At 42.6% G+C, this 72,089-nt stretch overlaps 1 pseudogene; it reads right to left on the bottom strand.

Annotated features, from left to right (window-relative positions):
* Positions 1–21,801: 21,801 nt before the first annotated feature.
* LOC126237823 (5S ribosomal RNA) lies at positions 21,802–21,919 on the bottom strand (annotated as a pseudogene).
* Positions 21,920–72,089: the final 50,170 nt, after the last annotated feature.

A 72,089-nucleotide genomic window follows, 5' to 3' on the forward strand; every position in this document is an offset into this window, starting at 1 on the left:
GACCAGAATGTCTGTCACTTCAGTTTACAGAATCACAAATGAGAAGTTAGAGATGAGACGAACTGCTGCCAGATGTATTCCGCATGACCTTAGTGAACAGCAGAGAGCACGCCGCAAAAGAATTGCAGGAGAATTGCCTGAACATTATCGAACAGAAGAACAGTTTCCGAAAACAGTTTTTGCACTTGTTGAAACCTGAACGCGAGATTTTGAGCCAGAACCGATCTCAGTCGTCACAATGGGGAAGTTCCAGTGACGTGACCCGAGCAATCAGACAGCTCAACAATGAAGATACTCTATCCGAAATACAGAAGCTGCCAAATCGTTGAGAGGCTGTCATAAGCGAGAAGGGAGATTATGTCGAAGGCTTGTAAAGATTTTTGTAAACTAAATTATTTCTTTCAATTCTATATTACAGTACCGACAAGTTTATAAATGGTCCTCGTGTTAAACCAACCGGTGAATAAATGCAAAACTATTGTCTGTAACTTCTATATCTCCTCTGTTATTACTGAGCTCACTGGATAAAAAACATTAGTCTCCTTTAGAGGAATCATTACAAGAATAATTCAGTGTCGTGCAATTCCGTCCCTGGACTTGATAACCGCCTGGATTCGGTTAGAAAGTGAGACCACGAGGTCGTGCAGGTACGCTGCTTCCAGGTTAAGCCAATAGAAAAGGATCTGATAGTGCAGTTCAACCAAGTTGCATGTCCCAAAAATTTTCCATGGGGTTCAAGTCATGTAAGTTTGGAAGCCAATTGAGAAGTAATAGCGACGGCGAGCGTTCAGAAAATCAGTTACATATTCTTTCTGTCCGATGAACTCTGCTGTTGTTTTAAAAAATAGGGGTACTAATAGCATACTCATCATTAAATAAACATGCTGGTTCATATTAGTGGTCACATCAGCGAGTGGGCCCAATTCATGACAAGAAAAACGCTCCCAACAGTTCACTGAACCACCTCTCGCTTGAGCCTAAGCTTGCACACATTCAGGATGAAACGCTTTATTTGGCCTTAGCTGCACTCGACTACGTGCGTCATTTGGACGTAGGGTAAAATGTGATTCATGAGACCGTGCCACGTTCCGCCAGTCACCTACTGTCCACTTTCGATGATTTTTAGCCCACTGAAGATGCGCCGCTTTAAATACCGGTGCGAGCAATGGCCTCTTGCCAGGTGGTAGACTCCAAATGCTCACTGCATGCATTTCCTGTTGCAGTGTTCTCTCGCTAACAGGTGGGGATGGACCTTAATTCACCGCCTGCAGCAGTTCCTGTGAGGTTTGGAAGCGATTTTAATTTACTAGCAGTGATACGCTTGTCCGGTCTCTCTCAGACCACGATCTTTTTCCGACCACAATTTTGACGTCATGTTTCAGCAGAACTTGTAGCAGCCCACCAAGAAACACTAACAAGTATATGAATTTCACTTATCATATGGCCATAGGCAGGGCTAAACACAATTAACCCCTTCTTGTCACTCTGTCACGTCCTTTCATTTACCCATTTTTATGTACAATGTTCGATTCAAACATAAATTTCTCAGTGATGACTACTTCTTCATGCTCACGTAGAGGCAGAGCGCGCAGTTAAGCAAGTGACTCGATCACTGCGCCATCTGTAAAGGCTTAGTAAAGGCTTTACGATTCATCTGTACGTGCGCAATTGAGTGACTTTTTATCTGGTGAGCTTATCTATAAATGGCTCTACACTTATTTACTTTTTCGTGTCGGAGATTTACAGTGCAAAATTGTGCTATGTCCTCTGCATCCATGTGTAAAGACTCAGTCCCAGTTAGATGGGTTCCTTGTTGTAAAGGGGGCCACTTGCGTCACCAGCCAGTGGCCCGGAGCTCGTCGTAATTAGGGACACTTCGGTATGTGGCAAACATAACTTTAGCAGCTGCATCACCTCAACACACCCGGTCTGCCGCGTATAAATACTGGCCGTCCGGCCACCCTGGTCATCGGATGAATCATTAAGCCATAAAGTCGTCAACCACCGCCGTGCCGGCCTCTGCCTCGAGGTCGCCGCCGCTCTGCCATCGTCCTGGAAGTGCCGCCAGGTGATGGGCGGGGTGAACTGAGCCAGCCAGCCGCCAGTCTAGGGTTCGATCCCTGGACGTCCGTGGCTGTCACGTCCCACGGCCTGGAGCCTCACACATACAGCCCTCTCGCACGCAGCAGGCCTCGTCAGCAGCTGATGTAGCGCGGCGTAGCAGGATTGCCTACGGCGCAAGGTCGTCCTACGTATGGGCTGTGCTGGGCCTGACAGTGCCCGGTGTCCAGTTGCAATGCGTCGCTTCTGCCGTTCTGTGGGTTGAGGTTCATTTTCCAGGCACTGCCAGGTGAGGTCTCGAGCTCGTAGTAAATTAATACAGGGACACTGCTACCAGCCGGAGTGGCTTTGCGGTTCTAGGCGCTACAGTCTGGAGTCGAGCGACCGCTACGGTCGCAGGTTCGAATCCTGCCTCGGGCATGGATGTGTGTGATGTCCTTAGGTTAGTTAGGTTTAAGTAGTTCTAAGTTCTAGGCGACTGATGACCTCAGACGTTAAGTCGCATAGTGCTCAGAGCCAGCCAGGGACACTGCTACCTACGAACAGCATTTGACTCATGCTGAACTGTATCCTCCACCAGAGGATACCCGCAACCCCAACGCTTGCTTTCCTAACATTACTAATCAAAGGTACGCTTAGTGGGACACTTAGGACAGGTCTGGAGATGGTCCATGTCCTGATACTCGCCACAGTCAAATCTGTCGTCATATACTTCTATAAAACCCTACTTGATCAGGTTTGTCTTCACTAATGCTACGCCCTTTCTGATGCGATTGACACTCCTCCAAACCTTCTCGCAGCTGGGCATTTGCTGTAGCGGAAGGTAGTCTTTTGCAGGTTCGTTAAGTTCTTTGTTCAATAATCTCTTACGGAATTTAAGTTTGCCAAGTCTTCAGTAAGCGCCAAAGTAGAAGTGGCGTTCGTCGATGCTTAACATTCTCAGCATGTTCATTACCGGCTCTTCCGGAGCTGATTTCCGCAAATTCTGCCACTTTAAATCTAGTGGCATGGGTTTGATGCAACCGGTAATTAGTTAGAATGTTTTATTTAAGCTTAAATTGACCTCCAGTGTACAACAATGGGTAAGTGCTCACATACAGAGTCGTACCGAACTAATCCTGCGCCTTTAGCAACAGTGTCAAAGCTGTGTCCTCGCCCCCTCCCTTCCTTGGCCCCTTTAAAACTGCAATTTTTGCAGATCTTGTGACTGCTGAAACTGCGTTCACAACCTGCTGCAGTAAATGCCCTTGTGTTAAATAACCTCAAAGCTATTCTTTGAATAAGCATCTCTTAGCCCTTACTTTCAAAAAAAAAAAAAAAACCTTCAGAATTCGGGATTGATTCCTTTCAATGTTCTTCATCCCCTCTGTTACTCGCAACTTGAAACTAGCTCACCTGTATCGTTATATCTGATATATTGGGTACGAAAATCAGGTGCACATTTCTCGAGCTACGATAGCGAATGTTCACATTTCCCTTGAAGTGAACTGGTTGGTTGGTTGATTTGGGGGAAGACACCAGACAGCGAGGTCATCTGTCCCGTCGAATTAAGGAAGGATGGGGAAGGAAGTCGGCTGGGCTCTTTCGAAGAAACCATCCAGGCGTTTAGGGAAATCACGGAAAACCTAAATCAGGATGACCGGACGCGAGTTTGAACCGGCGTTTTCCCGAACACGAGTCACGTTTGCTAACTACTGTGCAACATCGTTCGGTGCAGCAAATTAAAGTCAGATGAAATGATATGAGTATTCGAGTTCTGTTTCGTATTTGCCTCGTTATTCTGACAAATACGTTCACGCACTCTAGCCCATAGAGTTTTTCCTCTTCACGTACAGTTACGTTTGCTTATGAAGGTTTACGTTGCAGCCACGCTGCTGGCATATCGCCGTGCGGTTCGGCAGTGATATATGAGCACGCCTGGCAGGCACAGCGAAACAGATTGTCCATTGAGATCTGATATAAGGACCAAACATTTAGCACAGTGATTAGCAATGAAACTTTAGACTTTCGAGGTCTTGGCGTGTGTCACAGTGACAATGCGTGGGATAACAACAAAATAACAAACACATGCTCGGGTCGGTCGAGTGAAACATGTAACGATAATGGTGGCCTCAGAACACCAAGTGCGTGAGCAATGCAGCCAATGACCAGCGGCAGAGCATATGTTTGTTTTCTCGAGGTTTCAACTTAGATGAACACATTGTAGCTGACTATACGCACAAGAACTCCAGTAACGTAGTTATTCACCCTCTGAAGCCGTATTGTTGAACTATTGTTTACTTACACAGCAGATGGTACAAATCGGAAGTTGGGAGCAGGAAAAGTAGTGAATATACCCCATTCACCTTTTTTGCTTCTTTCCTCGAAAAATGGTTCAAATGGCGCTGAGCACTATGGGACTTAATATCTGAGGTCTTCAGTCCCCTATAAATTAGAACTACTTAAACCTAACTAACCTAAGGACATTACACACACCCATGTCCGAGGCAGAATTTGAACCTGCGACCGTAGCGGTCGCGCAGTTTCAGACTGTAGCGCCTAGAACCGCTCGGCCACCCCGTCCGGCCTTCTTTCCTCCACCGTGGAGAATTGCGACAGTCTTCCTTAGGAAGAAATTGAAAGCCTTCGGTCTAATAGCATATTGGATCCAGCAACCGCTCGCCAAACCTTCGGACCCTACAATACGAGGGGTTGTAAATAGGCTGTATAGGTTTTTTATTGGTAACGCCACGTAGCGCTCTGTATGAAAATCACTGGCTTTGCTGTGTGTAGTCTGTGGCTGGTTTGCAATGTTGTTGGCTTTTGTAGTGTTGGGCAGTTGGCTGTTAACAGCGCGTAGCGTTGCGCAGTTGGAGGTGGGCCGCCAGCAGTGGTGGATGTGGAGAGAGAGATAGCAGAGTTTTGAGAGCGGACGATCTGGACAGAGACAGTAAATTTGTAAGACTGGATGTCATGAACTGATATATATAATTTTTGAAAGTCAGATTGCGTTGCGCTAAAAATATTGTGTGTCACTTTAGTGAATGTCTCAGTTTTGCTCAGCTGTTTGAAAACAAATAACATAAGATGTTTATCAGCACAGTCATTCATTAATTTTTCTAAGGGGACGTTTCATATGGCGACTCTGCCAGGATACCACACTGGAATCTTCTGATTTTTTTCTTGTAGTTTGTGTAATTAGTGTAGATTTTGTTTATTGCTAGCGCGTAATTGTAGAGAGAATCTCCTTTGTAGTTGCAGTATTTCATTGTTGTACAGTAAAACAGTTGTGACATGCATGTAGATTTGCACCAAGTATTTCGCAGCTGCGCTTGTAATTAACTAGATATTATTTTCAGTGCTATGTTAATGTGTTCTCTTATTTTTGCTCTTCAAATTGTGCTTTTCTGTGTTATCGTGTGAAATATTGTGACAATAATGGCGTGTGAAAAACGTAACACTAGGCTCCAAAGTAAACTGAGAAATAATAGTGACGACGAGCGTAGCTTATCAGCACCACTGTGTAATGAATTAACAGACATTCAAAGTAGTAATTTGGTAGTTGTGCATAGGGAAATGGAGCGGGCGGCAAATATTGGTGCAGACAGTGAAACAAGTAGTGAACAGGGAAGCATTATCGATCGATCGGTCGCCAACAGCTCGCCTTAGGAATCCGAAATAACAGAACACAATATTGCAAATACTGTAGACTCAGGTTTTGGGTCCTCACCGTTTTCGCAAATGAGTCATGACACATTTTCTGCTTGTCAAAATGTGAATGTTGCCGGTGAAAATGCACTGCCAAAAAGCATAGAGAAACAGATTCCAGACACTAATACATTATTATTGCAATTAATGAAACAAATGGAACAAAATCAGAGACAAACACAGCAAAAGCTTCAAACGTTAGACACAATGGAACAAAATCTTAGGAAGTTAGACACCACGCTTGAACAAACCCATGAAGATTTAACTACTCGGTAGCGTTCTCGCTTCCCACGCCCGGGTTCCCGGGTTCGATTTCCGGCGGGGTCAGGGATTTTCTCTGCCTCGTGATGGCTGGGTGTTGTGTGCTGTCCTTAGGTTAGTTAGGTTTAAGTAGTTCTAAGTTCTAGGGGACTTATGACCACAGCAGTTGAGTCCCATAGTGCTCAGAGCCATTTAACTACTGAGTTACGTAACATTGAATCGAAATGTCAAAAAGTCTGTAATGACGTAAAAACACAAATTTGTGAGCATTTTCAACCTATTTTTTCGCGGCATGAAAATCCATTACAGAATCACGAAGCAGCCATAAAAGAACTGCAAACTATTGTTCATGAAAATCATGAGACCTTGCGGGCTAAAATTGAGTCAGTTGCATCTACCGATTCGGTTACGCTACTTGCAAAAACTCAGGAAAACTTAAAGGACACAGTAGATACTCTGAAAACTGGTTCAGAAAGACACTTGGAAAAAATTAGTTCATTATCAGAGAAAGTAGTCAAACTTTCGGATCAGCTAAATAATTTATCTACGAAGGTACATGATAATCTGAATGACGCAAGACCGGTAGTCTTTAATGACACAGAAGAGTACGAACAAATTAGAATATTCAAACAAAATCAGAATCAAATTAATACGCAACACCAAAGAGAAATCCGGGAAGTACAAGATCAGCTGGCAAAAGTAATACAAGAACTACATATTTCAGACGACACTCGCGCTCCAACACGGTTAGAGGGACCAAGAAATACGGAAAATCCACAAAATAATAACACAGGGCATTTCGGAAATTATGAAAGAAATTGGCAAGGTGCACCGAATTTTGAGATGGAACCACCGACACGACGTAACAATGACCGATATGCGACTCGCCGACACGATGATTTTGACTATAAGCTGTTCATTACTACACGTAAATTCAAAACGTTTAAGAATTCTGGCAACGACATTCATCCACAAGCGTGGCTTCATCAATTCTCTCATTGTTTTCCTCCCAACTGGTCATTAGAGCATAGATTAGAATTTATGTGTGGCTACTTAGAGAATGAACCAGCTGTGAGAATGCGATCGGTCATTCACGATTGCCACAGTGAAGGAGAATTTTATCATGCCTTCCTCTCAACATATTGGTCTCAAGCCACACAAGACCGAGTAAAACATAGCATCATAATGATGAAACATTTCGAACAATCTGAATTTTCCAGTCTTGTGAAATATTTTGAAGACATGTTGCACAAGAATCAGTACCTGTCAAACCCTTACAGCCCCTCAGAACTCATCCGCATTTGCTTAATCAAATTGCCTGAACATTTACGACATACTATTTTGGCAGGACGTTGCAAAGACGACATTGAAGCTTTTCAGGGACTGTTACAAGAATTAGAAATTGACACTGACAATCGCGGAACGCGAAAACAGGAGCACAACAATTACAGGTCACATCCGTCACAATTCCGCGATGACAGAAATAATAAATGGACACGACAAGGCTATTCTTACAACGTAAATCGTGACCAAAACAGACACCACCCGTATGACAACCGTTCGCAGAGTAGTAATAATTACAGGGAAAGATCACCTCTCCGCGGTAATGACTATCACAGAGACAATCAGAGAAACAAACAATATGGGAACCAAAATAATTATTATCAAGGGGGACAGAATAACTTCAGACGCAACGGTCCAGCGCGCAGTTACGATTCAGGGAGAAATTCTCCACCACGTGACCGACAAGAAAGAAACTATGGAATCTACCGACATGACGACAGACAATATGATCGTAACGACAGACCAGAATTGCATCAGAATACCACTTCACAATAGTCTACATTCCCGGCAGGGAGAACATTGTTGCGGACGCACTGTCACGCGCACCGGCTGGGCTTGAGAAAAGTAACACAGAAGGCAACCTCGAGAAAAATTTCAGTATTCTTTACATTCAGAAAGTCGCCTTTGAAAACTTCATACCACATCTTTAAAGGACATTGCTCATGAACAAGATAAAGATCCGATTTGGGAAGACATCAAAAGTAAATGGCATGAAAAGACACACACTCAGATTCGGCATTATTATCTGGTTAGAAACAACATACTCCTCAAACGCTGCACTGTTGATGACAAGCTATGGGTACTTTGCATTCCAGACGATTTTGTTAATAAGCTCATTTGGTACATTCATTTCAGCTACGCACATTTTGGTCCACGAAAATGTTATCATATTCTTCGAACGACTTGTTATTTTAACAATATGGAAAAGAGAATTCGAAGAGTCTTGTCTATTTGTAATCTTTGTCAAAAGGCGAAACCATCCACTATCTCACATCGTGCTCCGTTGTTTCCTATCATTCCTTCTAAATTAAAAGAATTTGCTGCTGTTGATCTCTTGGGACCCCTTGTCAGAACATCGAATGGATTTTCGTACGTTCTAGTCGCTGTTGAACTTACTTCATAATTTGTTTCTTTCACTCCGTTACGTAAAGCCACTGGACGGTCTGTATCCAACGCCTTTGTTAAAAATTTCTTACGTGAAGTTGGCCACGTTGCTAAAGTCATTTCAGACAACGGACCGCAATTCTGTTTGGTCACGCATGCTTCGGAGTCATAAAATCAAACCTGTTTTTATTTCATTGTACTCACCACATTGTAACCCGTCTGAACGGATTATGAAAGAAATCAATAACTTTGTAGACTTTATTGTCACAGAAAGCATCAGCATTGGGACAGATATTTACACTTATTTCAAAATGTGCTGAATGAAATGCCTCATGACTCCACTGCTTTACCACCTACTCTTGTATTGAAGAATGAAGAACCACCGAACAGAATCAGAGAGCTTGTACCTTTCCCGAATACACGTAAACTTCGACACAAAGACATAATTGATTTGGCTATTAAAAATTATAAAATCTGCAGCAGACAAAAGGAGAAAACTACACGGTAAAGCAAATGCAAAGAAATTATATATTGGTCAGAAAGTTCTCATTAAAGCTCATTCATTGTCACATAAGAAGAAACACTTGAGTCACAAATTCTTTCTAGTTTACAATGGACCTTACAGAAACCGACGTATACCACATGATAATTGCGTTGAAGTTGAAACTCTGCGTACTAGGAAGAGTAAAGGTTTACACCACATTTCACATGTAAAACCTTTTATTGAAAGATAATCTGCTTTTTAAATCTGTCTTTGCCATATAACTTTTCACTTTACATTACTAGTATGCTTTGTCATACTTAGAATATGTTGACATGCAACAATGTTTGAAGTTAAATATCCAGTCAAGAACCAAGAGAACTTATTTAAACAGAAATTACGAATGCATTGTTATAGTGAACAGTCGTCACAGTGTTATTGTGTGTTTACATTCTTGCTTGTTAGTTGCACGATTACGTAACGACTATAAGGCTTACATACTTAGAACATATACTGGTACTGCTAATGAGATTTTAATGCAACATTTTGGTTTACTTCAAAATACATTCTGGATTTAAAGTACTTTCTGTGAGGTACCAGATGACACAGTGGTTAGTTTATGTGACAGCTACACGATTTTATCACGACGCTACTAATGAGTGACAATTTACAATGTTGCTTTTGCGGTGTATCTGTTTTTTATCTGCACAGCTTTTCTGTATTATTCTGGAAAGTAAAACATGTTTTAGTAGTAACTTTTGTGGTGTAGCTACAATGAGACAGCCTTTTCCGTAGCACAACAATACGTTACAGCACAGTACTTTCTTCATCACGGCAATAAGCGTAATAACTAAGATATCTATACGCAAAGCATTTCACTTTTGTTTATCATGAGGTAAGTACATTGACTTCTGCAGAACTTAGCTTTCGGAGGACGATAACTGCGACACTTCCACAGAGATTATCTTACAACAAGACGCACAGTTTAGCGCTACAGTACACGTATTTGAGTGATTAATTTTGTACTTAAAACATTTACTTTTAAAGATTTTTGAATTACAATGATACAAAGGTTTTCCGTGATACATTCATTCCACTGCTGTAATCTGTAACACCTGAGGGTATAATTACATTAATCCTCAGGGGGGTACACGCCTACTTTGTGTACCATGTGTTTGGCAACCACAAGGAGCCCTAGCTAATATGGTATTTGCTTATACAACTTTACACATCGGTACCATATTCCTCTAACACAGAATTACACAGCTATCTGATTATTTAATAGAGAAAGAAACATTTTTGTTACTACATCAGTGACAGATGTTTACGTAATTATACAGTTGGATAACGCGGACTCTTCGAGTATTTGCTGCACTAAATAATTATAAAAAGCGTTGTTATTAACCTACACTCCTGGAAATGGAAAAAAGAACACATTGACACCGGTGTGTCAGACCCACCATACTTGCTCCGGACACTGCGAGAGGGCTGTACAAGCAATGATCACACGCACGGCACAGCGGACACACCAGGAACCGCGGTGTTGGCCGTCAAATGGCGCTAGCTGCGCAGCATTTGTGCACCGCCGCCGTCAGTGTCAGCCAGTTTGCCGTGGCATACGGAGCTCCATCGCAGTCTTTAACACTGGTAGCATGCCGCGACAGCGTGGACGTGAACCGTATGTGCAGTTGACGGACTTTGAGCGAGGGCGTATAGTGGGCATGCGGGAGGCCGGGTGGACGTACCGCCGAATTGCTCAACACGTGGGGCGTGAGGTCTCCACAGTACATCGATGTTGTCGCCAGTGGTCGGCGGAAGGTGCACGTGCCCGTCGACCTGGAACCGGACCGTAGCGACGCACGGATGCACGCCAAGACCGTAGGATCCTACGCAGTGCCGTAGGGGACCGCACCGCCACTTCCCAGCAAATCAGGGACACTGTTGCTCCTGGGGTATCGGCGAGGACCATTCGCAACCGTCTCCATGAAGCTGGGCTACGGTCCCGCACACCGTTAGGCCGTCTTCCGCTCACGCCCCAACATCGTGCAGCCCGCCTCCAGTGGTGTCGCGACAGGCGTGAATGGAGGGACGAATGGAGACGTGTCGTCTTCAGCGATGAGAGTCGCTTCTGCCTTGGTGCCAATGATGGTCGTATGCGTCTTTGGCGCCGTGCAGGTGAGCGCCACAATCAGGACTGCATACGACCGAGGCACACAGGGCCAACACCCGGCATCATGGTGTGGGGAGCGATCTCCTACACTGGCCGTACACCACTGGTGATCGTCGAGGGGACACTGAATAGTGCACGGTACATCCAAACCGTCATCGAACCCATCGTTCTACCATTCCTAGACCGGCAAGGGAACTTGCTGTTCCAACAGGACAATGCACGTCCGCATGTATCCCGTGCCACCCAACGTGCTCTAGAAGGTGTAAGTCAACTACCCTGGCCAGCAAGATCTCCGGATCTGTCCCCCGTGGAGCATGTTTGGGACTGGATGAAGCGTCGTCTCACGCGGTCTGCACGTCCAGCACGAACGCTGGTCCAACTGAGGCGCCAGGTGGAAATGGCATGGCAAGCCGTTCCACAGGACTACATCCAGCATCTCTACGATCGTCTCCATGGGAGAATAGCAGCCTGCATTGCTGCGAAAGGTGGATATACACTGTACTAGTGTCGACATTGTGCATGCTCTGTTGCCTGTGTCTATGTGCCTGTGGTTCTGTGCGTGTGATCATGTGATGTATCTGACCCCAGGAATGTGTCAATAAAGTTTCCCCTTCCTGGGACAATGAATTCACGGTGTTCTTATTTCAATTTCCAGGAGTGTATTTTTAAACGTGTACAGGTGTTATAAATATAATATGGGTGTTGTTGAATTAGTGAAAGTGTTAGTGAAGTATAAAATAAGATTAAACGGGGTAAGAAGCGTATTTTTCTTCTCGCGCCTGTAGCACGAATCCTAGGCCTAATTTCACGCGCGCGAATCGTAAGTAAGCAGTGAATTAAACTTATAGATAAACGTTTCCAGTTAGTATAAATATAATATAAGTGTTGTTACATTAGTTGAAGTGTTAGTGAAGTGCTAAAGAAGATTAAACGGGGTAAGAAGTTTATTTTCCTTCTCGCGCCTATAGCACGGATTTTAGGCTTAATTTCACGCGCGCGTATCGTAAGTAAACAGTGAGTTATATGTAATCACCAGTTTTTTTTATTCAGTACTCTTTCAATTTATTTACATTTGCCTGAATAGTTTCTAGGGTCCTTTGTTTACGTTTTAGTCACTACTTAAATCAGCTTATACGATTTCTGTTTTTACCATGAGTGAGAAGTGTGTGACATGCCGTAGGATCGTTAGTTCCGGAGTATGGTGTGATGGGTGCTGTAGTTTCTTTCATTGGGGCGAATGTAGTGGCGTGGGAAATGGGGACATAAATGAGGCTCACCAGTGGTATTGTAGGATCTGTAGTAGAGATAGGAAAATACTGGAACAGGAAGGGAAAATTGTAGCTCTTCAAGCTGACCTAGACAAGGCAAGGGAGGATCTGGACAGGTTAAAGAGCGAGAAGGATGAACAGAGGTGGGAAGTGGCAATAGGTAATAGAGGGAACAGGCAAAGGAGAGCATCAGACAGCTTTGTCATAAATCTTGAAAATAGATTTGACCTATTGCCTCAGTCAGAATCGGATGAGCCCCATGTAGCTGAAGCTGTAGAAAGGGCACAACAAGCTTTCAAGGACTTGAACAAGGTAGGGAAATTTGTAAAGAGAAAGAAACTTCTGTTGTTAGGTAGTTCCCATGGTAGAGGTGTTGGCCAACTACTGCAGGAAAATCTAGGTCCAGAGTACCAGGTCACAAACTATTTCAAGCCTAGTGCAGATCTGGGTCAGGTAACAGAGGATGTAGGTGCTTTATGCAAGGATTTCACAAAGGAGGATGCCGTGGTTATAGTGAGTGGTCCGGGAAATAGCATTGGCAGAGACTCTGAATATTCCATAGAGAGTGACCTGGTGAAGATAGCATCAGCAACGAAGCATACGAGTGTGGGATTTGTGTCTGTGTTGAGACACCATGATCGGCCTCATTTGAACTCTTCCGTAGGGAGGGTGAACTTGGAGTTGGAATGGCTGCTTAGGACGGATATAGGGTCCCATATTGGTTTGATTCCTGTGGATGCTATCGATAGGTGGGACTACACTAGGCATGGCCTTCACCTCAATAGGAAAGGGAAGGGAAAACTGTCTGGGTTGATTGCAGAAAACCTAAGGAGGGACACTGGCACAAGTGGTAAAATACCAGTGGTCACAGGTGTCAGAGGGATGCCTTTTTTAGGATAGGGAAGGGGGAAAGAAAATGAGTTTTAAGAGAGATTGGCAGACACACTCAGTTTGAGAAAACAGATGAACAGGAGTCAGATTTTATCATACAGCCTCCATTTAAACAGTGTTTAACAGAAAGTAATCAGAAACTGCCAGTTCATCTTCGCCAAAGCAGTTACAATCTCATTAGTATGCAGTATCAGTTATCTTTATTACACCAGAACATTCCGGGACTTAGAAATAAAGTTGATGAACTACTCATTTGTATCGATGAATCGAATTCATCTAACCAAATTGACATAATCTGCCTCTCTGAACATCAAGTGACCACTAATATAGATATGTTAGACATTTCAGGATTTAAGCTAGCTTCCTACTTCTGCAGAGTGGATATGGATGGAGGAGGAGTTGCCACATTTATCAAAAACTGCCATAAATTCAAGCACATTGACATTAATAAATTCTGTTTAGAGCAGCATCTAGAAGCATGTGCAACAGAAGTAGAGTTCCATAACAGATCCTATATAATAATAACTATTTACCGAGTAACTGCAGGAAATTATAATCTATTCTTAAATCACCTAGAAGCTCTTTTGGGTTATTTAACAGGAAGAAACAAAGAAATTTTGATTGCTGGTGACTTTAATACAGATTTTCTAATGCAATCTTCCAGTAAACATTCACTGCAGTTAGTAATGTTGTCTTTCAATCTAACTCACACTGTAAACTTTCCAACTAGGATCACTAAATCCTCAAGGACAGCCATTGATAACATTTTTATAGACAAATCAAAGGAACAAAATCATATCATAAAACCTGTTATAAATAGACTATCATATCATGACATGCAGCTCCTTGTTTTAGATGTAAATTCTAAGAAGATTATTAAGACTGCTAAATCTGAGTACAGGAGAGTAGTCAATCAACCAAAAATTGAGTGTTTTAGAAAACTGCTCAAATATATGAACTGGAAAGATGTTTATAGTGCTCATGACATGAATGAAAAATATAACACATTCATGAACAATGTCAGTACCATGTTTGAAAACTGTTTTCCTCTAAAAGTTACTCAAATTAAACAGAAGTCTATAATAAAACCATGGATTACACAAGGAATAAAGATTTCCTGTAAGACAAAAAGGAAAATGTATCTGTCGACCAAGAATAGCTCCAATGCTGATGATTTAGCTAAATACAAGGAATACTGTAAAACATTAAAAAAAGTAATTCAGATGTCTAAACAAATGCACTACGAGAAGAAGATAGCAATGTGAGCGAACAAAATAAAAACAATATGGGATATAGTGAAAGAGCAGACTGGTAGAACCAGAAAGGAACAGGAGCAAATAGCACTAAGGGTAGACGACACATTAGTAACTGATGGGCATAGCGTGGCAAATCTATTTAACAAGTACTTTATATCAGTTACTGATAGAATGGGACTTTCAGGATCAGTAAATAATGCCCTTGATTATCTGAAACTAGCCTTCACAAATAACTTCAAGTACATGAATATATCACTCACTTCACCAAAAGAAATAACATCCATAATAAAATCTTTAAAAACAAAGCATTCTAGTGGGTATGATGAAATATCAACAAAGTTAATTAAGGCATGTTCTTGTGAGTTTAGCACAATTCTAAGTTACTTGTGTAACCAGTCAATTATAACTGGGACATTTCCTGACTGGCTAAAATATGCAGATGTTAAGCCTCTATTCAAGAAAGGGGATAAAGAGATACCATCAAACTACAGACCGATTTCACTTTTGCCAGCATTCTCAAAAATTTTAGAGAAAGTAATGTACAGGAAGCTGCTCAACCATCTGACCACAAATAACATGTTATCAAGAACACAGTTTGGATTTCTGAAGGGTTCTGATATCGAGAAGGCTATTTACACCTACAGTGAAAATGTACTTAATTCATTAAATAACAAATTACAAGCAGCAGGTATTTTCTGTGATTTGTCAAAGGCATTTGATTGTGTGAACCACAACATCCTTTTAAGTAAATTAGAATTCTATGGTGTCACGGGCAGTGCTGCAAAATGGTTCAAGTCATACCTCACTAACAGGAAACAAAGGGTGTCAGTGCAAGGGACTAGTGAATTAAGTCATCAGTCATCATCAGAATGGGAAGAAATTACATGTGGTACATTAATGGTCTCTCATCAGTTACACTGCCAGAAGCAGAGTTCGTTTTGTTTGCAGATGACACAAGTATTGCAATAAATAGTATGTCAAGTGTAATTCTAGAAAGATCTGCTAATGGGATTTCCATGGATATTAATAAATGGTTTAAAGCCAACTCACTGACATTAAACTTCGAAAAGACTCACTATATGCAATTCAGAACCTGTAAGAGGTTTCCACCCAGCATATGCATAAAATACAAAGAAGAGCAGATAGAAGAGGTTGACAGTCTTCAATTCCTGGGATTACAACTTGATAATAAATTCAGTTGGGAAGAGCACATCACAGAACTACAGAAATGCCTTAACAAATCTGTATTTGCAATTCGAGTGTTAGCAGACATAGGCGACATAAAAATGAAAAAGCTTGCATACTTTGCCTACTTTCATTCCATAATGTCATATGGTATAATATTTTAGGGTAACTCTTCAAGTCAAACAAAAGTTTTCAGAGTCCAAAAGCGTGTAATACGTATTATTTGTGGAGTAAATTCACGAACATCCTGTAGAAACCTCTTCAAAGAACTGGGTATACTAACTACTGTCTCTCAGTATATTTACTCATTAATGAAATTTGTTCTAAATAATATATCTCTTTTTCCAACAAACAGCTCAGTTCATACATACAATACCAGGAACAAAAATGATCTGCACAAGGACTTAAAAGCACTTACTTTAGTTCAAAAAGGGGTGCACTACTCAGGAACACTCATCTTCAATGATTTGCCAGTAAACATAAAAAATTTAGTTACAAATAAAGATCAGTTTAAAAGGAGCCTGAAAGACTTACTAGTGGCCAACTCCTTCTACTCCAATGACGAATTTTTTAATAGAAACAAATGATGTATTGTATATATTCATACTATTAGTATTGTTATTTCAGCTTAAAAAAATTGACATGTTCCACATCCACGAGAATCTCCTCAGCACGGATCTATGGAACGAAAACTAATCTAATCTAATCTAATCTTCACACTAATGAAATTGTATTCGTCTGTACTTTGTGAATTCTTCATATTTTTTCAGAACCATTGTGATACTATGAGAGCTTTGAATGTCGCATTTGGTATGGGGTCACGATTTTTAAAGTACGTTTGAGGTAGATGACACTATTGAAATGAGCAGAGAATTTTTTTTTTAGGTTTTGAAATCATTGCTACGACGTTTTTGAGATTTGGCTGAGTTTTTATGATGTTATTATTATGATGACAATGTGTATTATGCTATTGAGGTATGTTTATGATCAATAAGCTGATGCTATATGAGGAATTTGATTATGCTACATATTTATTATGATGAAATATTGAAGAGGTGTTGATGAATATGTATATGTGTCATAAGGTAAGGAATAATGAGTAGTGGTTAGGGACTCTGACTAGTGAAAAAGGATGTTGGAAACCAAGAATCGTACTTTAAGAGTTATGAAATGTGTGTAAACGCATAAATGTATCACAATGCCGGCGAAAATTTTTTGGACTCTGTTATATTCATAGGATTTTGTTTCTACACATTTGCAACGCAAATTCTCGACCTGTGAAATTTTTTATATGAGACTGTCACTTTAGTGCAAACTGGTGTCGTAAATATTTCGGTAAGAAAGTTAAGTGACCTTCACGTAATGCGTCGTAGGCACCCAGCTGCACGACAGTCGCCTGGAAAAAAGCCATTAGTGTGTGCCTTTCAGAGGCATAGGTGGAGAAAAAAGGAGGCCATTATCCTCGCTATTGACATTTCTTTGTAGAAAGAATCGCAAATACGACACGCTCAAGCTTGAAAAAAAATGATTATACTGTGGAGCTCTTAATTTATGATATTTACTAAAATGCCTAATGAAATGATGAGAAACATTTTACATCTATTGTCTTTCTAATTGAGAATTTGCTCATTTTGTTTAATATCTAGTTTCTAGCTGCACTGCAGCATTGGTTAAAATAAAATTTAATAGATGTACTAATATAGATATTTTATGCCTACAGATCCAGTAAATAACCATTTTATGATCTACTTCCAAAAAAAAAACGAGGGAGCACAAAAAGACATTTCCCTTCACAGGAATTGCATACATAATTTTTGTCAATGACTTGGTAACTCGTTTCGTAGATAAATCAAGGTGATGCATCACTCTAGTGTTAAGATGTGACATAGGTATTAAACATGGCCATTTTTACTGTCATATTTTTTCTGCTTGCGCTTTGTCATGTTTAGATATAAGTTATAGCATTTGCTGCTGTTGTTTGCCAGGCATAGTTCTACTGAATTTTACCATGTGTTAAGCCAGTTTTACTACTAATTTATTTTTCTTGTTTGCTGCACATTGCCTTATATTAGTTGTAATATTGCAATTACTCTGCTAATTTATATATACTGCTGCTTGCTTTGCCAATTTGAATTTTTTGTCATTGCCGTTTGTGTTAATTGTTTTGTGCTGCTGCATTGCCTCGTCCCTTAGTTTAGCATCTGAGCTCAGTAGATTTAAGTTAGCTTAAGATGGGATAGGCTATATGAGAGAACGAGTTGTGATGAATTGGAAGAAATGCATTGAGAAGCTGTAAGAAAATGGTTTGGCCAAAAAAAGTATTTTGAAAGAGGATATGAACAAAAAAGTAGTGTTTAGGGACAACAGGTTTAAGTAGGATTTTCCTGGAAACAAATGATGAGGTAAGATAATGGAAAATAAATAATGAGGTAAGAAATATGTGAACATATAAATACAGAAAGCATGCTTGGATTGGATTTTTTTGGTGGGAACAAATGTTGAAATAAGACGAAAGATCTATGGAATGAAGTTTTAGGTTGGACTACAGTACCAAATGTTACACTGAAAACAAACACTACCCTTTCCTCTTATGTTATTCTGCTGTGTGTTTGTGTACCCTTGTGTATTTGTGTTTTTCCTGTCTTTATGTGTTTAGCTGAGGAGAGTTATGTTGTGGAATTTTTCTAATACTGTGTTATTTACTTTGTAAAGATGTTTAGACATTATTTATCTGTTCTGTTTTGTTGCTCATGTCTGAAGTTGATGTTTCAAAAGTTATTCTGATCTTTTACGTATGTACTTACGTCATAATTCCTGTAACACTGATGTATATGTTATTTCGATTCTTTGTAAAGCCTGTATTACTACAAATGTTATCTGTATTGTTATGTTCTTTAATGATGTATTTTGTACCTTTGTTATTGTATTCTCATGTTATAAAATTGGAATTGACACCAGTTCATCAAATTAAGTAACTTGTAAGTATTCATTTCACTGCACATATTTCTGTTGGTCATAGTATATGCACAATATGTGAAAAAAAAGAGGACTGTTAGTGTTTGCATGTGTGTTAATAATTCAGTAAGGGACTGGATAACAGCATTGCTGGTTCTAAGGACATTTCAAAAAAATTTTTTGTGAGTGCACAAGTGGTGGTTCATGGACTTGCTATATTGTCCGCAAGACTCCTCGATGGTGATTGTGCACCTGCACAGTCACAATAAATGGCTGCTGGCCGTCTCTACAAGGACTATAGTGGGTTTGCATCTTTGATGGCCCACCTATACCATTATCTCTACAAGGACTACAGTGGGTCTGCATCTTTGATGGCCCACCAATACCATTATTTCTACAAGGACTGCAGTGGTTCTGCACCTCTGGTAGCCCACCAATACCGTAGTCTCTACCAGGACTACAGTGGGTCTACTCTGTGATGACCTACCTACCAATATTCTTCAAAACTTCGACTAACTCTGCGGTGGGTTTGCTCTGTTGTGGCCCATTACCTGTCTGCATGTCAAGAGTCAGCACTGTCTTTCCGTTGGAAGGACAACACTACTTCTTCAAGACTGCATGGAAATCCACTACTTCTGTGTGCATTTTATTTTACTGCTCAGACTTTGAGGAAAACACTGCTATTTTACTGTGATGATCGATCAGGACTGTCTTTATGGACTGTGAGAAAATTTTAGCTTTCAACCAACATTGTATCAATATGTGTGTGCATTTGATTTCTTTGTTATTGTAACTGTGAAAAAATTTTAACAAATATGTATTGGCCAGTGCCCAAAACAATTTGTAAAATTTTATGTGGGGAGCATGGGGGCTATGTAAGTAGGCTGTAGGTTTTTTATTGGTAACGCCACGTAGCGCTCTGTATGAAAATCACTGGCTGTGCTGTGTGCAGTCTGTGGCTGGTTTGCATTGTTGTTGGCAATTGTAGTGTTGGGCAGTTGGCTGTTAACAGCGTGTAGCGTTGCGCAGTTGGAGGTGAGCCGCCAGCAGTGGTGGATGTGGAGAGAGAGATAGCAGAGTTTTCAGAGCGGATGATATGGAAGCCGGCCGCGGTGGCCGTGCGGTTCTAGGCGCTTCAGTCTGGAACCGCGTGACTGCTACGGTCGCAGGCTCGAATCCTGCCTCCGGCATGGATGTGTGTGATGTCCTTGGGTTAGTTAGGTTTAAGTAGTTCTAAGTTCTAGGGGACTGATGACCTAAGATGTTAAGTCCCATAGTGCTCAGAGCCATTTGAACCATTTGATGATCTGGACAGAGACAGTAAAAAAGACTGGATGTCATAAACTGATACATATATATTATGACTTTTGAACACTATTAAGGTAAATACATTGTTTGTTCTTTACCAAAATCTTTAATTTGCTAACTATGCCTAGCAGTAGTTAGTGCCTTCAGTAGTTTGAATCTTTTATTTAGTTGGCAGTAGTGGCGCTCGCTGTATTGCAGTAGTTCTTGTAACGAAGATTTTTGTGAGGTAAGTGATTTGTTAAACGTATAGGTTAATGTTAGTCAGGGACATTCTTTTGTAGGGATTTTTTGAAGTCAGATTGCGTTGCGCTAAAAATATTGTGTGTCACTTTAGTGAATGTCTGAGTACGTTCAGTTTTGCTCAGCTGTTTGAAAATCAAATAACATAAGATGTTTATCAGCACAGTCATTCATTAATTTTTCTAAGGGGACGTTTCAGGGTGTTCAATAAGTAAAGCAACACATTTCTTTTCGTCCTATCTCGACTGAAAAACTGCAGAGTTTATTATGTGACATAGTGTATTATTTCTGCTTCAACTCCTATAGTTTCAAGAAATTCCGATAGGTGGCGGCGCTAAGTATAACATTCGAAAGGGTGTCGATAACAGCGCTGCGTTCGATTCAGAGAGGTGTCATTGAGTTTCTTTTGGAGGAAAACCGGAGCATTGCAGATATTCATAGGCGCTTGCAGAATGTCTACGGATACGTGGCAGAGAACAAAAGCACGGGGATTCGTTGGGCGAGGTCATCGCCACAACAAAGTCGCACAAACCCGTTCTATCTCCCGCGTGCCGGCCGCCCGGACACAGCTGTGACTCCTGCAATGTTGAAAGGTGCGAACACTCTCAGGCGAGGTGATCGACGGATCACAGTCAAACACCTTGCTGCTCAACAGGTGTCTGTTGATGGTGCGGACACACTCATTCTCCAGCTGGGGTACTATAAACTGGGTGTCCGCAGGGTTCCTCGCCGCCATAAAGAGCAGCGAAGGACCATCTGTGCGGAATTGCTTGCGCGTTTGTTTTTTGTTTTTTTTGTCGAGAATCGTCATAGACGATAAGCATGGGTTCATCATTTCGAACCGAAAACAAAACGGCAATCCATGGATTGGTGCCTCGCCACCGCTTCTCCTAAGAAAAAATTCAAAGGCGCAACCTCAGACGGTAAAGCCATGGTGATGGTCTTCTGGGACTCTGAAGGGTTTCTTTTGTATGATGTCCTCCCTCATAGTGCAACGAAGTCTATTGTACTACTCACAGGAAATTGAAGAGACGACTTCAGTGTGTTCGTCGCCACAAAAATGGAAACGAACGTCCTCCTTTCCATGATAACGCAAGGTCTCACACAAGTCTGCGCACCCGGGAGGAGCCCACGTGATCATTGGACTGTTCCTCTTTATCCACCATGCAACCCGGATCTCGCACCTTGCGACTTACATCTGTTTGGCCCAGTGAAGGATGTATTCCGCGGGAACCAATACGTGGATGAAGGGGAGGTTATTGAGGCAGCAAGACGCTGGCTCCGACGTCGACCCCTATGCCGGTGCGAGCATACAGGCCCTCACAGTAAGGCTGTCGCATTGAAAGAAGATAATGTTAGAAAATAGGGTTTTGTAGCTGAAACTCCTCCCGCACAGGACATGAAGGCCCAAAGGTACCCACTGGCCGCCGTGCCATCCTCAGTCAACAGGCATCACAGGATGCGGATATGGAGGGGCATGTGGTCATCACATCGCTCTCCCAGCTGTAGGTCAGTTTCCGATACTGGAGCCGCTACTTCTCAATCAAGTAGCTCCTCAGGTTGTCTCACAAGGGCTGAGTGCACCGCGCTTGCCAACAGCGCTCGGCAGACCGAATGGTCACCCATCCAACTGCTAGCCCAGCCCGCCAGCGCTTAACGTCGGTATTCTGACGGAAACCGGTGTTACCACTGCGGCAAGGCCGTTGGCTTGTAGCTGAAAGAGAGCGGAATAATATGATGTATTGGAATCCAGAATAAAACCAAACTGCTTTCGGAAAAAAAGTGTTGATTTACTTATTGCATGCCCTTCGTACTGTAGCGAAGTAATAGCAAGAACAACGTTGTTGAAGATGAGGGAGTTATGTAAGCGACAGCTGTGTGAACCAAGTGCACTGTTGCCACTAAACCATGTCAGTAACAACGTCTTTTCTGTTATGGTCGTTTCTTTGTGATGCTTCTTGGATAAAATGACACTGTGACTTGGGTGTGAGTTTTCAGTCGCGAGCCGAGGGGAAGGTTTATTTTCGAGGCAGAAGGTACGAAGACGAGGGACAGGAGAATTCACCTGCCTCTCGCGGCTGCTTCTCCAACCGTCTCACTTTCTGGATTTTTATTCCGGTCAGGTTTTGTTCCTCCTGTGTGCCACCGCCCTTGGCGGGAGCCCATTTCGCCACGCCCTCGGTACGCCCCCGTTCGCATATTCTACCTTGGAGGAGTACAGTTCCTGGGCTGTGCTTCTGGGTCTTTGGTCTAGTTTTCCCATTCGCTGTTAGCCAATTTTCGTAGTATGTTAGTTCTAGCTGGCGGGTCTCCTTGCAGTGAGGTTTGTACTCAGTGACCTGTCTAGTGCAACACCAAGGAACGTGTGTTCCAGGGTGAGTTGGTGCGCCGGTGGCGCCATTTTTCATCGATTTCATCGCGATCGTCTGAGTCGATTTTCGATGCCTGCTTGGCTTCGTATCTTTGGCGGATTGCTATTTAACTGCGGCGCGCGCGCGCTCTCTGGGTCTTCAGTTCGGGTATCAGCTGTGTCAGCGACAGTCACGTCTGGCGTTGTGCCTGAATGCAGCGTGGCGAGTAGCCGAGTGGGTTCGACGAAGCAACGTGGGCCGCTGCTGCGGCGTGTTTAGCCGCTGTAATGCAGATCGGCTGACGAGGTGACTGGGGTTTCTTGGATATGTGAAGGACAGATTTCCGTCGTGTCTCTTGCATGTGATTCAAAGTCAATGAACCGGAGTCGTCGAAGTGTTCATGGGTGGGTTTTGTTCATGATAATTGAATAGCCCTGTTCACTGGAAACTATCTTGGCTGTTCCAGTTACCTTTGATCTCGCTACCTCATATGTTGACGGCATGTAAGGGACTGCTAGTGACGCACAACCAATAGACATGAAGCCGTGTTTAATACATACCAAGTAGTGCGTAAGTTTGTGGCTGGGGTTCAGAAGCGGGCCGAAGTATTTTCCCTGATTCCTCTTCTATTTTATTATTTTATTTGTTGTTTTAGAGGTTGTGTAATCAAATCTTAAGATACAATGTTACGTATGTTAAGTCTGCTTAACGTTAATTTGTGCCGCGTAGAATTAAAGGTTTATTGATAACTAGTTGGGTTAACATCCTTCTGTATCTGTTGCGTCAGAATGTTGTGTGGCGCTGATGTGTTTATGTTTCAGATAATTGGCGGTGGTCGACGCGAGCAAGCTCCGATCGGGGTATCAAGATGGAAGAGTGAAAATTAAGGACCTGGATCGGTGTCTATGGTTAAGTTGTTAACGTGCGGTAATTCCATCTTGCCGGTGGAGCGTTGTGGTTTTACGCAAGCTTACTTGTAGATCAAAGTTGAGTATATTTTTATTTCACCTTCTGGTCCGTGCATCTCCTGTATCTGTTAGAACCTTTCTGTTTGCTCGCGTCCATCACCAATTTCTCGTAAAGTTGAGGCGGTCCTGTGTTAAGACGATTTCATATGCTATTATTATATTCAATGTATTACAATTCTGTTAATTTGTCAGAAATTTTAAGATCAATTGTGGAAAGGTCTGAGCTTATTGGACTTAAGTGGATTAATGTTCTTAGCTGGGTCCTGAGGTACATGAAAACCAGTTACTATGTTAATTCAAGCATGTTTGAGATTTGGTTGATTGTCGTTTTATGAATATTGTTTTAATTAATGAAAGTTGGCAAAGCAAATTTTGAAAGATTTGTATTTGTTGGACTTAATGCGCCCCCTTCGTTGTGGAAGTAGTTTTAGAGTTTTGATGTGAATTATATGAAAAACAGTTTCAATGTAAGTTATGAAGCATGTGACGTTTAGCTACGGCAGTTATATTTTATTAATAATGGTTTTATGAATATTGTTTTATTTAATGAAAGTTTGAAAGATCTGAGTTTGTTGGACGTAATGCATTCTTTTGCTGTTGGAAGCAGTCGGAGTTTTGATGTGAGTCATGTGAAAAACAGTTCCATCTAAGTCATGAAGTTTGTGTGATTTAGCTCACTCAGTCATATTTGATTAATGGTGCTTTTATGAACATTGTTTTAATTAATGAAATTTGGTTGAGACAATTTTGAAAATTATGTGGTTATATAAGGGAAGCCCCTTTCTATAGTCGTTGCTACTGTTAATTTTATAAGAGCAATATGTTTGTAATAAAGAAGTGTGTCGCCACTACAAACTGGTTGTGTGTTTAATTTCGATGTGTCGAAAGAGTTCCACACATCGCAGGGAAATGACATCACACATCGCAGGGTAATGACATTCCAGGTTACATTCAGCTTTTGGTTTGCATGTTTGGAAGAATATTCGGCAAACTACTGTTTTCTACGAGGGGTGTTCAGTAAGTAATGGAACACTTTTTTTTTTTTTCGAAAACAAGCTGGTCTTAGTCAGGATTCCAACACACAATATTATTCCCCACTCTTTTGGCTACAAAACTATTTTTGAACATAATCTCTGTCCAATGCTACGGCATTACGCCACCTTACTAGGAGGGTCTGTATGCTCGCATGCTACCACTCTACTGGGCGACGTCGGAGCAGCGTTGTTGCATCACTAACTTCCCCATCATCCACCTACTGCTTCCCGCTGCCTCTTTCATTGGCTGGCTCTGAGCACTATGGGACTTAACGTCTCAGGTCATCACCCACTTAGCCGGCCGGTGTGGGCGTGCGGTTCTAGGCGCTTCAGTCTGGAACCGCGTGACCGCTACGGTCGCAGGTTCGAGTCCTGCCTCGGGCATGGATGTGTGTGATGTCCATAGGTTAGTTAGGTTTAAGTAGTTCTAAGTTGTAGGGGACTGATGACCACAGATGTTAAGTCCCATAGTGCTCAGAGCCATTTGAACCATCACCCACTTAGAACTTAGAACTACTTAAACCTAACTAACCTAAGGACATCACACACATCCATGCCCTAGGCAGGATTCGAACCTGCGACCGTAGCGGTCGTGCGGTTCCAGACTGTAGCGCCTAGAACCGCTCGGCCACTCCTCTTTCATTGGGTTAAACACATGGAAGGTGTGAGATTCGGGCTGCTGGGTGGATGAGGAAGAACCGTCTGATGAAGTACTGTGAGCTTGTTTCGAGTGGGCAGACTTATGTGAGGCCTTGCGTTATCATGGAGAAGTTCGTTTCCATTCTTGCGGCGATGAACACGCTAAAGTTGTTTCTTCAACTTGCTGGGAGCAGCACAATAACCTTCCGCATTGATCATTGCAGCATGAGGGAGGACCTCAGAATAACCCCTTCGGAGTCCCAGATGACTTTACGGCTATGGGTGCAGCTTTGAAATTTTTCTTCAGAGGATATCTTATTGTTTCCTGTTCGAAGTGATGAACCCATGTTTCATAGTCTGTGACGGTATTCGACAAAAAATTGTCACGGTCGGCCTCATAACGCGAAAGCAATTTCTCACAAATGGTCTTTCGTTGGTCGTTATGGTCTTCTGTTAGGCGGCCGAGGAACCCAGCGTGCGCACCCAAACTGGTGGACGGGTGTGTCATCACTGCCAACAGGGACGTTCAGTTGTGCAGCGAGATGTTTGTTAATTCGGCGATCACCTCGAGTGAGAGTGTCCGCACGTTCCACCATTGCAAGAGTCACAGTAGCGCGCAGCCGGCTTGCAGGCGGGGGATCGGGCAGGTTTGCGTGATCTTGTCGCCCAACGACTCATCGTGCTTTTATTCACTGCCAGGTCTTAGTACATATTCTCCAAGCACCAATGAACATCTGCGGTGCTCTGGTTTTCCGCCAAAGGGAACTCAATAATAGTTCTCTGCGTGGAACGTACCTCCGTTACAGATGCCATTTTGAAGGTTACATATGGCGCCATAACCTATCGGAAATTCATGAAACTATAGGGGCTGAAGAGGGAATATTCCACGATGTCCCACAACAAATCCTGCAGTTTTTAAAGTGAAATTAGCCGAGAAAAAAATGCGTTGTATTGCTCATTGGACGCCCGCCGTAAGTTAGATATTACATGGGTAAATTACATGCATTCTTCAGGAAAAACTGCCATTTGAATCAATGTGAGGCTGCTACGTGGTGCACATGACGACAACTCGGTTAACTGGCTTCAGTGAGACAAATCGGTGACTAATGACGTATCTGCATCATGCGTTTAGGTGTGTTCATTGTCCATATTCCAGTAATTTACATGAAACGCTAGGGAAAGTCGACTCAAGTGACGCACTGGCATCGGAAAAAGAAACAGGCATTGGTTATGGGGCGCTAAGTGTGGAACATTGCTCTAAACATTGTAGTCCGAGGTTCCCTTTAACCGCGAGAACAAGAACTCTGACGCCAGCTTTGGCCGTGCATGTGGTCCTCAGACCTGATCCGCAACGCACAGCACACTGGGAAGGCGCCCGGAGACACGCAGGCCAGCCTCGCTGGCGGCCGTGCATTATTCAGCGCCGGCCGCCGGCGGATCAAAGTCGTTTAGAGCAAGTTTGGAGCCGCTGCGACACACAAAGGCCGCTCTTTCCCAGGCCGCCTCTCGCCCCCGGCTCGCCCTTCAGTACACAAGCTGCCGCCACGCCATAAAGAAGTTCCAGCAGCCGATAACGCAATTAAAACGGGCTGAAAACAGCCGCCGCGAGGCGCGAAGGAGGGGCGGGAACGGCTTCTCGAATATTTTAACGATCGACGTCGCGGGTGTCTGACAGTGCACTACGGACTCTATGCTAGTTTCAGTGCGAAGGGAGTTACTGCCTCTCCGGCCCCTTCCCACAAATAGAGCATACTGTCACCACTAATTTTAATGTGCTATGTATGGATACCTATGATTTTCATTTTAATATAATAGTAAAAAAATGTCCGCCTCTGTGGCAGAGTGATCAGCGCAACAGGCCTCATGCAGGGGACCCGGATCCGCTTCATGCTACTGCTAGTGATTTTTCCCTTGCTGAGACGGGCAGAGTTGCACTCAGCCTCGTCATGCCATTTGAGGAGCCATCTGATAGACAGATAGCGGCTCCAAGTTCTAAATGTCGCCAATGACCGGGATTACGGTTTGCTGGCCCCGTGACACCCCCTCACCAGTACTGCATCTCAAAACATTACCACGGCAATAAATTGAGAACTTTTAACATTTCAGCGCGTCAGCGGTCGTGAATAATTTAATGATTATAAAGAATCCGCCTCGATTGCAAATAGAAACCGGCTGTTGACCTAGGTTTCGGCGCGGATAACCATGCCTTCTTCGGAACACACTAAACGACAAACTGCCTAAAGAGGCATGGTACAGTATCAATACAGAACGCCCAAAAGGGCAAAAGACTCGAATATAATGTGAAATAAACGGTACGCGTGTACCATGTCAATTGGTGTACTTAGCTCAAACGTCAGAAGCGTGCTTCCTCACCCCAGTCAACGTTCGGTGGGCCGCGGGATCTCAGGTGAGTTTACCTGAGAGCTCGCGGCCTACCGAACGTTGGCTGGGGTGAGGAAGCACGCTTCTGACGTTTGAGCTCAGTACAGTTATTGACATGGTACACACGTATCGTTTATTTCACATTTTGTGCAATAACTTGAGTTCATAATTTCAATGATGGATTTTTAAATTTCTGTTTTTTATGGAGAGAGGTTTCTTTTATTTTTATCGACTCGTATTGGTGTATAATCGATGTCTCTGCTTCGTAACTGCCTATCGCGGGGAAAATGGAGATCGGTCCTTCTACTGTCTGGGAACCTGCCTTCCTTCTTGTTACTGTGGTTCTATAAGCTACGTGTAGGTTAGGTTCTGTATGCTAAATTGCATGAATAATTATTGTAATATCTCATATGTAGCCGTGTCTGTCATTTCAGTTCCATCACCTATCCGAATTTTCCTCATCCAAATAATATTCATTGAACTTATTGATTTTTATTTGAGGCTCCACATAAGAAAAATTGGTGACGAATCGTTGGAGGCGAACGACCGAACGCTAATCGCGTTCTCTCGTGCCATATTTCTTTAAATGAAACCAAAGACTCGCTGAAATATTTCGTACCGATCAGTTTTCAATAAATTACTTGCTATTCCTGTAGTAAGTTGATTGGTCACCTGCCATCTGTCCGCAGCTCGTGGTCGTGCGGTAGCGTTCTCGCTTCCCGCGCCCGGGTTCCCGGGTTAGATTCCCGGCGGGGTCAGGGATTTTCTCTGCCTCGTGATGACTGGGTGTTGTGTGATGTCCTTAGGTTAGTTAGGTTTAAGTAGTTCTGAGTTCTAAGGGACTGATGACCAGAGATGTTAAGTCCCATAGTGCTCAGAGCCAGCCACCTGCCATCTAGCAAGCGCGTTAATCAATTTTCTCACTGGACTGATACGAAAGCAGAGGAAGAGGGCACATTTGAGGTAAAAAGCTCCAAATAAATGTTAATTACCTTTTTCGCAGTGAACTATACGACGAACTATATTATATTTCTGGCTGCCGTGTTCAGTGAAGCTTGCTTTCCCGTAAAAAAACCAAGAATGTCAAAAAAGGTAGCGCTTCAGGATGAAGAAGATGCGGCACTCGGTCGATAGTGCTAGGTTTTCAGGGCCTGATCGTGCGATATCCTTTCCTTAACTTTCAATATAATAATAATTTTTTAACCTCCTTCTTCTTCTTCTTCTTCTTCTTCTTCTTCTTCTTCTCCCGTCATGCAGCCTGTTGCAGCTACACCTGGTCCTTCCATCGTTTTGCAGGTATTCCAATGATTCTTTTACCTTGCGGAGTATATCGTCAAAAATGTAGTGCTAATCTTGATTTGTCCATTCGTAAAAGATGGGATATTTTGTCGGTATTCGACAACCTTACTGTTTATATCGAAAATATTTAATTCCTTCCTGATATCTGTATTTCTTTTGTAGTCTAGCTTGGTGTATCCTGCTCTATACCTAAGGACTTTAATTTCATTGGGTTGTAATTTTATTTTATCTTTCTTTTTCATCATCCATGATTCACTTCCATATAGTAACGTTGGTACTGACATAACTTTATAAAATTTTTTAGGTATGTTTCTGTTTTTACTTTACGTTCGAGGGCTCTTCTGATAGTGCCATTAAAGTACGGTAGTGAAATTTCTCAATTTTGTCTTTTTGATCTAGGTCTCCCCTGTACGACAGCATGGTTCCTAGAAATTTGAATATATCTACTTGCTCTATAATCTTGTTGTCTATAATTATTTTTCTTCTTACTGGATTTTTTTCCACAGAAAGCCATGGCTTTTTTTTGTATTGATATTGATGTGGTGTCACCGCCAGACACCACACTTGCTAGGTGGTAGCTTAAATCGGCCGCGGTCCACTAGTACATGTCGGACCCGCGTGTCGCCACTGTCAGGATCGCAGACTGAGCGCCACCACACGGCAGGTCTCGAGAGACGTACTAGCACTCGCCCCAGTTGTACGACGACTTTGCTAGCGACTACACTGACGAAGCTTTTCTCTCATTTGCCGAGAGACAGTTAGAATAGCCTTCAGCTAAGTCCATGGCTACGACCTAGCAAGGCGCCATTAGCCTTAGATAGCTTGTTTCTAAAGAGTCTCACTTGTATCGCCACAATCTCCAGATGTCTCATCAAGAACGATGTATACAAAGGATGGATTAAAGTTAAGTATTCGAGAAGCTACGTACTTTTCTTTATAGCATTCATTACGTTTCTTGTTTCAGACCTCACTCCATCCTTCGTGAGTTAGCGCGTGCATCTTGGCCGCCTCTTTCAATTAGTGTGCGTAGTGTTGGCAAGTCTGCCGACACTACAATTGACATATTATATATCTGGCATGTTTGGTATAGTTCATAGGCAGCTTTCTGCAGTCCATCTTCATTATTCGAAATTAACACTTTGTCATCTGCGAATAACAAAGTCATAATGTAATCTTTTTGGTTGAAGTTATATGTATAGTTCTTCAGTTTCATTCTCCATTGCCGTTCAAAATGGTTCAAATGGCTCTGAGCACTATGAGAAAACCCAACTAACCTATCACACACATCTATGCCCGAGGCAGGATTCGAACCTGCGACCGTATCGATCGCGCGGTTCCAGACTGAAGCGCCTAGAACCGCTCGGTCACAGCGGCCGGCCCATTGCCGTATAATGTCGTCAAATATGTTGTCTGTACAGCTTCTCCCCTTTCTGAATCCATTTTGTTCTTCTGACAGCAGGCACTCCATTATGGGTTTTAGTCTTTCGATTATTATTCTAGCATAGTTCTTATACGCTGTATTTAATAGTGATATGCCTCTATAATTTTCGGGTTTTGATCTGTCTTCTTTTTCAAATATTGGTTTTATAAGTGAGATCTTCCATTCTTTTGGTATTTCCTTTGTTATCCAGCAAAGATTTCAAAATCTGAGGGACCTTTTTTTTAAATGCTACTGAAGAATATCTTATTAATTCGTTGTTGGGTTGATTTGTACATCTGAGAGCATGTTTAATTAAAATAAAACATATAACATTTGTCATGAAAACTGGACATATTTGTAACAGGGACTTATCTGCTATCATTGTTTATATCAAATACGCTTATTTCCTGTATGTCGATCAAAGTGACCAGTTTCTGGCAATGTCTCCCATATTCATCTCTGTTAAGCAGTGCTGTAAACTACAAATGGGTTCTGATCCTCTGTTTGCAAACCCAAAAAAAAAAAAAAAATTAAATACAATACAAAAGTTGTACAACGTACTACCCAAATCTGCAAAACTTAAGCATGAGCTAGATAACGCAGCTACTAGGTGGAAACGAATGAAAGTGCGGTAGCATGTTGCTTGCCTACAGTCGTGCATGGAGAGATGGACGCCACATAGCGGGAGGTCAGCACGACTGTAACGCCAAATGGGTCTGGCCCCGCACCACGTGGCAGTTGGAGGAACGAGGAAAGACTGTGCGTCCATCAGTGAGCGTTTACCGTGTACTGTCGTTGTGTTCTTCAGTACATCATGATCCGAAGGCAGCATTTGGATGACTTCACAGGTAGGAAGGTCATCGGGAAACGGGAAGAAGGACGAAGTGTGACGACTGTGGCCCAAGAGTTTGGTATAGCTCGTGGCATTGTTTCACGGGTATGGACAGCGTTCCGAACCACAGGCACTGCTGTCCGGAGGAAGGAGAGGAAGTGATCGACCAAGGTCAACAAAAGAAGCAGATGACGGCTGCACTGTGCAACAGGCAAGAAGGGACCCACGTCACACAGCAAGTGCAATTGCAAACACATTTAACAGGACTGCGAGGCACACCCTCTCACGTTTCGCAGTGGCACGGCGTCTACATGGGGGGGGGGGGGGGAGGGAGGGGGGAAGGGGGGCGGGAAGGAGTGCCGGCCGCTGTGACCGAGCGGTTCTAGGCGCTTTGTTCCGGAACCGCAGGTTCGAATCCTGCCTCGGGCATGGATGTGTGTGATGTCCTTAGGTTAGTTAGGTTTAAGTAGTTCTAAGTCTAGGGGACTGATGATCTCAGATGTTAAGTCCTATAGTGCTTAGAGCCATTTGAACCATTTGGGGAAAGTGTCTAACGACCAGTGGGTTGTGTTTCTTTGATACCCGCACGTCGCCGACAAGTCCACCAAATACGATTCTCAGCTAAAACAACGAAACCCAATGCGGCGTCCCCCACTTCTCAGAACCGGATACAGAAGTCGTAGACATTGCAAACGGTTGTTACCGTGACTGTACACGTCACAGTGACACCAAGTCTCTCGCAAACGGTGCCAACGATGTGCGATTGTCAAAGGAACACAACGTACTGCTGGTAGTCGGACAAAGAGAAACCCCTCCCCCCCCTCTCCCCATGGAGTCATCGTGCCACTGTGTAGCGCAAGATTACTTACCTTGCAGTGGACACAAATTTGGAATTGCGCTGTGAGATATAGGTCGTGTTCTGGTTCCCGTCCTGATATTTTCTGTTAACCACACATTACTTTCTTGCTTGGAAGTAATTGGGTGCTGAAAACAGCAACATCTCAAATTTTTCTAAGAATCATTAATTCACGGCAGCTGACATCCCAGAACCGATAAGCCGCATTACTTCCATACTATATATACGAGAGCATATTCAATTTGACTAGGGTTTCTGAAAATACTCTCATACAGGGAGAGGGTGGACTCCTAATTCAAAACGGTAAACTGCTTTTGTTTTCCCTAGGTGGTGACGTTGTATCAACACGATCACGGTAAGCGAGATGTTCACACCGTTCTTATTCATCAGAACTCGATGAACCACGGAAGTCGATAGACACCCCCAACTGTCGAAACTGCGCTGTAATGTCATACTGACGTCAAAGAAAGCTATCACTGAGCTTAGCCGAACGTCCCCACTGTTCGAGAGTTGTGAGGTGCCAAGAGCATGGGGACTGAACGAACGAAGAGTGTGGTAGCGCGCTCTTTTCGGATGAAAATACTCTCACACTGGGAGAGGGGGACACCTAATCCACCCAGGAACATTGTCCAACATGATAGTTTTGGAAAAGAAAGGAAGATTACGGTTTAACGTCCTGTCGATGTCGAGGGCATTAGAGACGGAGCACAAGCTCGGACAGTTTCAAGGATGGGGAAGGAAATCGGCCGTGTCCTTTCAAAGGAACCATCTCAGCATTTCCCTTGAGCGATTTAGGGAAATCACGGAAAACCCGAATCAGAACAGCCGAACGTGGATTTGTAAATGCGAGTCCAGTGTGCTAAACATTGCGCCACATCACTCAGTCAATCGTTTTGGAGGTCCGGATGCTATGGCGTAGAGAGCGACAATGTTGCATTGGTGTATTGACCGACAAATCTTTGAACACAGTACAATCACCAAAAAAATGGTTCAAATGGCTCTGAGCACTATGGGACTCAACTGCTGAGGTTATTAGTCCCCTAGAACTTAGAACTAGTTAAACCTAACTAACCTAAGGACATCACAAACATCCATGCCCGAGGCAGGATTCGAACCTGCGACCGTAGCGGTCTTGCGGTTCCAGGCTGCAGCGCCTTTAACCGCACGGCCACTTCGGCCGGCTGTACAATCACCGGTCAACGCTATTGTTACACTGTACTATCTCCCCGTGGGGGTCTTTAAGGGCCACATTCGGCTTTTATCTCATTTTTATGGAAGGATGACAACGCGACCGTAGCAGTGCAGGTGGATGACTTCTCGGAACAAGAGGATATTCAGCGAATGGAGTGGTCTGCCCGTTCCACCGCCTTACATCCCATCGAACATGTGTGGTGTGCGTTGGGAAAACGTGCTTCAGCAAGTCCACACGCATTAGCAAACGTGCAGCAGTTGTCAACAGCGCTGGTGGAGGAATGGACCGCTCTCCCAACCCCGTGGCCAGCATGGTTGATCACACACCCCATTGAGAAACATGTACTGACTTTTGTAATGTCGAAGGGACCATCATAATTGCGATGACTTCAGTGTAATTATTGTTGTTGAATAAAAGTGTCATTTCCATTTGTCTCATTGCCTACTTCTTTAACTTATCTTCTATGCTATGCTGTAGCAGTTCTTTCTACGTATGGCTCAAGTTTCATCAAACTATGTTACGTGGCAGTGACACTTCACGTGAAAATTACTTTCGTCCTTCAGTTTGCACACCAATATATCTCGCGTAGTTCTACAATAAATAAAAATATTAAAATTAAAAAGTTGATTGGTATAAAACGCCTACAGCGTTATAGACTGTGCTCTACACATACTAACGCACTTGAAATATAATACTTACAAGTTTATACATACAAATATACACCGGGTGGACAAAAATATGGAATCAGCAGAAATAGAAGTTGTTCGCAGCTGGGTACACATGGCAAAACCTAGAACTTGTAAATTATAGAGTTCAGCGATCAGTCGTCCTTTTTAAATTTTATTGGCAGATCTAGATTTCAGCTAGAAGCTGAATGTACTGAATGCACTATTATTTATGCTGAATGCATGTAATGCCTGTTGGAATATATTGAGAGTATTCAATGAACTGTGGATGTAGCCCGACCAACAGGCATTACATGCATTGAGCATAAATAATAGTGCATTGAGAATGGCTAGCTTCTAGCTGAAATCTAGATCCACCAATAAAATTTAAAAAGGACGACTGATCGCTGAAACCTATAATTTACAAGTCAATATAACAGTCGCTGAGTGCAACAGCTTTCCCAATGGAAGGTAACCTGATAAAAACCTAGAACGATATATATTTTATTTTTGACATGAGCATAGCTGCTCCAGATTCTGACTATTGCTTTTTAGCAATGTAATTTCACAATTTAGCAATATTTCATTCAGATGAAGACACCCCTAGTAGGCTTCGAAACCCAGGTCAATGTACCTACCGTTTATGGGCAAATGGTTGGCTGTTTAATCCTGTCTCTAAACTAGTATACGGTTGCTCAATAACAGCCATGTTCAAAACTGTAATAACAATATATTATTATTATTATTGTTGTTGTATTTCAAGATTTTATATGATTTGTTCACATCAGTGCTTAGTATATAGTACAGCTTTACCAGCAAAAAATTACATTTGTCAAAAAATATCAGAAGGACTTGTGTGCATTCTTGTTTAAACGATAATTGTAGCAACGAATGTTCAGAAATTTAATAACTTCTTAATTTATATGGTATAAAGTCGAAGTGTGTCTCGCAATTGCCAGTATTTCACTTAGCTTTAAAATTGTGAACAAAGGTCTATAGACAATGAATCTGCGACCATAAAAATGGGGGACTGCTATATCTTTCGGTTGTTTCTACCTACGTTCGGGTAAATCAGTCTCTCAGTTACTTTTTTTTCTTAGTGGAGCATCTTTCTCCTTCCTTCCGTTTCCCTTTCCTTCCGTTTCCCCTTCCTTCCTCTTCCTACGGTTTCCCGCATCCACCTCTGGACTCAGCAACCGTGTCATATTTGTTTGGGCGCAAGTTTGACCAGCCAGTGAATCGTCGCAATTTCAGATGCCCTGTAGCCTGCGGCCAGGGAAAGTAGTACCACTGAAATTTGCGTCCAGAACATGTCGAGGGAAAGTCCACTAACCTTCCCGTCCAAACTACGCAACGTGGTCTGGACAAAGAAGGGACGGGGGCTTCTACATGGTGTATTGATAAGGACGGTTATAGATGCTCCAATAAGAAGTGTCATGTCAAAAATTTTAGAGCCATAAGTGAATGTAATTTTATTTTCTGTAAGTTTTATTTTCTGTCAGAGTGAATCACAAAATTTGTACGCAGGACCGGGTCTTCAAAAACTTCAAAGGAAAGCATAAAAACCAGCTACAAACACGAAATATATAAACCTTTTCTCCTCTACTTGACAGATTGTACTTCAAATCAAATATTAAATAGGAGGGTATGCTGAAAAGTAATGCCTCCGAATTTTTCAAGTGAAAACTCTTAAAGATTTTTAAATGAAACGAACGTTTTTAACAATCTACATCTCATTCTTCTGTCTATATATTTATTTCCCAACATATTCACTCTGGCGACGAACACATTTCTGCTAACGAGAATACTTGATATTTTTGACGGAGCCACATCCTCACTCCTGCTTGCACCGCTTCAGCACTCTCAAAGTGAAGTCCTCGAAGGTGTTCTTCAAGTTTTGGAAACAGATGAAAGTCGGATGGCCAAATCGAGACTGTACGAAATATGATCGATGACAGTGGAACCGTGGCGTTTGACTGGTGCAGATGTCGCAGCGCTCGTGTGTGGTCTGACATTGTCAAGGCGAAGGGGAGGGTGCTCCGTGTGAGGACGAACTCTTGTAAGTAGGCTGTTTATGTTTTCTTATTGGCAACGTTACATAGCACTCTGTATAAAAATCACTGGCTGTGCTGTGTGCAGTCTGTGGCTAGTTTGCATTGTTGTCTGCCATTGTAGTGTTGGGCAGCGGCAGCTGGATGTGAACAGCGCGTAGCGTTGCGCAGTTGGAGGTGAGCAGCCAGCAGTGGTGGATGTGGGGAAAGAAATGGCGGAGTTTTGAAATTTGTAAGACTGGATGTCATGAACTGCTATATATATTATGACTTTTGATGACTATTAAGGTAAATACATTGTTTGTTCTCTATTAAAATCTTTCATTTGCTAACTATGCCTATCAGTAGTTAGTCCCTTCCGTAGTTTGAATCTCTTATTTAGCTGGCAGTAGTGGCGCTCGCTGTATTGCAGTAGTTCGAGTAACCAAGATTTTTGTGAGGTAAGCGATTTGTGAAACGTATAGGTTAATGTTAGTCAGGGCCATTTTTTTGTAGGGATTTTTGAAAGTCAGATTGTGTTGCGCTAAAAATATTGTGTGTCAGTTTAAGCACAGTCATGTATAATTTTTCTAAGGGGACGTTTCACTCTCAGAATCCGAAACTCGCCAGCAGTGGCATCTACAATAAGATGCAATGTCTTCCTAATTAAAAAGCCATGAGAGTATGCAGTAATAGGTGACAGTAGTTTTCTCTAATTTGTATTAAGGCCCCGATATGTCAAGGTAGCTGGTGGGACGACACGTCTAAGAAGCGAGAAGTTTATTAAATCCAGCATTCGGTTAGAGGGACTAATCTGATGAGAGCTGTCTGCTTTGGGGCGGACTGCAACAAACCATGAGCGAACTGGCGACGGACAGTCGCCATTTCATTTCCGTTTCAGAGCTATGAGGCGAAGCAGCGGGAGCAAATAAGTTACGACTGACGGCGATTCCCAGGAGGATGGCTGGTCCCTCAGCACTTGATGTTCCTCAGGGAAGGTTCGTGACGTGAAGAGTAAACAGAGTTGCGTTGAGACCGTGGGATGCCTATGAAGTTAACTGTGCGGCGTGTGTCGTGAGGAAGATCGTGCGGCATTGGGGGCAAATCTTCGCGCGGTGTGGAGACACCACCACTGACGATGGTCATCTCTTCCACTGTGTAATCAGTGATCTTGTCGATTCTGCGAACGTTTTCAGGAGTAAATACATCAGCTTCATCAAATTTGGTTAACATTCACCTAGTAAACATCTAAGACTGATTGTAAATTGCCTGGCTTTTGCAGATGACAGGGCACTGATTGCTGATTCTCTTGAAATGGCGACAATATAGGTAAACTGCCTCAGAAAACAGGCTGCCAAAGTGGGTCTTCAAGTGTCGCTGGAGTAAACAGAGTTCTTCACCAACATCAAAGAAGCTAACAGAGAGATGTTAGTAGACCAGGCGGAACATCAATAGGACTGAGAAGTTTAAGTATCTCGGGGAACGGATTGAACCATTTATCAGAGGAAACGTCATTTTCCATGAGAGTCAACAAGTTGGAACCAGCCTATCGACTGATATGAACACCTACAGCAAAAAATGCCTGTCACCTAATCTGAAACTTAAGCACTACACGTCAGTCATGGACCAGAAGCCCTGTATGGCATGGAATGTCTTTTCATGAATCAGAGAGGTCTGATGGAGAAATTGGTAGTTAGAGAGAGGAGAATCCTCAGGAAGATCCTAGGCCCGGTAGAAGAAGATGGGGAATTTACAAGGCGACATAATTCGGAGCTCTACGTACATATCGAGAGGCTGTCTGACTGTGCAAAAAAAAGGTTGCTTTGGCTGACAAAAACTGAAAAGGACATTAAAGAACTGGGAATAACTGATCTCCAGAACAGACTGACATGTAGCCTGAAGGAAGTCCGATCCGAGGATTTCAGGAAAAGCCCCGAAGGAAAGGTACACCGTGGGTAGAAGAAAGGAAGCAGTTACATCAGCAGAGGATGCGACAGTACTGTGCAAAGATCAAAGCCCAACAGTTGAACAAGCGTGGTTCAAAGTAGGCCCATTCGAAACAAGAAGAAAACATCCAGGAATCCGCCATGTTGCAGTGTTCCAAACGAAAACGTCTTATACCCTGTTGCCCTAACATTTAAATGGACCGATTATGACGAGACGTGCCTTGATAGCAATACCGCTTAGGTATGCTGTAAGACTTCTATTGGTAGTGCAGATGTTAAGTTGCCCGGCGCAGAAAAGTTTTCCAGAGTACGGTAATGACGTTCACCAGATTACGGCAATGAAACCCACAACTGTAATCGCTCAATTAGCAGTTGTCTTCATATCCACACCTGATTACATTTATGCAGAAATCATGTTTCACAACAAAGAAACAATTTATACATATTATAAAAATGTTTATGTGTATCTGTGTGTGTGTTTTCTAAATCTCCTCCTAAACCGCTGTACTGATTTCAACCAAACTTGGTACACCTATCCCTTACTGTCAGGCAACGGGTAAGAACCACACAGTCATAGTTCAGCAGACATGACGTCATAAACTCAGAGATACGTGTTAAATTGCCACACTGTGCATGACGTTTAACTTTATTACTTCTTTTGTACTAGGTCTATCTGCAACACATTTTGGCGACAGTATCCACATATGCTGCTGAAAGTACCTACATAAATGTATCATTGTACGACATATAGTTAGAGAGATATGACGTCATAAACACTGAGATACGTGAAGAATGCCTCTCATGCATGAATTTTCAATAAATTTATTCATTACTACTAAGTCACTGCTACAATCGAGTCAACTTGCAGAAATTCCTGACATCTGATAACGCTTTTGACATCTTTCAATGTAAAGCACAAACGGCTATAGGAGAAAACCATAGCCGTGTATAGAACAATTAAACGCGTTTCCATAGAGACGTTTACAAAACAGCTTTGTAGACACACGAAGCAGCTTCGCCCAGCGTACACAAACTGTTCGAAATCACGTTTGTTAATTTGGGTACTTCACTTATACATTGTATATTTCTTTCCACTAGCGTTGCCGGCCGAAGTGGCCGCGCGGTTCTGGCGCTGCAGTCTGGAGCCGCGAGACCGCTACGGTCGCAGGTTCGAATCCTGCCTCGGGCATGGATGTGTGTGATGTCCTTAGGTTAGTTAGGTTTAACTAGTTCTAAGTTCTAGGGGACTAATGACCTCAGCAGTTGAGTCCCATAGTGCTCAGAGCCATTTGAACCATTTGAACCATCCACTAGCGTTTCATAATTTCAAAGGTGTTTTCGCGAATAAATGGAAATGATATTTTTTCAATATAAGAATTTGTAGCATATTGCAGCCCCGTCAGCAACTGTGATAGATTTATATTTTGAAGTATCAACCTCAGTTGCACAAATTTTCTGGTCTTTACCAGGTTTCGGCTAAATTAATCTAGCCTTCTTCAGAAGCATAAAATTACTATAACATGCCAGAGTAAGGCACAGTGAACATTAAAATTAATACCCATAGTACCGTGGTGCCATGGTACTACAGGTTTTAATTTTAATGTTCACTGTGCCTTGCTCTGGTATGATATAGTAATTTTATGCTTCTGAAGAAGGCTAGATTAATTTAGCCGAAACCTGGTAAAGACCAAAAAATTTATTTCTTCAAAATATTATTTTTTCAATATTTCATTATAAACACAGTTCGTTTTTTGTATTCGTTTCGAAAAGAAAATTTCCAAAATTAATGCCCGGGCAATGCCGGATTTGTCAGCTAATAGGTAAATAAAATCTGAAATAGATATATATTCCAGTGTCATAAGGTCTCATGCCATGGTGTTTATAGTTGGTTCACAGCCATAGGATTAGCAGCCGAAATACTCTTTCGAGATCTGTTTCCTGTTTACAATCATTTTTCACTCGCGCATACTGTTGAACCCCATGCTCTCTGCCATTAAGTTTCCTCACTACTTGGTTCTATAGTTCAACGTTATTTCACGTTTGCAGTGTAAAAATGTTTTTACAGTACATCTTTAGGAATTTATTGATTCTTTTCACGCTGTTCACCAATATGCCTGTGGGGCCTGTTTTGGGGTTGGAGACCAGACAGCGAGGTCATCGGTCTCAACGGATTAGGGAAGGAAGTCGGCCGTGCCCTGTCAAAGGAACCATCCCGGCATTTGCCTGAAGCGATTTAGGGAAATCACGGAAAACCTAAATCAGGATGGCCGGACGCGGGAGTGAACCGGTCCTCCTTCCGAATGCGAGTCCTTTCTCGGTACCAATATGCTATCGTCTCTGACGACAACAGTTATTGACTGACGGTGACGTTCAAACTAAAATCAAGTAACAAAATAAAATTCGTAGAGCATTTACGCTTGTAGTTTTATTCGTGGTGCGGTAAGGAATCAAATTAAGTTTCATCAACCATAGCAAAAAATAGGGTGAATTTAATAAGAAAGGAAATAGAACTAATCCGCTGGATTACAGATCCAAATCACCAACGTCAATTTGCGATAGGATATTGGAATATATGTATACTGTGTTCGAACATTATGAATTACCTCTAAGAAAACAATTTACTTGCAAACAGTCAGCGCGGATTCAGAAAACACAACTAGCTCTTTAATCTCACGAAATAATGAGTGCTATCGACAGGGAATCTCAAAATGATACCTTATTTTTAAATTTCCAGAAGGTTTTTGACACTCTTCCTCACAAGGGATTTCTAATCAGATTGCTTGCCTATGGAGTATCACCGCGGTTGTCCGACTGAATTCGCGATAGGTCACACTAACTGACAAAAAGTCTTCGAGTAAAATGGTTCAAATGGCTTTGAGCACTATGGGACTTGACATCTGTGGTCATCAGTCCCCTAGACTTAGAACTACCTAAACCTAACTAACCTAAGGACAACACACACAGCCATACCCGAGGCAGGATTCGAACCTGTGACCGTAGTGGCAGCGAGGTTTCGGACTCAAGCGCCTAGAACCGCTCGGCCACAGAGGCCGGCTAATCGAGTAAAGCATAAGTAATATCTGGTCTTACCCAAAGAAATGTGATGGGCCCTCTGCTGTTCCTGAGCTACATAAACGACATAGGGTACAATCTGAGCAGCCCTATTAGATTTTTTGTTGTGGATTGGCATGAGAGCCAACCCGTAGGAATAGAGGAAGCCGAAAGGCACGCGTTTAAGCTCACGCAGGCTGGCGTGAGGTCTGGAACAGGTCAAGGAAATTAGACTAGCAAAAAACGTACGTAGCTGCTGGAATACTTAACTTTAATTCATAAATGGTGAACGTAGATCTTGTCTGTACATTATTTACAATATCAATAGCAACTGATAATGGCGCCTTGCTAGGTCGTAGCAAATGACGTAGCTGAAGGCTATGCTAACTATCGTCTCGGCAAATGAGAGCGTATTTTGTAATCGTCTCGGCAAATGAGAGCGTATTTTGTCAGTGAACCATCGCTAGCAAAGTCGGCTGTACAACTGGGACGAGTGCTAGGAAGTCTCTCTAGACCTGCCGTGTGACGGCGCTCGGTCTGCAATCACTGATAGTGGCTACACGCGGGTCCGACGTATACTAATGGACCGCGGCCGATTTAAAGGCTACCACCTAGCAAGTGTGGTGTCTGGCGGTGACACCACATTTATTGCAGGTGATGCTGTCACTTACTCTCTTGTAAAGCCATCGGATGATCAGAACCAAATGCAAAATTATTTAGACAATATACCTGTATGGTGACAAAAGTGAGAAGTGACTTTAAATAATAAAAAGCGTGAAGTCATCCACATGAATACTAAAATGAATCCGTTAAATATCAGTTACACGATACATCACAGAAATCTAAAGGCTGTAAATTCAACTAAATACTTAGTAAATACAATTACGAATAACATAAACTGGAACCTTCACGGGGATAAAGTTGTTTGGAAATCAAATCAAAGACTGCTATTAAATGGCAGAACATTTAGCAAATGCAACAGTTCAACTAAAGAGACTGTATTACGCCAAGCCCGTCCACCCTCTTGACTGATGACCCTGTAGTTTGATCCCTTTATACCCCGAACTCTTCTGCAGTATTGCGTGGCATCCGCATCAGATGGAAATGACGGAGGACATGGAAGAAATTCGAGGGAGGGCAACTCGTTTTGTATTATCGCGAAATAAGAGAGGGAGTGCTACGGACATGATAGTTGGACTGGGATGGCAATAATTAAAACAAAGACGTTTTTCACTGCGGAAGGATTTTCTCGTCAAATTTCAATCACCAACTTTCTCCTCCATTTGCGAAAATATTTTGTTGGTGGCCACCTACATAGGGAGAAATGATCATAATAAAATAAGAGAAATCATAGCTCGAACAGAAGGATGGAAGTTCTCGTCATTCCTAAGAGCGGTTCGAGAGTAGTACTGTAGAAAAATAACCGAAGATGGTTCGATTAACCCTCTACCAGGCACTTTATTATGAACTACAGAGTATTTGTGTAGATGTCAATGTAGACTGTGGAGGTCTATAAATTGTCGTAACTATAGAACAGCCGGCCGGAGTGGCCGAGCGGTTCTAGGCGCTACAGTCAGGAACCGCGCGACCACTACGGTCGCATGTTCGAATCCTGCCTCGGGCATGGATGTGTGTGATGTCCTTAGGTTAATTAGGTTTAAGTAGTTCTAAGTTCTAGGGGACTGATGACCACAGATGTTAAGTACCATAGTGCTCAGAGCCATTTAACCAGTTGAACCATTTGGGACTGATGACCTGATAAGTTAAGTCCCGAAGTGCTCAGAGCCATTTGAACCATTTGAACTATAGACCATCGTAAAATATAGAGAGTAGGTCGTTAAATAAGAACTTGAAAGAAGAAGAAAACGTAAAATAAAATGCCAGTTAGCTTTCACTTGGTGATTGTCCTCGAAGATCGTGCTCTGTCTGTCTGTCTGTCTGCAGATAATTAATTAGTATGAAAAAGCCACTTGCGTTTGCAATGTGATTAATTATTCAAGCGCAAATAACAATTACACGGTGTCGCTGTGCCGCAGCATTTGCCGGAGAGGCAAGCCGCGAAACTGCGGATACCGCCCACGACAGTGTCAGTTCGCCAAGAGCCGCTGATCTGTGGCGTAGGCGTTGCAGCCGGCGAGGTGTGGGCGTCACCCGCAGGCCGTGCCCTAGCTACCAGCAGCGGACCGGCCGCCCACGCGGAGACGGGTGGGCGGTCTGACAAAAGCGCCGCCAGCCTGTCTGCTTGGCGCTCTCCGCAGCCCACCCCTCTGCACTTACATTAGTCGCGCCTCTGCCACGTACAAGCTCCGCAGTGAAGTTAGTGTACCACTAGAAGCGTGGACTGATCCGTTACGGTTAGTGTAGCGCATCAGATGGGCTCAATGAGTGGCTCTATAGCCGAGGTCGCGCCGGCACGGTAGCTCGGCGGGTTCGGCCAGAGAGCCGGTGGCCCTCTGTAATAATAACAATAATAAAAAAGTGAGTAAAAGAATCAACGATCAAATTGAACGGGTGTCATGTTACGGTCGCCCAGACCAAACGCAACGAACAATACCGAACAATATGAGAGAGAGAGAGAGAGAAAAGGTGGCTAACGCACGCCTTTGTGGTGGCGTGCGACTCAGAAGGCGCACTGGTTCGATAATGACAACAATGTCATGTGACGAGGGCCTCCCGGTGGGTAGACCGTTCGCCTGGTGCAGGTCTTTCGAGTTGACGCCACTTCGGCGACCTGCGCGTCGATGGGGATGAAAAGATGATGATTAGGACAGCACAACACCCAGTCCCTGAGCGGAGAAAATCTCCGACCCAGCCGGGAACTAACCCGGGCCCTTTGGATTGACAGTCTGTCGCGCTGACCATTCAGCTACCGGGGGCGGACTACTGGTTCGAATCTTGGTGGAGGAAGAAATTATCATTTCAAGTACTTGGCAAAGAGAAGAGATGTGGTGTCGTTAGCTTCTTGGTCACCCTCATTGCGCTAATTCCAAAGATTACAAACTCTGCAGTGTCTCACGAAGTGAGAGCATACGAAACTGTTGATGATGATCCGTGCGTTGGATGGGTACGTTAAGCTCGGTGCCCCCTTTATGCTATAAAGAGGACACGCTGTGTGCCGTCATTGGATGTCACTCTCTCCCTTGTCTCGTCACCACATGATACTACGCTACACACGCGTGCTACACTCTGCAAATACAGTTACGACACAGCTATCACTTACCCTCAAGGAAAGGGGTCAATGCGCGAAGACAGAACACCCGTTCTGCTAGCTGGCTGAACCCACTCCGTGGGATGTACCAGCCAACAATACCAAGTGACATTTACATTTGGCAGCAATTTTATACACTGGCGGAAAAAAGTCGCAACATCAAGGAGTTGTGCGACTACGGTTCAAACCCACGTCCAGCCAAACTGATTTAGGTTTTCCGTGATTCGCGACCGCTACGGTCGCAGGTTCGAATCCTGCCTCGGGCATGGATGTGTGTGATGTCCTTAGGTTAGTTAGGTTTAAGTAGTTCTAAGTTCTAGGGGACTGATAATCTTAGATGTTAAGTCCCATAGTGATCAGAGACATTTGAACCATTTTTTTCCGTGATTTCCCTAAATCGCTCAGGCAAATGCTGGGATGGCTCTTTTGAAAGGGCACGGCCGATTTCCTTCCCTAACCCGATGGGTCCGATGACCTCGCTGTTTGGTCCCCTCCCCCAAATCACCCAACCAACCAATCAAGGACAGCTCCGGGCCAGACGCCCTGTAGCGTGCATTCCACTGACGACAAACCACCTCTGTCTGTGAGTTCAGTGGTGTCAAGCAAGAGCTACTTGGAGCGCAGGCTGGAGGTCTGTTGTATTTTCATATTTCAAAAATCATGCCTATTCAGATTTCGCGATAGTCGCATAACAGTGGCGCCAGTAGCGCCACTATGAGGATGGAAATTATGTTTGCTTTAAATACACGCTGTAACGATCGTCAGCCCTAGATATCTTAGAGACTGGACGTGGTAGGTTTATGTTAGTCAAGAATGCCAGGCGACAAGAATGCCATTATTAACACCTCACTGACTTTGAAAGAGGTCGCGAAATAGGGCTACGAGAAGCTGGATGTTCCTTCTGCGATATTGCAGAAAGGCTTGGCAGGAATGTCGCCACTCTGCATGATTGCTGGCAGCGGTGTTCACGAGGATGTACTGGCGCAAGAACACCGGGCTCCGGACGTGCACGTGGCACTACCGTGTTGGAAGACCATCGTGTTCGGCGTATGTCTCTGTTTCATCGTACTGCATCTGCAGCAGCAATATGAACAGTACTTCGCACCACAGTGACACAAGGAACTTTTTACAAATCTTTTACTTCAGTGACAGACCGAGCGAGGTGGCGCAGTGGTTAGCACACAGGACTCGCATTCAGGAGGACGACGGTTCAAACCCACGTCCAGCCAAACTTATTTAGGTTTTCCGTGATTTCTCTAAATCGCTTCAGGCAAATGCTGGGATGGCTCTTTTGAAACGGCACGGCCGATTTCCTTCCCTAACCCGATGGGCACGAAGACCTCGCTGTTTCGTCCCCTCCCCTAAATCAACCAACTAATCAAGGACAGCTCTGAGCCAGACACCCTGTAGCGTGCATTCTACTGACGACAAACCACCTCCATTTGTGAGCTTAGTGATGTCAATCAAGAGCTCCTTGGAGGGCCGGGTGGAGGTCTGTTGTGTTTTGCGATGAAAACTGGTTCTGGCTCGGTGCCAGTGATGGCCGTGTATTGGGTAGAAGGAAGCCAGTTGATGGCCTGCAACCAATCTGTCTGCACACTAGACAGGATGGACCTACACCTGGAGTTATGGTCTGTGGCGTGATTTCCCGTGGTTATACATGCACAATTACTGCAAATCTTTACGCCATTCAGACGATTCGATCTGTTGAGCTGTCATTCATGAACAGCATTCCAGGGGGTGATTTCCAAAAGGATAACGCAGCCCACGCTCTGCTGTTGTGACCCAATACGTCGAGATGTTGCCGTGGCCTGCTCGATCACTGCGTCTCTCTCCGATGAAGCACATACTGGACATCGTCGGACGACAATTCTAACGTCATCCGCAACCAGCAATAACCGTCCCTGTACTGAGCGACCAAGAGCAACAGGCATCCAACTCCATTCCACAAACTAACATCCGGCACCTGTATTACACAATACATGGACGTTTCCATGCTTACATTTAACATTCTAGCGGGTACACCGGTTATTAATGTGCCATCATTTCACATTTGCAATGGCTATCTTGCGCTTGCATTAAACTATGATCTTGCAATATTACTCATTTAAATATGTTACCTACACAGATTTCTTCCCTAAATTTCATTACTCTACATTAATTATTTTTTGGTGCTGCGATTTCTTTCCGTTAGTGTACTTAAATACAGGGTTGAAAGTATCAAATCTGATAACAAGGGCGGAGCAGGGTAGCGGGCGCCGAATCGGGCCAGATTTCGTGGATAACAGATCGGAAATTCAGCTTCGTGGAGCTGTGGGCATAAAACGACAGCCAATCAGCGACGAGCGCACAGAAAATAGTCCTGTAAGCCAACGTGTTTGGGTGTGTGTAGCAGCGCGGTTTTGTCCGACTTAGCTGCTATGCTGTAGTTGTTGTGCTCCACTGCATTCATTGCCGTGTGCAGAAATGCGCCGATAAAGATGATGTGTCGAGCGTTTCCCCAACAGAAGCCTATCGACTGTTTTATCTGTAGTTAAGGTACTCAATAAATACAGTCAGACATCTATAAAGATGGTTCAAATGGCTCTGAGCACTATGGGACTTAACATCTGAGGTCATCAGTCCCCTAGACCTTAGAACTACTTAAACATAACAAACCTAAGGACATCACACACATCCATGCCCGAGGCAGGATTCGAACCTGCGACCGTAACGGTCGCGCAGTCCCAGACTGACGCGCATAGAACCGCTCGTTCACAACGGCCCGCCAGATATCTATAATAAGTTAATGCATTAGTATGTTTATTTACGCTATGTACAGTTAATAATTGAATTACACATAAATCTGAATACTGTAGGTTCTTCTGCGGTGCTCTTGTGTACAATGATGGGAATGCAGTCTTGAATGCTGATACGCTTATACGGGGAGATTCATTGATGGTGTTACGACCTTTCAGGGATGACGGAGAAGGGTCAATGTAACAATTTAAGGTCAGGGATGCTGGTCCAGAAACGAAGGAGTCAAAAGTTATGCGGGAAAGCAAGAAAAAAGACTAGTAACACTGTCTCTAAAATTCATACCTTAAGAGCTACGAGCACTTTTTAATCTTCGCTAACGTGAAATAGATACGTTCTACTGAACAAGTGCTCGAACCTTTTAAGGTATGCATTTTAGAGCCCGTGTTTTCTGGACTTCTCTTCCTACTTTGGTCTACATCTACATACATTCTCCACAAGCCACCATACGGTGCATGGTGGAGTGTACCAGTACTAGTCATTTCCTTTTCTGTTCTACTCGCAAACAGATCTAGGGAAGAATGACTGTCTAGGAGCCTCCGCATTAGCCCTAATTTCGAGCATCTTACCTTCGTAGTTCTTACGCGAAATTTATGTGGACGGCAATAGAATCATTCTGCAGTCAGCCTCAAATGCCGGTTCTCTAAATTTCCGCAATAGTGCCTCGCGAAAGAAGTGATTACCATTTGAGCTCCCGAAGCATCTCCGTAATACTTGCGTAGTAATCGAACCTACCTTTAACAATTCTCTGAGTTACTTTGATGTCTTCCTCTAATCCGACTTGGTGGGTATCCACAACACTCGAACAGTACTCAAGAATACGTAACACTAGTTTTCTATACATCATCTCCTTTACAAATGAGACAAACATTCCCAAAATTCTCCCAATAAAACGAATTCGAGCGTTCGCCTTCCCTACCACCAACCTGACGTTACCATTCCACTTCATATCGCTTTGCATCGTTAGCCTACATATTTAATCGATATGACTGTGTCAAGCAGCACCCTGGAAATGCTGTATTCGAACGTTACATGATTGTTTTTCCTACTCAGTCGCGTTTCCATTCCTCTACATTTAGAGCAAGCTGCCGTTCATCAGACCAATGAAAAACTCTGTCTCTGTGCCATCATTTATCTTCCTTCAGTCACCCAACGACGAGACCTTCCCGTACACAATAGCGTTATCAGCGTTATCAGCCGTAAATAGCTGCTCAGATCATTTATGTGTATAGAGAATAGGACGGGTCTAACGCACTTCCCTGGCGTGCTCCTAACGATACCCACGTCTCTCATGAACACTCACCGTCGAGGACAACGTAATGGTTTCTATCACTTAAAACTCTTCGACCCAGTTACGTATCTGGGAACCTAAACCGTATGCTTGGGCCTTCGTCAACGGTCTGCAGTCTGGCATCGTGTCCAAAGTTTTCCGTAAATCTTGGAACATGGGATCTGCCTGTTGACCTTCACCCGTGATTCACAGGATGTGAGTGAAAAACGGGCAAGCTGAGTTTCGCACGAGCGATGCTTTCTAAATCCGTGTTGATTTGTGAACAGAAGCTGTTCTGCCTCAAGAAATTTATTCTATTAGAACACCGAATGTGTTCGAGAATTGTGCAGCAAGCCGATGTTACGGATATTCATCAGTTACTATGCGGCGTTTTTTGCAGTAGCTTGGGGCTTATCGCTGGGCGAGAGATTCGCGATAAAGGGCCAAGTACAGAGTACTCTCTGCAAAACCAAACTAAGATTCCATCTGGACTTGGCGACTCACTTGTCTTCAACTCTTTCAGTAGCTTTTCTACGCCACGGATGCCTATTTCTATGTACTACACGCGGCAGTGTGTGCGACAGCCAAACGACAATACATCTATACAATCTCCTGCGTGAATGATTTCTTAACGTCAAATTTAAAATTTTAGCTTGCCTTTTACTGTCTTCTATTGGGACCCCAGACTGTTAAACGAGTGACGGGGTAAAAGCCTTCGACCTGGTTCGTGAGTTTACTTATGACCAGAATGTTCTCGGGTTTTCAGCAAGATCTTTCGCTAATGTGTCACGGTGGAAATTGTTGTTTGCTTCTCTCATTGATCTAATAGTACCTCCCCCCCCCCCAAATATGGAAACAGTATCGAAGATAAACAGGTGCCATAGCTCTTAAGACATGCATTTTCATCCCATATTTACTAGACATTTTCTTCTTGTTTTGGTCCATACTACCACCTCTGAAAGTTGCCTACTCTACAACAACTGTACCGGTATGTGTATTCCACTGTCAGCTATATCAGAGCGATTTTCTATTATTGTTGTGTACGACTTCGTACACAGCGGTATGGAGAGGTAAACTACAGAGTGGTGTGGCAAATGCCGTCGTAGGAAAGCTGGACAGGAGCAGGACTGCTTAGCGAACAAATTAACACAGCAAACAAAAGATTTACTTGTGTTTCTACAAACGTATGAAGATTCATTACAAATAATGCCCAGCTTATACAATAGCAATTAGGATGAGGCTCACTGCACTAAGCATGATCGATGTTGTCGTAGCTATAAATCTCCATGTGCCAGTGGGCTGAGTGGCTGCCGCCAGCCATCCTATATTGCAGCGGCCGATGGTGCTCATGGTACAGAGCTGCTGGAGGTTTGGCTCAGTGGGCGCGTACCATTGGGTCCGCCACATCCCGTGCAACAACTATCGACGTCTAACGGAAACAAGAGATACCTTTGTAAACTGTGAAGGTGACCATGGGGTGGTATCGACATGTAATATCACACTTATAACTTTTGACTAAGTCATTCCCACATCATGATCCCTACTTCAAGTTGATACATTTACTCTTCTCCATCATCCACGAAAGTCTGCAACATCACGGAGTCCGTATATGTCTCTGAATGTTAGTAATGCTTAGCACCGTCGTGGTACTTCGATGTAAAGTTCCCCACTACAGTCTTCCACACTACTGTTGCTAACTCTCTACATGCACTGTATCTGGACAGAGCTCTGAAACGCGGCTGCTTAAAAGGATCGCCGACCAGTCAGAATCTCGAGCAATGAGGTCATATAGATTTGCATTCTCTTGTGGCGTGTGAGCGTGGCGCCATCCGACGGGGAACAGCGAGAGATGGAAAAGCGACGTTCTCCCGGGGGCGCCCCGACGGGAGGTTCAAAAGTGCCGTCTCTCCCATAGTTGTGGCGCAGAGTGCGGTTGACTATGCCGTCGATACCAAAACAACAATATCTTTATGTCTGATCACCATCGCAGGGAGAAATGTCTACACCAAAGAAGCATCAGAGCAACAGCTCACGATTCGGTGTAACTCGTTAGCATGGAAGAGGGAATCAACGATCTTAAGCCGTTATAGGATCACTAAATAGGAATAAAAAGAAACGTAGGAAGCTCTTTCTACTTAGCAAGGGTGACGGGAAGCAGATTACCTCACAGGCCAAAGTGTAAATTTCATCTCCAGCACAAAAATGGTTACTATCAATGGGAAAAGTTCAACAGTATTGTACTATATATATATATATATATATATATATATATATATATATATATATATATATATATATATATATATATAACCGTTCGCTCGACGAAAGATCCATACCCAAAGACTGGAAAGTTACACAGGTCACACCAATATTCAAGAAAGGTAGTAAGAGTAATCCACTAAATTACAAGACCATATCGTTAACGTCGATATGCAGCAGGATTTTAGAACATATATTCTGTTCGAACATTACGAATTACCTCGAAGAAAACGGTCTATTGACACACAGTCCACATGGGTTTAGAAAAAAACGTTCCTGTGAAACACAACTAGCTCTTTATTCACATGAAGTGTTGAGTGCCATTGACAAGGGATTTCATATCGACTCCGTATTTCTGGATTTCCGGAAGGCTTTTGACACTGTATCACACAAGCGGCTCGTAGCGAAATCGCGTGCTTATGGAATATCGTCTCAGTTATGTGACTGTATTTGTGATTTCCTGTCAGAGAGGTCACAGTTCGTAGTAATTGACGGAAAGTCATCGAGTAAAACAGAAGTGATTTCTGGCATTCCCCAAGGTAGTGTTATAGACCCTTTGCTGTTCCTTATCTATATAAACGATTTAGGAGACAATCTGAGCAGCCGTCTTCGGTTGTTTGCAGATGACGCTGTCGTTTCTCGACTAATAAAGTCACCAGAAGATCAAAACAAACTGCAAAACGATTTAGAAAAGATATCTGAATGGTGCGAAAAGTGGCACTCGACCCTAAACAACGAAAAGTATGAGGTCATCCACATGAGTGCTAAAAGGAACTCGTCGAACTTCCGTTACACGATAAATCAGTCTAATCTAAAAGCCGTAAATTCAACTAAATACCTAGGTATTAAATTACAAACAACTTGAAGGAAAACATAGAAAATGTTGTGGGGAAGGCCAACTAAAGACTGCGTTTTATTAACAGGACACTTAGAAAATGTAACAGACTTACTAAGGAGACTGCCTACACTAAGCTTGTCCGTCCTCTTTTGGAATACTGCTGCGCGTTGTGGGATCATTACCAGATAGGACTGACGGAGTACATCGAAAAAGTTCAAAGAAAGGCAGCACGTTTTGTATTATCGCGAAATATGGGAGAGAGTGTCACAGAAATGATACAGAATTTGGGCTGGAAATCATTAAAAGAGAGGCGTTTTTCTTTGCGACGGAATCTTCTCACGAAATTCCAATCACCAACTTTCTCCTCCGAATGCGAAAACATTTTGTTGAGACCGACCTACATAGGGAGGAACGAACACCACGATAAAATAAGGGAAATCAGACCTCGTACGGAAAGATGTAGATGTTCATTCTTTCCGCGCGCTATACGAGATTGTAATAATAGATAACTGTGAATGTGGTTCGATGAACCCACTGACAGGCACTTGAATGTGATTTGCAGAGTATCCATGTAGATGAAGATGTAGACAGATATGTGCTAAGAAAAATTGTGAGGAGTGATAAAAACCCGCCATGTTTCGACAACCGTGTTAGAAATCTGCTACCAAAGCAAAGAGAGTTTCAATGCAAATTTAAAAGTAGCCAATTTCTCAAAGAAAAAAACTGAAAACAGCCAAAATTGCTGTAAGGACACCCATGCGTGAAGTGTCCAACGAGTTTTTGTCTAATCGACTGATCAGCGCCGACCTGTGTGGCCGAGCGGTTCTAGGCACTTCAGTCTGGAACCGCGCGACCGCTACGGTCGCAGGTTCGAATCCTGCCTCGGGCATAGATGTGTGTGATGTCCTGAGGTTAGTTAGGTTCAAATGGTTCAAATGGCTCTGAGCACTATGGGACTTAATATCTGAGGTCATCAGTCCCCTAGAACTTAGAACTACTTAAACCTAACTAACCTAAGGACATCACACACATCCATGCCCGAGGCAGGATTCGAACCTGCGACCGTAGCAGCAGCGCGGTTCCGGACTGAAGCGCCTAGAACCGCTCGTCCACAGCGGCCGGCGTTAGTTAGGTTTCAGTAGTTCTAAGTTCTAGGGACTGATGACCTCAGATGTTAAGTCCCTTAGTGCTCAGAGCCATTTGAACCATTTTTCAACTGATTAGACACAAAATCTTGATAAGTTTTGTTCTCATCTTAAGTCAGCGAACGGATCGAAGCCACCTGTTCTAACATTCTGTGACCGCAATGACATCGAGAAGGGAGATGACAGAGGTAGGGCCTAAATATTAAACGTTTTCCAAAACTGTTTCACTGAGGAAAGTTGAACTTTAAATCGTCGCACGAACATCAAAACGACGGATATCGAAATAAGAGACCACGGCGCAGAAAACTAACTGAAGTTGCTCAACGCACGAAAGACCACTGGGCCTAACGGCACACCGGTAATTTTCTACACAGAGTATGGGAAAAGTCGCTCCTCTTTTAGCGGCAGTGCACAGTGTAAGTCGCCTGCGGAGCGAAGCGTTCTTGATTGGAAAAAAAACTGCAGGTCATTCTCGTTATCCAGACGAGTCATCGAACTATACGCACAAAACTATACGCCTACTCGTATATCTCTGACGTCAGTTTGTTGTAGAATTTTGGAATATGTTTTATGCTCACATATTATGATATTTCTCTAGAATAGGAATCAACACAGGTTTAAAAAAACAACGATCGTGTGAAACACAGCTCGCACTGTCCGTCCACGAGACCCAGAAAGCAATAGAGATAGAGGCTGCCAAATTGATGTCTTGTTCCTTGACTTCCCGAAGGCATTCTACACAGTTCCACAATGTTGCCTAATGAACAAAATAGGAATATCTGACCAGCTGTGTCACTGGATTGAAGAGATTCTAGCAAACAGAACACAGCATATCATTCTGAATGGACGTAAAGGTAAGTTCGGGCATGATCCAGGGGAGTGTTATACAACCATTACTTTTCGCAAAACATGTAAATGACGTTGGAAGTTCCATAAGGCTTCTCGCGAATACAGAGAAGTTGTAGTGCTAGAAAATTGCAGCAGCATGTAGGAAGACCTGCAGAGCATCGAAGCTTAGCACAAGGAGAGCAATTAGCCCAGAAAATATTCAAATGTAACGTACCGCAAATATGTAGACGTAAGGATGATTTATTGTCTGATTACACAATTGCAGGACAATCACTGGAACCATTGACTTCATAAAATATCTGGGAGTATGCTTGTGGAGGGATTTGAAGTGGAACGACCACATAAAGTTAATAGCATGTGAGGCAGATGCAGGACTGAGATCCATTGGAAGAATCCTCAGGAGATATAGTCCATCAACAAAGGAAGTAGCTTACGTCACTCGTCCGATCAATACTTGAATATTGTGCTTCAGTATGGGATCTATACTAGATAGAAGTTGTAGAGGAAACAGAGAAGATCCAAAGAAGAGCAGCGTGTTTCGTTGCAGGTTAATTTAGTAAGCTTGAAAGTGGCATGGAGATGCTCAACCATCTCCGGTACCAGACGCTGCCAGGGAGTGGGGTTCGCATCACCATATGATCTTCTGTTAAAGTTCAGAAAGCGTACGTTGCTAGAAGATAAAATCAGACAGATTCGAGCCTACACAGGGGCTCAGTAGCAGTCGTCTCCCGCGAACCATTCCTGACTGGTACCAGAAAAGGGGGAAATAACACGGCTGCACAAAGTACCTTTCTCCACACATCGTAAGATGGCATGTAGAGTAAAAATGTAGACGTATGGATACGGATGCAGATGTCAATCGTCGGCTTGTTTTGAGTGTCGCGAATGAATACATTCGGTGTACATCCTCACCACGAACAGGAGATCAAAGCCTTGCAAATAGATGATCTAAGGGCAGCAAATTTTTATTCCTGGGTATCAAGGTGACACCAGCGTCTAAACAATGTGAATTTTTCTTGCTTTTTCATTTGTACGGATGAGGCTATTTTTACGAAGTTAACAATATTTGATGCCCCAATCTTCACCAGAAGGCGTATGAAAATCCCCACTGCATTCAAGAACATTATCACGAGGAAAGATTTTCGGTAAATGATTGGATTTTTCATTCTACCTCATCGATCTAATGGACAAATGTATTTACTGTTTTTGCAAGTGTAACTACCCATACTGTCGGAAGATGTACCTTTCCTCACAAGCCGAACGATATAGTTATGAGAACTGAGCTCCACCGCATTTCACAATGGCTGATGAGCGCTGGTCGCATGGTCTCGGTGGTCCCCGATAATGGCCTCCAGGATGGCCCGATTTAGCATCACTGGCGTTTTTAGTGTGAGTTTTTATGAAAAACAGCGTCTACCAGACACCAGAGCTGATCGTAACAAGTTTCGAGGCAATGACAACCTTTCTGGACACTCGTAGAATATTCGGGAGGGTGCGACAATCATTTCTTCGACCCTATTAACTTTCTAGCGATGTTGGAGACAAGGAATTTCGAGAATTTGCTGTGATTTGAGAAGAGTGTTTATAATTCAGTTTCTGTTTTCTCTTCCACCTTAGTCGACGCTTACCGATGTGTAGTAATACTTAAGATTATACATCAGCAGAATTCAAAACGCGTGACCTTTAGATTTCATTATTAATAAAGTTGCACTTTACAGTAACACATGTTGACAGGTTCGAATCCTGTCTCGGGCATGGATGTTTGTGATGTCCTTGGGTTAGTTAGGTTTAAGTAGTTCTAGGGGACTGATGACCTCAGACACTAAGACCCATAGTGCTTAGAGCCATTTGAACCATTTGTGTGAGCAGGAAGACGCAACTCCCAACCGTTTTAGAGTAAGTCGGGTTTTCTTATATACTTTGTATGGCTTCTAGTATTTAAGGAGACCGCAGTGGTGCGAGTTAGCGTATCGCTTCAATAAGCGCGATGTCTCTGGATCGAATCCCACTGTCGATGCTTCTTTTTTTTTTAAATTCTCACGTAAAGTGAAGATGGTCTACACACGTGCAGTACTAAAGGAATTCCTCAAAAATGTACTCTGCTGATGCAGTCTGGCTACAGGCAGGTAAGGAAGCTCATAAAGCGACTACAAAATTGCGTTTCCCGTACTTGTATTCTTGTATTTCCCGTACAAGACTGCATAAAATTTCAATCTATCGTACACTGTCAGCTATCTGCACCAATATTCGTGCTACGCCACGATACTGCGTGATGACCGACAACCGTTTATAAAGTTAAATCAAGTTTGTTTTGCAATAGATACATTGAAAAAACTATAAAGATGAAAAATTCGACGTTCGTTGCATGTTCCATATGTCGCAATAATTACTGTTTTCCATATTTCTACGATCAGTGTCACCCTGATTTCTGCAGTGCTTCATATATTAAACAGATTACAGATTCTCGTACATGTCACAAATGTAGACAAAATAATATTAATATCTATACTGGTGTGAATGAATCTTCTGTATTTTTTGATTTGCAGTCTCATTACGGAAAGAAATTCCTGCTGTTTTCAGCGCACAGATTATGAAAATAATGACTCATTAGAAATAGATCATTTTCAGAGTGACGATAAATCTGTTGATTTAATTACATGGGAATAAAAAAAATTGTCAGCAGCGAGATTCGATCACGAGACCTGGCGTTTATGTAACTGAACGCTTGTTGGGAAGGCTGTGGACTCGTTTTTAGCGACAGTACGAAGTACACTGGTTTCCAAAATTAATGCAACGAACCGTTACTTCCTATTCCTGTGTGTAATTGACGATATAATCATACGAACTGTGATAAACGATGACAACAGGGCACCTATAAAACGGAATGGTGCTTACCAGGTAATTCCACAGCCATAATCGCTGTATACAGTCACACACGGTGCAGCGTAATAAAGAGAAAACGTCTAGCAGACTCTCAGTGGTGGAGAGCCATACGAAGCTGGACAGTCGGAAACTCATATGGTTTGATGGCTTAATGTGAATCGTTCTGTTCTTTCTCGAATGTAGCGACAGTTTATAGAGACCGAATCTGTATCTCGAAGACCAGGGCAGGGACGACCACGAGTGACATCCGAAAGAGAGGACCGTTATTTGGCTGTGAGGGCACAACGGTACCGCCATAGTACTGCGCAGCAACTGGCATCTGAACTCGCAGCATCCACTGAACGTGTTGTATCGAGACAAACCGTGTAGAGAATGGTCCGACAGAGTGGTCTTTATTGTTAGAGTCCTGCTGTATGCGTCCTCTGACGCGTCTTGAAAGACGGGAATGTCTAGAGTGGAGTCCGTCAGAATGCAGCCTGGACAGTCAATGTTCTTTTCACAGATGAATCCCTATTTGGTCAGGAGAGTGATTCTGAACGGATTCGCATCTGACGGGAGTTGTGGAAAGAGATCGATATCGTGGACGATCGCTAGTGGCGTGGGCAGCGATTATGTTGAGCACTCGAACACTTCTTCATGAAATTGTGCAGGTGAATCGGAAAGGTTTAACTGCTGTCAGGCACCGCGACGAGGTCTTGCGACCTCATGTACGGTTGTTGCGAGGTGCTTTGCACCCAGACGTCGTATTGATGGACGATAATGCTCGACCTCATAGAGCACGAGTGGTTGGCGTTTTCTTGGAAACAGGAGATCCTGTTCGCATAGCGTGTCCTGTTCGCTCTCTCGATTTGAATCCCACAGGGTATGTCTCGGATACGCTAGGGAGAGAGGTTGCATCAAGTCAACACCCACAAGCCATTCTCCAAGACTTGCGAGCAGCTTCGCAGGAGGAATGGGCGTTATTGGCTCAACATGACTTTGACCAGTTGTCGGAATGCAAGCCTGTTAAGTTGTAAACAACGAAGAACATTTTCGTCTACTGTTCTGCATGTTGTATTCTTTACATTCTGTTTACTTTGGTATCACCTGTTTGTATTGTTTTGTGGCAAAATAAACGCAACCTTGCAAAATTTCCGTTTGTTGCTTTAATTTTGGACACCATAGTAGATAAGTAAGCCTATAATTTTGTAACTCGATTTTGTGAAAAACGCTTCAGAGTTGCGTCTTACTGTTTGCGTATGCTGAAGTCCTAGACGTGCTCTACACAGCCTGTCAATATAAATGAAATGGGTGTGCGGGAATTCGTACGTTTCCCTTGCTAGCGCAGCGGCGGGCCGTGGCGGTTTCTCGATAAGGAAGTCGCACAGAGATTCGTGGAACCGCGAGGGGCCGCGGCGCGACAGCGTCATCGCCATGGAACCAGTTTAAAAGGTGTGGGGGGCGGCTGCCTGCTATCAGTTTCTCGGCAGTGTCCACACGTCACAATAAGCAGGATCGCCAGTATAAAAAAAAACCACTCACTCACACACACACACATTGCATGGGGGCTTAATTGAATGCAATGAAAATAATTTTAATTTCTGCTTTAGTATTAGTCTGTCTGTCCGATTACGAAGTCTCGTAACGGTTGGCCCTGACTGTTATTATTACGCTATCTGACTGCTTAGAACAACAACAAGGAATGAAATGGAAATTTTCATTAACACAATTAATTAATTAAGTCCCCAGCAACTATAAAACCAACGCAACAACAAGCACAAGAGTAACTGTTCTGTGTGTGGGAGTGTGACTCAACGTACGCATCTGGCACGGTTCTTCTTCAACAACACAAGAAATTTTAAATAACATTTATACTGAATTAATTAAAGAAAATACAAATACCATAATTACTCAAGAGATCCACAATTACACTCTAATCCAAGAACACAAGCCAGATGCTTTGTTGACTGAACCTGTAATGACACATTATTTAAAACATGGAAATAATGAAAAATAAATCAAGTTTCGTTACCTTCATATATTGACCAAAATCACTCTCATAATTACAATATAGCTCCACACCGCCTCGCTATTACCACATCTCAACAAGAACTTTTCAGTATCACATCTCAGCAAGCACTCCCTACTAGCACATCTGAACACGAACTGACTACTACCAGTCCTGGACAAGCACTCTTCTAGCACATCTCAATAATGACTGCCCGTGGAGGCGGCGGAACAATGCTCTCTAGCGATCTCTGGCGCTGTGGCTCAGTGTAGCCACCTTTCATATGCCCTTCCTCCACGGCTAGAATTTGATGGTATTTTTGCCAGCATTGGTGGTGAAAATACCACCAAATTCGTCAAAAAAATACAGACAAAAATAAAAGATAATATTAATACGTAAACATCATATAACTAAATAAAATTTTGGCTTTGCACTGACCTTTTAATAACCTATTATATAGAATACAGTAAGCAATACAAATTCTGTCATACATGTGACTTTACATAACAGTTTACACAAGTATTATGTGGTTAAACAGTTCAATCAATAGCGTCAGCAATGACGAATATGTGCAGGTAAGAGTCTCTTAACTTTTCACAAACAGTAATACACAAAAATCAGTTTATACAAATATTCACATAAACGCTTTCCATAGCTCAAGAATAAGTAGTTGACAGTTCCAGCAGTAGCACCCAGCAATGGTCAACAGGTGCAAAAACCAATAAGTAACATTATTTCAATAGAAGCAGTCCATCAGTGGCACCCGCAATGTTGATCAGGTGCACACAGCAACAGGTGACTTCATTTCAGTAGAAGCAATCCATCAGTGCACCCAGCAATGTTGAGTAGGTGCAGACACCAACAAGTAACACCATTTCAGTAGAAGCAGTCCATTAGTGGCACCAGCAATGTTGATCAGGTGCACACAGCAACAGGTGACTTCATTTCAGTAGAAGCAATCCATCAGTGGCACCCAGCAATGTTGAGCAGGTGCAGACATCAACAAGTAATACCATTTCAGTAGAAGCAGTCCATTAGTGGCACCAGCAATGTTGAGCAGGTGCAGACATCAACAGGTGACATCTTTTCAGTAGAAGCAGTCCATCAGTGGCACCCGCAATGTTGATCAGGTGCACACAGCAACAGGTGACTTCATTTCAGTAGAAGCAATCCATCAGTGCACCCAGCAATGTTGAGTAGGTGCAGACACCAACAAGTAACACCATTTCAGTAGAAGCAGTCCATTAGTGGCACCAGCAATGTTGATCAGGTGCAGACATCAACAGGTGACATCTTTTCAGTAGAAGCAGTCCATCAGTGGCACCCAGCAATGTTGAGCAGGTGCAGACATCAACAGGTGACATCATTTCGGTAGAAGCAGTCCATCAGTGGCACCCGCAATGTTGAGTAGGTGCAGACACCAACAAGTAACACCATTTCAGTAGAAGCAGTTCCATAAAATACACTGTCACTGATCACACTGTTCATCAGAGTTTATAAGCAGAAATTAAACATGTCCTAGTGGCACCAATATTGTAGAAAAGGTACAAGTAACAGTCCATAATTTTTTTACAATCACTGATCACACAGTTCATCAGCAGAAATTAAACATATCCTTGTAGCACCAATCATGTAGAAAAGGTGCAAGTAACAGTCCATACTATTCACCATAACTACTGAGACAGTTCAGTCATGAACAATAGTTTGAATGCACATACAATTTCTTTAACAAAATATAATCAATGCTCTTACACTAAACATACAAATCATAATAAACACACAAATGATATCAGTTAATTGTCACATTAACTATTACAGTACACAATAACAGTTAACCTATAATATTTATGGGTGTCAGTGCAAGCCACAACAAACAAGTGAAATAATATTTAGGAGATAGGTTGGGATCACTTCTCTGGGATTATAAAAGGAGAACACACAAAACACACTCACTCATCTTTCATCCACATTAGTGCTACTGTGTAATTGAATAGTGTTAACTGTGTAAATGCAATTCTGTCAAAATTTTATGTTCATCATGTGTATCAAGTAGTAGTGGCAGCAATGTATAACAGTCAATAATAGTTAAGTCAACGTCATAGTCATCATGTCAAGACCAATGTTTGCCAAGCCAGATCAAAATGTACGGTTGCTGAACAACTGTCAGTGAGCCAAGATATGCACATGCTTCCTCTCTCAAAAAAAAGTATATACTGCTTAGTGATTTAACAAGTGTGTGTATAGACAATCTTCCTTCCACTTTAGTGTTCTAGTCTGCCATCTTCATCCTCCTTGTTCCATATAAACCAACAAAAACAATATGCTCCTCATTTACTTTACCTCTTATCCACCAAAACTCCAATAATCATCAACTTCACCAAAACTCAATACCTCAATAATACGTCGATACATATAAACCTCAGCACCAATATCATTTCACTTCCATAACAACTCTTTCCTCTAGTCAGTCTCCTCGAACAAGTACAGACAAAATTCTAGTGCAAACTTCAATTCATCATCTCATACAATCCGAAGACACAGGGTCCACACACAACCTCTGTGTAATCCATCTGACCCAAATTTTCTACTCATTATAAATTATAAGATACATTTTGGTTCCTTGTCCATCATTAAATAAAAGAAATGCATACATGACCTCTAACAGACTTTAGTTCGAATAACCCTCAGTAATTAAGTACGATTACGGAGTGTGAATGATCATAATATTTCACAGTGTGTACACCACTTCAAGAATCATAGCAGAAGCAAACATGTGAAGTATTTTTTGTGTCAAGTGTCACTTCCTATTTCAATTGCTCACGAAAATGCAGTGTAATACTGTCAATGGTCTAAACCTAGTTTTGGTCTGTCATGTCGTTAGCTTCCTTCCTATTAGCATAAATTTATACAGCTTCCATAAAGCCTCAGCTCATGTGACTTCTATGACTTTCTTTTACTAATGTCGTTCGTCGAATTATAGCAGTTCATTTTCTTATCTTAAAAATATAAGGCACTGAGCGCAAGCAAAACATGCAATAGCGAGTAAATATACCAGTAGAGAACAGAATGTCAACAAGTGGATGCAGCACAATCCCTATAACGAGGCTCTGCCAAGCGAAAAATCTATAATTAATACCACAGTGTAACCTAAACTCTATGTTCGTACACAGTATATCAGCATTTCTATATACTAAATTGAAGAGTAGTTATGACAACAAAACAGAAATGTGTAAATGTGAAATCCATACGCACAGCAGCAAACATGCCTTACACAATAAACGGGTCATTAGCATCACATCGACATAAGCAAATAAATGTTCATATGTAATCTTAATAAGTACACATGAAGGCGCAAGCAGATAAATCACAAAGTATAACTTACATATCTAACCACATCAGCACAATTAATCAGGTGACAATTATAATTTAAATAAATAAGCACAGCAGGCACATAATAGAAAAATATGACATCAGTGAAAAAGCATAGCAGCCAAGCGATGCATAATATACACAAGTAATAACACTGTTCATTAATCAATAATTGTCAAAATCAGCAAATGTACACAAGCACGTCGCTTCACAAGTAAATTCATAGAACATGAAATTTAGCACAAAGTATGAATCACGTAATCGCAAGCAGCAAATTACGTCTAAAGTACGTACCTAAGTGGAATTATGTTACCTGAAAAATAAACTCAATCAATAGTTACCCATTTTAGTTTATTACCTTTTTTTTTCGAAATTACATTCTTCCTGAAATTTTCTCCATAGTAAGTCGTCTTAACGTCGGACATGCACAGAATTTACCTGAAGGTCTTAAATATTTTACACAACCGTATCCTGAAAAATACTGAACGTTAATAACATAATTTATAAACTCACCATAGCTTTATACAGAATTTAGTCGGAGAAATTAGACTGTGTATTTGTTTACGTCTGTCAGTGCATTCGCACTGAGCGCTCGATCAGCTGTAGGCGCGTGACGTAGAAAGTGATTGTTTGCGGTTAACGACTGCCTTGTGCGGCGCGCCGACTTGACTGTTGCTTTGAGTATGTGCCGCCGCCAAAACACAGCGCGGTATCCTTGTACTCTCTTCGTGTTTACATGTAGCTGTTGGTTTCTCAAAAGTATGTCATTCCACAAAAATTTTTACGTTCGATATATGATGTATTCCCTTAGAGCGCCGAGATTTAAGAGTTTCTACTTCAACAGTGTTATCATGAATAATTTTGCGAACTCTATACGGACCGTTATAAAGCAGAAAAAATTTGCGACATAAGCCTTTTCCTTTATGAGATAAACGGTGGGACTTAATTAACACCTTCTGGCCAACTGACAAGATTTTTAAACGACCAGGATGCTTAGCTGATTTCTCTCTTCTAGCAGCCGCCGATGCAATATTTTGTAGAGCCAGGTTGACAACTTCTGAATGCCACAGTTTCCGTGAAGGCGGAAAAGGAACGATTTCAGAAATGCGATTTGTTGGTACTTTATTTTTTAATATCAGTATAGGCGGTAAAGAAGTTGAATCATTAGGAAGTTCATTCAGAATGTTTTGAAAAATATGAAGATACTGATCCCAAGTTCTGTGATTCTGATGACAATAAAGACGGCACAATTTATTGATTTCCTTCATCCATCTCTCTGAAGCATTAGATTGAGGGTGAAAAAGTGAAATGAAAATTGGTTTAATCTTCCGACGCCGTAGAGTACGAAGCCAAATTTTAGAGCGAAACTGTGATCCATTATCTGATATAACCTTATCAACATGACCAACTTCTTTAAGAAAATGTTTGATGAAAGCGTTAGATACTGAACGAGCTGTTGCTTTGCGTAAAGGTGTAAAACACACATATTTTGATGTCAACTCCACTGCTACGAAAATGTACGCAAAACCATTAGTAGAACGAACCACTGGACCGAACAAATCGACTGCAGCCATGTCCTTTAATTTCACTGGAATGATAGGAAACAACGGTGCTCTGTGAGAAACAGTTGGCGGCTTAGCCTTTTGACATAATTTGCATTTGGCAAGAACAGATCGAATACGTTTTTCCATATTACTGAAGTAACAATTTTCTCGTAATTTATGAAAGCATTTTCTGGGACCAAAATGCGCATAACTGAAATGTGTGTACCAAATCAATTTATTGACCCACTCATCAGGAATACAAACTAACCAAACAGAGTTGTCGACCGATTTTCGTTTGAAAAGAATGTCATTGCGAACTAAATAATGCTGTCTAATCGCTACGCTTTCCTTTCTCCTCCACTTCTCCTTAATGTCCTTCCAGATTGGATCCTTATTTTGCTCCTTAGCGATGTCCTGGAGCGAAGACGAAATAAAGTTCTCAAACGCAACATCTTGAATGTACATCAAACAATAATGGTTTTCTTTGCAGTCCTCTTCAGCACATTGTTTCAAACCCATAGGTGCACGTGATAAAGCATCAGCAACAATATTTGAAGATCCCTGTATGTAAACAATACGAAAATCAAATTCCTGTAGGTACAACGCCCATCGTGACAATCTGCCATGAGTTAATTTTGTCGACATAAGAAATTCCAGAGCTCGATGATCGGTGTAAACCTTAGTATGTCTGCCAAACAAAAATGTGCGAAATTTTGTGAAAGCCCAAACAACAGCCAAAGCTTCAAGTTCCGTAATCGAATAATTCTTTTCGGATTTAGAGAGAACACGACTTCCAAATGCAATAGTCTTCTGTACTACAACGCCGTTTTCTTCTATCTCTTGAAATAAATGTGCACCTAGGCCTTTGTATGATGAGTCCGTCGCCAAACAAAAATCTTTAGATAAATCCGGATGTGAAAGAAGTGGGGCAGCAACTAAAGCATCACGAAGTTGTTCAAATTCTGACTGAGCTTCCTCATCCCAACACCAATTAGAATTTTTTCCAGATAATTCACATAAACGAGGTGTGGCCAAATTGTCCAATCTAACAAAGCGTCTAAGAAAATTACAGACACCAAGGAAACTACGTACATCACGTTTTGTGGTAGGAACAGCATAATTATGAATAGCGTCTAATTTTTCTGGATCAGGAAGAATACCTTCTGTAGAAATAATGTGACCGAGAAATTTCACCTGAGATCGACCAAATTCAGATTTTTCCAAGTTCACTGTCATGCCAACTCGTGCAAAAATACGTAATAATGAATCCAAAATTTTGTTGTGCTCACTCCAAGAACGTTTAGCAATAAGAATATCGTCAACATATAAAGTAATATTGTCACGAAGATAAACAGGTAAAATTTCATTTAAACTACGAATGAATGCTGCAGAAGATACAGTAAGTCCAAACGGTAGTTTCCGAAACTGGTAACAGTTACCAAAGGCTAAAAAGGCAGTATATTTTCTACAATCAGGGTGGAGTTCTATTTGCCAAAAACTTGCGCGCATATCAATCGTGGATAAAACTTTAATTCCATGGAAATGTTGAAGAAGTTCATCTAAATTTTGTGGACGGTCAGTTTCAGGAATAATAATATTATTTATCTGTCTGGAATCCAGAACCAAACGAATTGACCCATCCTTTTTAAGAACAACGTGTAATGGGCTGGTATAAGGGCTGACTGCTGGCTCAATAATGCCCTGATCTAACATGTATTGAAGTTCATTCTTAACCTTGTCTCTGTAAGCCAAAGGAATAGCGTACGTTTTCCCGCGAAATGGTGTGTGTTCTTTTACTTTAAATAAATATTGTAAGCCTTGTATAGTTCCTGTGTGATGACTAAACACTGTAGCATGTGAAGTCAAAATATGGTGCAGCTCTTCTCTTGCAACGTCATCTGGCACTTCAGCTTTTTTAACCTTTTCATTAATTAATTCTTCGCTACTAATTATATCCTCCATCGCGTCTCTGTATCTACTGTCATTGTCATGAATAAACACACTGTCGTCATAATGCTCAACGAAAGCATCAGAAGTAAGAAACCTTAAACATTTTGTATCTGATTCAGATCTTGCTAAACACTCGAAAAATTTCAAACATTTCGGCATTCCGGCAACAGTCAAATTCACACTTCCTTCTTTAAAGTTCAAAATTGCCTTATGTGTGTTAAGAAACTCCATACCTAATATAATCTGTGTACTGAGTAATGGAACAATAATAAAATTAGCCGAAAATTCGTATCCTTGACAAATGAAATTTAGGTTGGTCTGTTGTTTAACTTCCACACCTTTTCCAGAAATCGCTCCTCGAATTGTAGTTTTAGAAATAGGTAACACAGGACAGGCAATAGTTCTTTCACATATACGAAAAACTGATTCACTAATGACGTTCAATGGGCTCCCAGAATCTAAAACTGCAGTGAACTTATTCTTACCCACACATACTTCAATAACAGGATGTAAAAATGCGTCTACATTATTTTCCTTTTCATCTAGCAAAATGTCTCTCATGTCTTCCAGGCGTACGTAGTGTAAAGTCGTAGTGTCATTACTTTCTGAACCGTCTATATTGCTGCCAGAAGCCGAAGCTGCTAGTCATTGTCGATTGTTTGCGTCACGTCTTTGATTATTCCCGACATTTCGCGGATCAATTTCTACTATTTCCATTTGTCTCTCTGAATTTCTGTCACGCGGAGGATGCCAATTAGGTCCTTCCTGTCTGTTAGATGCAAATTCTTGGTTGTGTCTGTTATTAAAATTTCTGTTTTCCTGTCTGTCTGCATAACTACTTCTTGTATAATTTCGACTGTCACTTCTGAAATTATTGTTAGACCTACTACCCTGGTTATTTCTGTAGTAAGAGTTTCTATTATTGTATGAATAATTTCTGTCTTGATGATACCGATTACTGTTTCCGTATGATTGATCATTCCGGTAAGAATTACCGCTATTATAATTGTCTGTGTAATCTCTGTTAGAACGTCTGTTATTGTCATAAGGCTGGTATCTATTGTCCTGTCTGTTACGTCTGTCATTCTCAAAGTTACCCAAATAACGTCCGTTCCGATCACTATCCCTTTTCTCTGAAAATGTATTGTAATTACTGCTACTGAAAAAATTACAAGAAGTCCCGTCGTCGTTGTCATACTCAAGTTCTTGTAGCAAAGTCTTAAAAGTCTCAATGTCGTCTTTACATCTTCCGGCTAAAGCAATTTGTCTTATGGATTGTGGCATCTTAGTTAAACAAATGCGAATTAATTCAGTCGGGCTATAAGGGTTGGACAAGAACTGATTCTTTCGAATCATGTCTTCAAAGTATTCTGCCGGCGTGCGGAACTCAGACTGTTTAAAATTACGCTGCATAATCAGACTATGTTTGACTCTGTCTTGTGTGTTTTCGGACCAATATGCCGATAGAAATGCATGATAAAAATCATTCAGATTATTACAATCTCTAATGAGTGCGCGCATCCGCGTCGCCGGTTCGTTTTCTAAATATCCACACATAAATTCCAGTTTGTGACTTAGTGGCAAATCTGGCGGACGTGCATACATAAATTGGTCTAACCATGCACATGGATGTATGTCATTTTTAGAATTGCAAAAGATCTTAAATTTCCGAACACTCAAGAAGTGTTTACAGTCAAAGCTTCCGCCTCGCGGCGACAAAGACCTACCGCGTCTGTCCCAGTTTGAATGTCGATTATTGTCAAGTTCGCGCGCCTGGCGCTCTCTTGTTGCGTCCCGTAAATGAAACAAATTATCTTCTTCAAAGCCCTCTGCTATCTGTGATTCTAAATTTCTTCTGCTGTCTTTTCCTACGATTTCGCCTTCAATTTGTTTGACTTGCTTTCGTAATGCCTCAAATTCCCTTTTCACGCGTTCATTAAACTTTCCCTGATTTTCAACATGTCTATTTATGTTCTGGTACTCTTCAGTTTCCGCAAATGGCAATGGAGGTGTATCATCTGAATCTCTATCCCCATGTAAACTAAGATTTGTCAATTTATCTGAAATCTCGTCAACTCTTTCCGATAAGTCACCTATTTTTTCTTTCTGTTTACCTACGTCTTCCGTAAGTGTCGCGACTCGGGTTTCAGTGTTGACACATTTGGTAGTTAACTGTTCATATTGTTGTGTTAGGTTATTTAATCTGTCATTTGGTACGGATTCCTCGATTCTCTCAAATATCTCTTCCTTATCGTGTGCACATTGTAAATTTAGCTCTGAAAATTTTTGTACTATTGAGAGGTGGCATGAGCCCCCTCTCATATTTCTATCTTACGATTCTCCTCTCTAGTTGCATGCGGTGGAGGGTTGCTTTTCCTTAACACGCGTACTTCCCACGCAGCGTCTCTCGTCACCCGGGTGGGCCGGTGACAGGCGGGCTCTGTGAACTGGAGAGAGTTAAGCCGACGTGTGTGAGGCAGTCGAGTGAATGCTTTTCAGACGCCGACATTGTCAAGAGACACGCCCGCTGGGGTGTGAAGTAGCGGCTGGGCTAGAGGTTCCGTTACTTCAGAGAAACTTTGCGAAAACACTTTCTGGCGGGCTACCAGCGAGGCGTGGGAATGACTTGTGTACCCACGCAGTTGTGGCGGGAAAATTCCCGCACTTTCTGCAAAATCAGCACAGAAATTGGCGCCAAGAATCTCCATTGGTGGAATGGTAGTGCTCCGGCAATGGAGTGGAATTTCCGCCGGTTTTCTAGTTGCTGATTGGAACGTAACCACGGCCACTGTCGTGGGGGCGGGAATGTTCGGTGTTCGGCCTGTACGGGTGCTCTGAGTAGTCGGCAGTCGCCTTTCGGTCGAGGACGTCGGAGCAACCAGCCCTCGCCTGCGGTACGCCAGATCGTGTTCTGGGAGATAAGAAGACTGTTGGTAATGTACGTCCGCAGCACCGGCAGATAGGGATTTTCCTAGGTGATAATCAGAGCTCAGCAGAGCGCGCCTGTTCATCCTTTTCTAACTTTGTTCAGTTTCGAGTAGCAGCAATTACTATTGGGTTAGCTGTGTGTCTCTCTTGAGATTTGAGTGGAAAGGAATTGGCTCCACATACCACTTCGTCTTAAACCTCACGATCTAAGTTAGGGACAACTTCACCTTTACTGTGTTTGTATGAATCTCCAATTTTAGCCAATTTGATGTTTTATATTTCCTGTGTCTCTTTTACTATTCTGCGTTTAATCTTAATAAATCATATTGTTATTTTGGACAGAACTTTCTTTCTGTTAATCAATAGAGCAACCCTATCATTCCTCACTATGCTAATGAAACCTTTGTTTATTTAACTTATTTATCAAATTAAATTATTGCAGGTGCCAAACTCTCTTATACTCCACTAGCAGGGTTGATTAGAGTCAGTTCGCGTATTTGTTTTATCCTTGTGCAACAGCAAAAGTCGGAGTTAGAATAGGGGGGGCTTAGAGCATGATTTACACATGTGGATTCTAGTAGAATTTAGTGATAAATACACTACTAGCCCCGGCACCTCGCATAATATGGCGACCCTTGGCCTCGGATCTTTCCTGTGAATCTCTGATAAACAAACAGGATTCTTAGTAGGAACATTCAATTTTTTTTCTCTCTATTTTTTTTAATGATTAATACCCAAGTTTTTTTTGGTAGTTCCGCGTTTAGTTTTAAGTAGCGGCGCATGTTTACTGTTTTTGTTTTCAGCGTATATATTTGTTTGTTTGTTCATTGTTTTATATGTTTCTTTGATGTGGTGTCCGTACCACTTCACACTTTGTCGAATTTGTGTGCGGTTTCTGTACCACAACAAATCGTGCGTATAATTACAGCGTTGGAGCGGCGTTGTTGAAATTTTATGTTTATGTGTAAAAATATATGGAGTAGATTAATTTTATTGTGCATTTTAGATAAATTTGTTTTTCATGAATGATAACGAGAAGTAAGGCACGACTATTATCGAGCGCAGCTAAAACAAAAGAGGATAGCATAATGGATAAGGGGCAGCTTACTGACGGGAATAGGTTCGGAGATGAGATGGGCACATTTTTAGCAGGGCAGGACGCCAGGGTCATTGATGAGAAAGGTGATTTGGACGCGATCTCAGAGCAGCGTTGCGGCCGTGATTATGATAGTGAAGTAGAGGATGAAACAGAGACAGGCACACAGGTCGAGACGGTAGCAGAAATTTATAATCAAACGAACGAGAGCAGACAGGGGCTAGCTCGGCCACGTCAGAGCTCTAGCGCCCAGGTGTCCAGAGTTACATCTCCCACGTTTGAAGAGGATCAAAAAGATGACGTAAACCCAATACTGAGCTTCCTACGATCCATGAAAGAAGAAGATGAGAAACAGCGTAAGAAGGACACTCAGACTATAATTTCGCATATAGGGGAAATTCGTGGGGAATTACTAACAATAAAGAAAGAATGTGGAGAAGCAAAACAATTGTCAATGGTAGCACAAAAAGTAGCAGGCCTAGCCCAAACGGCAGCAACAGGGGCAATGAAAATCGCAAAAGTAACTTCTCAACTTGTAGGTCGCTTGCGACGTGCGACACAAGCCCACTCAAAATCCCTAGCGTTCTTAAAAACCCAAGGTAATATTGCGGTTACCAACATCACGAAACGAATGAAAGAAGTAGAGAGTCGGATAGCGAAACTAGAGCGAAACGGGCACACGAGCACTGCGCGTTCGGATACCAATGATGGAGTACACAGAAGTGTGTCTCCGAGGAAAAGCCCGCCGTGCTCTAGCCCAGTGACAGAGGGCGGAACTAACAACGCACACGCAGAAACACCTAGTAATAGCTCCAATAATTGTAGCCCACTTTGGAGAGTGAATTCTGAGTGTCACCGCCACTGTGATACAGAGGTAGCACATCACAGTTATCAGCAAGATAGATCAGGACACTCAGCAGACGTGCAAGTATCGGAAACGAGTGACAACACCAGTGCGAGGATCGGACAGGATTTTGATCACAATCACTTCCTGTCGATACTAAAATTCCAAAAGTTCAGAGATAATGGAGGGTCGATGCATCCGAAGAGCTGGGTGACGCAGTTTACTAATTCATTACCGTCATCATGGCCAACCCACGCAAAATTAGAATTCATGTGTGGACACATCGAGGGCCAAGCCGCGGAAAAGATGCGGGGTGTGGCAGCGACGTGTCGGACCTATCAGGAATTTGTTGATGCATTCCTGCGGACCTACTGGTCAAAGGAAACGCAAGACAGGATTAAAGAGGAAATAATATTTTGTCCTGAACTGGAAGTGTCCGGGCATAAGAACGCAACCAAATTTTTTGATGATTTACTCAAGAAGAATCAGTTTTTAGATAGTCCATATAGCAACGGAGAAATCATTAAATTTTGCTTTTCCAAATTGCCTATTAGGTATCAACAGACACTTGTCGGGAAGTGTGGATCGGACATAGAAGCATTCAAGAGTCTATTGCGCGAACTCGAAGTAGTCTTCGATAAACAAGACGCAAAGGACAGGAAGAAGGCGCAAAATAACAAATACCACGGGCCAGCAAGGGAAGACGACAACAGATCGCAAAATCGCACTCGTCAGTTAGGAAACCAGGGTTACGGAAATCAAGGTTACGCTACTCAAGGTTATGGAAACCAGAGACACGGAAACCAGAACGTCAGGAAACAGGGTCAATCTAGACAAGGAATCTGGGACAGGAGAAATAACGTACGGCAAAGCGACCGTAATTGGAGAGAGCGAAATCAAGGACAACAGGAGAACCAGGAGATTGAAATTAGACCTGCAAATCCTAATGCACGTCAGAGGAGGGGGAGTCTAACAAGGGATTGGCGCTAGTCCATAGGATTCCACCACATCTCTCACACAAAGAAGTTCGTGGAATAATAGTAGTTTAAGTGGTGTACATAGTAGAATAAGCAAATATATGAACCTTTCTGTGGGGAACAATAATTGTTACATTAATAGATTAAGATTGCTAAAGTATTAACACGCTGCGTTGTCTTGCATAAGAATTTACTGCTGCTATCCTCTTTTTGTTTATGTTTGCGATCTCCAATGTCGATGGAGTAGGAGACACTACCTTTTCATGAGCAATGTTTTTGTCCTTTCCTATCTGGAGTCCATGTTGAGGGATAATGATGAGTGACGAGATGTTGCACAAACGGGCGCATACAAGAACGTGCTCTTAGAAGCGTTCTGAGAAGTCGTGATACGGTCCATAGCGGCCACAACCAGTTCGTGAATCGTTCATACCAATGCTTGCAGGCACGCGTCAGTGCACTGCAAGATTGTGCTATATTGCGCGATTTCGAGGATGAATATGGGCAGTATAGTTTTTTTGCAGAGCTGCGCCAGCATCGTTGTCTTGCAAGTCGGGGTGATCCTGTGAGCGTTTGACTACAATGGTGCCCTAGACGAGAGAAATGCGAGCATAAAGCCTACCATGCCAATGTGCTGGTTGGGGATTTAGCGTGCTGCTCGTGACTGTCACAGATGAATAAACAGGGACTTATAATTGGATATTCGTGACATACTGTGTAGCTGGCGTGTGTTGGGCGACTGAATCCTCAACAGGAACCAGTCCTGCTTTGGTCATATTGCATTGCTTCTGGAAAGGTGTGCTTTGATCGTGAAAACCGCATCACATAGAGAAGGAAGTTGCAACTATAAATTTATTGTCGTGTATAGCCATGGCTAACCCAGTCTCTGGAGTTTCAGTGAGGCGTAATGAAAACTCGGAGGTCATGTCGTACGGCGCGCACATCACTGTCGTCAATAGCGGCGAGCAGCAAGACACCTCAGCGTAACAGGAACTATGTAAGGGTATTGTATAAGGTAAATAAAATAAATAAATAAATAAATAAATAAATAAATAAAATAAAATAAATAAATAAATAAATAAAAGGGAAAGTACGATACTAGGATAAGTTAAACTGTAGGATTTAACAATAACTAGATTAATATTGTGGGGGTTTTCTACCACAAGTTTGGCGCGCGCCTGTTGAGATGCTATTTTTCAGGTCACCAAACCACAGACCCGAGATGGAGGGACGACCGGCGAGCGAAGTTGCATGTTCTTTATAGCTCAGTAAA

This window comes from Schistocerca nitens, chromosome 2 (assembly GCF_023898315.1).
Source record: "Schistocerca nitens isolate TAMUIC-IGC-003100 chromosome 2, iqSchNite1.1, whole genome shotgun sequence".
In the NCBI taxonomy this organism is placed as follows: domain Eukaryota; kingdom Metazoa; phylum Arthropoda; class Insecta; order Orthoptera; family Acrididae; genus Schistocerca; species Schistocerca nitens.